We start from the raw sequence: 70,884 nt of genomic DNA, 5'->3' as shown, positions 1-70,884 counted from the left end.
CAAAATATTTTGGGCGTAGCCCGACGGGCGTCGGGCTACGCCCAAAATGTTGGGCGGACGCCCAACTTTTGTTGGGCGTACGCCAAACTTCTGTTGGGCGCACGCCCAACTAACGTTGGGCACGCGCCCAACAGATGTTGGGCGCTCGCCCAACGTCGTTGGGCGTTTGCCCAACGGACGTTGGGCGCTCGCCCCACCTACGTTGGGCGCTCGCCCCACCTACGTTGGGAGCTCGTCCAACTGTCGTTGGGCGCGCGCCGACTGCCGCTAGGCGCTGGCACCACGTCGCTGAGCACTCGCGAGCCGTCCACTCGACGATCGCAACTCCTACTGACCTCTCATTTTTTTTATTATATTTTTTTGCTTTAAAACTCCCGGAACCAACCGCTTCAACCGTCTTGTTACAGGTTTTCGTCACAGGTCCTCCGACTCGGTGTCTACAGCTGTATATCCGAGGAAGAAGGCGATCACTGTAAAAAAGAAATTCACCAGGGCGTCTGTAGCTCACATCAGGGCGCCAGAACGATTGCGAAGAAGGCCCGGCTCCAGAGGCTCTATTGGCAGACTATGGATTCCGATGCAACACGACTAGTTCGCAGTTGTCAGGCATGTCAGCTACACGCCAACAGTCATCACGCCCCGGTGGCTCCATTCAAGGGCATCATCACACCTTGGCCATTCGCGGTGTGGGGCATTGACCTGCTCGGCCCTTTCCCGATGGCCCTAGCTCAAAAGTGCTTCGTTGTAGTGGCGGTCGATCATTTTACCAAATGGATCGAGGCTGAAGCAATTGCCAAGATAACATCAGAAAACGTGATCGATTTTCTCAAACGAGCAATCATATACCGATTCAGGGTCCCTCACTCATTCATCACGGATAATGGGAGACAGTTCGACTGCGGTCAGTTCCGCGATTTCTGCGCGGAATGGGGTATCAGAGGACGATACACCTCGGTCGCGCACCCTCAGAGCAACGGCCTCACTGAAGTAAGCAACCGGACGCTCCTGCGAGGAATCAAAACGCGCCTCTCCGACCAAGGCAGGGCGTGGCCCGACCATATTGCGGCAATATTATGGTCATACCGCACTACTCCTCACTCAGGAACAGGACACACTCCTTTTTTCCTCGCCTACGGAGCAGAAGCAATGGCACCGTCTGAAATCATCCTTCGCTCCCCCTGATAGACCAGTTTCGAAGAGATTGACAATAACGCGGAGCTTGCGGAAGCTAGCGACCGACTAGAGGAAGAGCGCCTCAATGCTTTGTTGCACATCACAGCCCATAAACAAAACATAGCCGGTTATCACGATAGGAGAGTTCGCCCTCGCACTTTTCAAGTCGGGGACCTTGTGCTCAGAGACGCCATAGCTGCACAATCCCCATTGGCTCAGGGCAAGCTCGGCCAATCATGGGAAGGACCATACAAGATCGACACCGTTCTCCATAATGGAGCTTACAAGATCGCCTCTTTAGACGGTTTGGTCTATGACAATAGCTGGAATATCCAGACATTGAAGAAGTATTATCAATAGCTTGTAAGATTATCAATAAAAGTTTCTCGTTCTTTTCTTTGTGTTTTGTTAAGAAACCTCACCCTGACAGGAATAGAAGGTGAACTCCCTGTTTTCGGCCCTCGCACCGCAAAATCATCCCGGTCGCCTACATGATCGACCAACAATCCCATATTGTTATCGATTGCTATAAAACGGACACAACAACGCGTTTTCCGCTGAAAGAGCATCTACATGCTATCCAAAGGGCTTACCGAGCATCTCGGTCACCTACGTAATCGACCAACAATCCCATATTGTTGTCAATTGCTACAAAGCGGACACAACAACGCGTTTTCCGCTGAAAGAGCATCTACATGCTATCCAAAGGGCTTACCGAGCCTCTCGGTCGCTTACGTAATCGACCAACAATCCCATATTGTTGTCAATTGCTATAAAGCGGACACAACAACGCGTTTTCCGCTGAAAGAGCATCTACGTGCTATCCAAAGGGCTTACCGAGCATCTCGGTCACCTACGTAATCGACCAACAATCCCATATTGTTGTCAATTGCTACAAAGCGAACACAACAACGCGTTTTCCGCTGAAAGAGCATCTACATGCTATCTAAAGGGCTTACCGAGCATCTCGGTCGCCCACGAAATCGACCAACAATCCCATATTGTTATCGATTGCTAAAAAGCGGACACAATGACGCGCTTTCCGCTGCAAAAGCATCACAATGCTACCCCATAGGCATGTCACGCACCTCTGACGGTTGCCTGACCGCAAAAACAATCTCATTTTTATAACTACATTATCCTGCCCCGTTAACCACGCACTAAACAAATATGTTAAGCGCTTAATAAAGAAGAAAATTTCAGGGTATACACGAAGAAGCAAAATCACATAGACTTATATTTCATACCCAGCCAAACATTACACAAGTCCATAACAGAAGAAAGGCCTCAACAACGGCCAAAACACGGAACACTTCAGATCAAACACATCGCCATCACTCGAGGTTAGCACTGATACCGTCAGGATTCGGGATGGCATCCGCATCCATAAGAGCTTGATGCATGGCTCGCCAATCAATGCATTCATCGGTGTTATGCCCGTTCTGCCTATAGTACAAGCATGCTTTCCCCACATGAGTCACTCGGTGTGCTGGATCGGCCGGTATAGGCCCCAGGAATCCCTGTCTCGAGAATTCAAGAAAAACTACGCTACGAGGTTTCACCGGATCGACGAACGTCGCCCCATGGGGACGGCTCGACGAAGCATGACGCCCTAGACGATGGTTTTCAAGCACAAGAGGGAGGTTCATCACCCGGTCTAGTTCATCGGCCAGCAGCTGCCTAACCTAGGCAGGATGAGGGTTTGTCACGGGCACCACCGACTCATCAGGGTTCAGAAACCCGATCCCATCTTGTGACCATACTTTCTTCTCAATAGAAGAAAAGGCGCTGATAACAACTTCGCATGAATCAGTCGCGGATCTAGTATAGGGTGCGGAACTCTCACTCTCCCCGTTTTGACTTTTCCGCGAAATACTCTGATTCATCCAGACAGGAGAAGCATATCACACCTTCTTGTCCAGCTCGTGATCATCCCCAGGGGGACAATACACGTAGGGATGAGGCATTGCCGATATAGCCTTCTGAACTTCAAGCACCTTAGCAGAATTTACGACATCCTGGAGTGACATAATAACGAAGCTAGAAGTAAAAAATAGGAGCAAGTAGATATTTGAAGTGCTTAAAATAGCAGCACCAGATGAACGAATATCGCAAGCAAAAATCGACTCCTATTTATAGCAAAGAAAGACAAGACTTGAAAAACACATCATGCAAGCTCAGATCAAATCAAAATGCAAAGTGATGATCACATTACTGCCACAAGATCCACAAAGATACCAACCGTACAGGAATCATTACACCTTTGAAAAACAAAAACAATAGGTAACAGTCTAAAATCACTTCTTCTTGAAACGAGCACAGAACTCTACGGCCTTCGCCTGGGCCGCCTTATCGTACACATTTGGAGAAAATACGACCTCCGAAGGGACGTCATACCCGACGGAGTGAGCAGCCGCGATCAGCATCATCCTATCCATTTTGATCAGCTTTTCCTCGCGCTGACCTGCAAGAGCGCGCAGCTCGCTGGCTTCCTTTCGAGCAGCCTCAAGCTCTCGCCTCAGTTTTTCATTCTCCTCGAACAGTGCGTCGGCTCGCCTGGCTCTCTCGTAGATTTTCTCCTTCATTCGACGAGTCCACAGGGTGGCAAACTTGAGCATCACTCTATAAGAGCAAATTTTCTCGGCATCAAGTTTGGATTTTTTCTCCAGCTTTACCCTGCCCCTTGTCTCCACCTTTAGCTTCTCGGCCAGCACAGCAATCTCGCCCTCTCGGTGCTCCAACAGTTCCCAGGCGGCGGCAACTTTCCCATTTGCAGTTTCCAGCTCTTTCACCGCATTCCGCAGGCCTTGCTCCATATCCCGGAACAGGTTCTCATCGTTAACGCATATATCAAAGATAGTGTCCGCGTTTTGAATGGCCTGCGTCAGAAAAGCACAACTCAGTGCACGATGGTTGGAAACAAATTTAGGTGAACAAATAAAGAGAGCTTACCACACCAAGCGCCGATAGGGTCTCCACGCCAAGGTTCATCTTGGACACGTCGTCCATTCGGACGACTTCCCCGGGCACCTTAGCTACGCGAGCCATCGCACGAGTTAGTTCCGATGTCGCCATATTCGAATGAACCGACAAGCCCATAACATACTCACGGAACTTGGCAATCTTCACGTCCATTCTCTTCATCATTTTCGGATGATCACCTACGCGATCCATCATCCCTGCTCCGAGGTCGGAACCACCCTCGGTGCACGCTCGCTTCGAGCTATCATCTTCTCCACCAACATCATCTCCAGCATGAACTTGGTCGCTCTCCATTCCAGCAACGGCCTTACCCTTGTCTTTCTTACGTTTTCGGGTAAGGGGCCTTTGAAGTTGTTTCTCAGTCTGCTCCTCTTCCACAGCCATCATCCCGGCAGTTTGCTCGGCCTCCTGATCCTCCACGGGCATCCCTTGCGGAATGTCCCCAGCAACCTCGAGGTCCTCATGCACCGAGAGCACGCCTCCCATGCTCTGAACCACCTGGTTCGCATCTTCGAGTGAAGAAAATGACGCCAGGGATCCAGAAGCAACAACAAAAGCTTCCTCCGCAGTATCAAAGACAACACCAAATTCGTTTGGATCAAAGTCTATGCTGACGCGGGGATCTCCGGGACCTGCACGACAAGAAAGAACAGAAGGTTTTAGACGACATAAATCACATGGTAACAACACATTGAAAGAAATGAACAAAACACACAACCCCGACCCCTCACCTACAACAGCGACGTTCACAGAAATCGCTTCTAGTTCCGCTAACTCTCCGGCTTTGACATTGTACCCACGTTTCCACTTCTCAAAATCCGCTGCTGTCCATCCGGATATCTGAGCCATTCGCCATTGGTTCCAAATATAGTACCCGACAGCTAGAAAATGACGCACAAGCTCATCGACGTCCTGCTTACGATCTTTATCTGTCGGGAGCCCTTTCAAGTATGACACTAGTCGCTCCTCGAAAGGCAACTTTTCTCGGGTCTTTAGCCAACAGCTGGGATCCATGGGCTCCTCGTTCCACACTACTCGGAAAGGGAAGTCGTCATCCAGCTTTCGCACCAAAAAGTAACGGTGCCTATACTCATGAACTTTATCCTTCAACCCGCCAATCACCTTGAACTTTTGGTGCGAGAAGGTAACGTGTTGAGATCTGGGACCCTTATTCGGCCGAAAAAACTCGCGGAATACCAGTCCAGTTGCCTGATATCCAGCCGACCGACATAAGGAGTAGAAGGCCACCATCATCCTCCACCCGTTCGGATGAATCTGACCAGGGCACAAGTCATATTCCTTCAGAACCTCCACAAAAAAGGGAAGTAGGGGCAAGCGCATTCCCGATTCAAGCTGCTCCTCGTAAATGATAAGCTCGTTCGCGCCACCCGCATGATGAGCACGGATATCTTCCCCAAGCGCGACCAACTCGTAAGGCTTCCCCAATCGATACACCGCAGCAATAGCGGCCAAATCTCCGGCCACAATAATACTATGCGCATCCTCGACCGACAAAGATTCCGGCCTTTTTGGCCGCTCCACTCCTTCAAATCGCCGACCATCAATATTAGTGACCCCCGCGGCACGAGTCCATACCCTCTGGCGCATCTCCTCGTAAATCGAAGCCAAGGGACGCTGCTCGGTAATCAAGCCCTCTGGTACTACCACCACTACCTCAAGAACTCCGGCAGCAACTCCCCCTAGCGGCCGTTCGACACTAGGCGGAGCACGCTCTAGGATTTTCTTCCTCTTTATCGCTACAGAAGCACTCTCCTCTCCCGCGTTCGCTCGCCTTTTCCATTTTACGACCCGAGTTCGTGAAGCGTCACGCAACGTAAAATCACCCGGTGTGACTGGCGGCAATCTTCTTAGGGCTCCCCGTGAAGAACCCTCTGACATACTCCCCCTCCCCAGAATAAAACAACTAAAGAAAAAGAGCGAAAGAAAGGAGAAATTAGAGGCATGGCTGACCTCACAAGCGGTTACGACTAGTATCGTAAGGAAGGTTCTGCAAAACTCCGTCAAACTAATATGTTCGCTACCCAGCAAGCGCGACTGGAACGGCGGCTCCGAGGAAGCGATCGGCAGAAAACAGCGGCTTCGAAAGTAACACGGGACGGAACAAAGATAAAAGAGGGAAAATATTCTGGCAAAGTAAACCGAAAAAGAGGGTTTACCCCTGCAATTTATAGCCAGCCAAAAGCGACGGCGCCGGCAGAGCACGGTGTCCAAGGTGTCTTTTACGGCGCATGCAGGGGCATTTAATGAAGGGGCAATTAATGATGCACTGATATCCACAACGCATGCAAAGTTTCTGAACGGTCTCTAGCGGGGAAATCGGGCACCTTTCCGCCCAGCTGTCCACCACTTGTTAAAAGAGGACAGAAAACCCCTTCAAGATAATGTCTCCTCGCATGAAATACTCAGTTAATCTACCCGGGGGGACTACTTGATTCGGATTGTCACCTCAAGGCCCAAGAGGCCCACCAAGGTCCGAGAAGCAGAAGGCCCCCCAGGCCCAAGTCTGTCCAGTATAAATAGGCCATTAAAGGAAGAAGCACTGGTCGGGTAACTCATAACCTCTCTACTATATTCACATTAGATTGAAAAGCTCTCTAAGAATAACTAACTGTCTTAATCTTCAGAGTATCCGCAGGGACCGATCCCCGCGCAGGGCCGATCCACGAGAAGGCAAGACCTCCCCGACGGAGCCCCGGATCACTATTCCGCATTCCCAGATTATATGATATTTGAAGTTTTATTGTGGATTAATTGGTGATGAAATTGACTAGGTTTAAGTTTAGAGTTACTAAAGTTATATTTAAATGATTGTTACAAAGATGTCGATATTGATAAATGATGGAGTTAATGGAAAGAAACATTAGAATTTGTGGTCTTATGATGATTATGAGGAATCTTGATAATTTGAAATAAATTCGTAATCTTGAAAATGGTTTCGGAAGGAAATTAAGATAGATTAGAAAATATGAATTTCGTGGATGAAATTTCTTAAGGTGGGGAGAATTGTCACGTCTGTGTCTAAATTTTTAGAATTTATACCTTGATAGTAATATATATTATAATTATTAGGTGTGCGATTTTTATTTGGTATTAAAGGAATAGTTTGGAGTTAATTTGATGGTTTTATATGTAAATTAAAAGTTTAGGATAATTTTTAAAAGATTATATAAAGATTGAGCATCAAACCGGATATTCGCCAGATTTGGATATATCTTTCTCAACCTGCGAAGAGGTAGAGATTATCATCTTCTATTTTTTTTCCTTTTCTTTTCTTTTTCTATTCCTTTTAAATTTATCAGTTTTCTCTGAACCGTTTCTCCACCGTTTCTTTGATTTATGAAGATTCAACCGTTCGAATCACTCGAAATTGAAAACATAGCATCCTTATGCATATATCTAAGTCCTAACCGAATAGTTTTTGAGTTTCAGAAGTGTTTGGAGGAGAAACGTCTTAGACGGAATTTAGAGGAGAATTGAACAGGTGTGACATCCAACTTCATTGATTTTACTTGGGATGAAATGTCGTGGAATTGAGTCAAATATCCCCACAAAGGTTCAGTCGATTGCTACTTTACATTATTTAAGTCTGAACTTATTTTTTTCTTTTAATTCCCCAACAAAACGGGCGTTAGATTGGTATTTCACTAGGTCGAAAGAATCCACAAATTCGGGCTCAAAGCCCATATATGATTCTTAAGATATGCCTACAAGGTTCGCGGGAAACACCTTCTACATGACATGATCTTCCTTTAAGTAGTGGTTGATCATACTCATGAAGGGGACACAATGCTCATTTGGATCTTCGATCCTGGTGTAGGTTGGTAGTTGCTAGGTCTTACAGTTTTTAGGAAATATAGCCTCGATAATGCGTAGGACTAACAGAGTCTTGCTAGAAGTGACTTTTCTACCAATAGCACTGCTTAGGGCTTTTATGTGGAGGAATCTCTGGAATTTGGCTTTTGATCATTTTGGACCACAATTTGGAGGCTCATGCTATCAAAGTGAATTTGTGTCTTCCTTTGGATTGTGGGTCACCAACATTTAATATGTAACCCCTATCTTATGTAGCGACTTCTTCGATTTGACAGGGCTTTTCTTGATTGTGGGTTGAAAAAAAGCAGACTTGTATGCACTTCGAGATTGCGCCACTAAAACTGAGGTTTGGAATGAATTAGTTCCCTAAATCCCCTTTTTCAATTGCAACAGACATACTTTCTTAGAGAATAACTTGTTTACTAAGCAAATGTAAATGGAATTGGTACGTCAGTTTCATCATAGTTTATGGTGGATTTGGAAGTGGCAAAATGATAATTTTTAGGAGAAGGTTTTTGGTAGAGATAAAGTTTGTTTTATTTTAGAGTTTGTAGGGGCTTATGATGAAGATAACCTTCTACTTGTTTGAATCAGGAAATAGTTTGGATGAAATGGAACCTGATATCCATGGGATGAGTCAAGCTTAATATAGACAGTGTTTGCAAGGGGAATCCAAGCTTTGCTTCGATTGGGGTTTAATTCAGAATGAATGGTACTTAAAAGACGATTTTATGGTTACTATTGGTATCTGCACAGTCGCATTGGCTAAACTTTGGGGGTTTTTCTTAGAGCTTTCTCTTATATGGGTTAAAGGTTATAAGCACATAGTTGTGGAGTTGAACTCCTTGAAGTTCTTGGATTTCATGAACGGATATATTGCGTCTTATCATCATTGGGTTTGACTGATTGATAATTGTTGTAGATTATGTTTGTAGATGAGATATTTGTTTTACTCATATTTAATGGAAAGAAAATTGTGTTGCTGAATGGCTGGTAAATTTCACAGGGAGCTTTTCTCTAGATGGCGAAACCAGAAACCTTTACTTGGGGGGGGGGTAATATCAACAATGCAATTGAGGTAAAAAATTATAACATCTGAAAATTTTCTAGTTATAATTTTTTGTATAATTTTTATAAATTAAAATTTAATTTAAAAATTAAGTTATTTGATTCTCAAAAGTAAGAAAAAATGATTTTTATTGGAAAAAACATTTCGTAAAAATGAATTCAAAAGTTGTATAAAGATAAAGAGTACATTTAAAATAATTAAAAATAGTAATTACATAATGTTTTGGAAAAAAATGTTCAAATAAATAAAAGCTTTATAAAATAAAATGAGTTTTGAACACATGAACTCTTATATTAAAGGATGCATCTTAAATCAATACAACTATTTTGAAATAGAAAGAACACGACAAAGTGTAAATATAAATCAATATTAGGAGGGTTACCTGAGGTGGAGCCGGTGGTCGAGAGATTTAGGCCCTTTGGGCTGGATACGCCCCTAGTCATAAGTGTGATATGACACTATCCACCTTTAAAGTATTATTTTTGAAGACTATTCGAGAACTGTTTCAAACCAGTTTGTGCGATTTTATTTTATTTTCTGTTTGTTGGGGTTGTTAGCCGTATTCCATTTCAAGAATAAAAAAATTAATTTACTTTTTTAAGTTACTAATTTTAGTGTTATATATTTGAAATATAGGATGAAAAAAAGAAGAAAAAAAAAAGCAGGTTAAACGAGGAATTGATAGCAAATTACAATTATACTATTTGAATTTTATCATCTTTTAAACTTTCCTATTTAGATTTTATTACAACGGAATAATATATATCTATTAACATGTACAATCGGTTAACCATTAAAAATATAGATAAATTATAAATATAGTATTTGAAGTTTAAAATTTTTCACACTTTAGTACCTAAACTTTATTTATATAGAAGAAACATAGTTTGACAAGCCTTCGAGTTAAATATGAGGTTCACTTAAGTTGTAACGAGAATTTAGCTTTTCATTTGCATCTCCAATCTTTTCCTTCTCTATAAACCAAATTCTTATAACAAATCAATATGTAATGTATTGTTAACTGGTTGCAGCAAGTTACAGTCAATTTAAGTTTATGTATTCTTTTTATACAAATATAAAGTTTAAATATCAAAGTGTAAAAGAAGAAGAGTTTATGTACTATGGTTGTGATTTAGTTGAGGAGATCAAGGAGGGAAAGCAAAAAAAGGCGGTCCCACGAATAAACCAATCAATCAATCAATGAAGAAGAAGAGCATTTATTTTTGTCAATCAAACAATTTTATGTTTTGGTTGCATTGCATTATTCTACGATCATTGCACCCCATATTTCAAAACAAATTTTAAGTGGCTTCAAAATAATTAAAATTACCGGGAATGGTATTACATGTCGGTGCCGACGCTTTGTCCACCGACAGAGACACCGGATGTAACAAGTGACAATCCAACAATTACCGGTTAAGGAAGGTTAATAAATTTAAGAAAAATGGAGGAGTTGAGTTTTATGTCACAAATTATTACTAAAGCGTATATTATTGACTCTCGTGATTTTCATTCCTCTAACGGTTTCCCTTATCCTTCGGGATTTCCACCCTTCACATTTATTCTAACTTTAAATGTGAAAATATGTTTAATATTTTTAAAAGTTTAATATATATTTACATTTTTAAAATTAGTTCGTTTTGCCAATTGATACCTTAAACTTTTAAAATAACGTATCACGTATTTATAGTTGTTTATCATATATCTATAATTGGCTCATTCAGATATTTTGCACATAAAATCGTCGACCTATCTTCTACCGAAATGAAAACTCAGCTTCGAATCAATTCTTAATCTAAACTTAATCGCTACTGTGTTTGTAATAATCTAAGAACAATTTGTGTACATCAAGATTGCTTTTACAAAACTGAAATCTAACTCTGAATCGTTTCTGACTCAGAATTTCTACATAAATTCCGTTCTCTAATCTTAATTAATCTAACTCTCTTCAACTCCGAAATCAACTCTTTATTTATAGATGTTGAAGAGTCGCGTTTGAAGGGTCGTGTCCGCTGCGAATGGTCGTTTCTATCCACCCGAACAGACGTGCTTCTTGGAATTAAAACATGTGGATTTGGTGCTGAAAAAGCTGCTGGTCCTACCGAGATTTCAGAATCCATGTCGTGACGTGGGGAGCAATTTTCATCTTCCGGAACGAATCGATGAAGTGCCTGAAAAAGGCGTGTCGCGACCGAGATTTGGGAATCTCGGTCGCGATACGGGATTCTCCTCCCGGTGTTGACTTCGTTCCCGTCTCCTCGTATCGGTGCGCTGAATTTCTCATCCTTTTGGCTCCTAACTTAGGGGTTTTCCTTTATTTTTGATCCGTTTTCGTTCCTATTTGGATTTTACCAAATATTTAGATACCTTGCATCAAAGAAACATATTCAGACGTAAAAGTACTTTAAATAGATATAAATAGCACGATCTTATGACAAAACTGACGTGAATATTAATAATATTTTAGGTATATTTTAGGCTTAACACAAATCTTTCTTCTTATTCCGATAGTGCTCCATTAATTGTCTCATTAGATGAATGACCTCCATAGTTGATCTTCCTAACATAACGCCAAAATGGTTTTCGAGATCTTCACACTTCTCCTTAGCCTTTGTTCAATTACTCGCTCCTAAAGTTTCATAGTGTGACTCATTAGTTTGATTCCTCGACAGCTGGCACAATTTTGGACATCACCTTTGTTCGTATACAAAGGGATTAGGATAGGGTATTTTTCCTCAATTCTGATGGCATCTTATTGTTTCTTCAGATCTTATTGAAGAAAGTCGGCAACCATTCGATTCCTCTATCTTCCAAACATCTCCAAATCTCAATAGGGTTGCCATCAGGTCTTGATGCTTTCTTTAATCCCATCTTTTTTAATGCCCTTTTGATTTCACCTGTCACACCCGACCCTAAACGACATCGGATATGAACGGTAAAGAGGATAACGAACTTCTAAAAGTAATAGAATAAAAATTATTTGGACTACCCAAAGTTTATTTCATTATTTGTCCCCCTATTTTTCAATTAAAAAACAATTCATAAGAAATCATCAAATTCATTTTGTTCAATATGGATATATATTGAAACCAAAAACATATATGTATCAAAGAAACGGTGGAGAAATGGTTCAGAGAAGTTTTAAAGGAATAGGAAAAGAAAAGAAAAGAAATAAAAAGATGATGATGCCTCCGATATGTTCCAGAAACATTGAGATATATATCTCTAATTTGTGAAATATCCGTTTTGGTATAATCTTTTATAAATTACTCTACACTTTTAATTTACATATAAAACCATCAAATTAACTCCAAACTTTTTCTATAGCACCAAATAAAAATCACACACCTAATAATTATAATATATATTACTATCAAGGTATAAATTCTAATTGAAACTAAAAACATATATGTATATATGTAAATCAACCAAATTAAGCCTTAAATCAACATAATCAAGTAAAATCTGAAATTCACATAGAAGCATAATCAATAGCTTCATTTGAACCGTAATTTCACAATAAAAAGCAAAATCATGAAAAACCCTAATTTTACAAAATTCCTGCATAACCCTAAAATATCAATTTCTAAATATTAATCGGTTTCCATCTTAATATCATATTATAAATAATATTTTTGGACACGGACGTGACATCACCTTTTGGAATTCTCTACATGCAGTTGCGATTTACATATCGTGAGGGATACTTATATCTCCAATATCTTGTCCGCGATCTCCATTAAATAAATTATCAAAATAGGACTTTCATCGTTCCTTGATATCATTATCTCTAACTAGGACTCTTTGGTCCACATCCTTTAACACATTTAACTTTCCTGAGATCTCACGTCTTCCTATCTCTCATACGGGCAATTCTATATATGTGAAAAATAAGCGAGGGTTGGTCGGAAATAATTTTGAAAGTAACACAGCTCTACAGTCTTTGACAAAAACATATTTGGTTTACAACTTTGAATTAATCAAAATTCTTAATGCTGAATCAAATTGTTGAATTGAGATGATTAATAAATAAAAAATGATGGATGAAGGGAATCAATAATGGGGAAAGATGAAGGTTTGGGATGTTTTGGTTTCAAGTCCAAAAGCTTGAAGGTAACAAAGAAGACGATAATGTCGGATTGCAGGGAATTTAGTTTCAAACGAATTGATGGTTTGAGTGATGCAATTGAAAGCTTGACAATGGAGATAAATTTCACCAAATCGGAATAAATTTCACAACTAGAAAATGTCAAAAAGGTGGAACATGGCACTCATGTGCAGCTGTCGGGCGCGACATGCCACACCATGGAGTCTGACATGTCTTGCCACGTACCGTGCGACACACCTGCCTACACACCCAAATCAATGCATGGCTGCACACACCGAGCGCGTGGGAGGCACGTGCAGCGTGTTGCTAGCGATCCACATATGTCGTTGTAATCTAAATCCCATTTTGTAAATTTTTCTAATCTTTTGGTTGTTGTTTATTTGATTTTTGGGTAAACAAAATATTTAATTTTTGCAATGTTCTTAAATTATTTTAAATTAAAGAAAATGTTTTCAATTACTCACAAAACACATTTTTTTTTATTAAAATGCAAGAAAAACAGAATCAATTTTGAGAGATTTTTGAATTGGTCTACTTTGGTTAATTATTATTGGTGGTATATGTATAATTAACCTTTTTTGTATTTGTGACTGTTATATGCATGATTAGAACTCCCATAATTGCTTGTTTACTCTATCAGTTGGTTAAGTTACATAACTTAAGAGGAAAATTACGAATTACAAAATGAACATGAGAGTTAGATGAGGTAATGCGGAGGCAATCATGCTTCACATAGTAAAACTACAGAAGTACATGCAAGAATGCTTTTAAACTGATGGTTTAACATGTGGGTATGTTTACATTCTTATCTTCAAGAAGTTGAGGAAGTCCGTCATTCCTAATGGTGAGGTATATGTTGACTGTATGTTGGATTGAAAGTGACAACGACTATAGAAAGGCAATGAGGTTTTCATGGAACGCTTGAGCGAGTTATGTTCTCGTTGCCTATTCTAATATAAGGTTTAAATCCAAGAAATATCTCAGTGCATCGTGTGGTATGTAAGAGAATCTAATGATTCCAACGAGGTTGTAAGACCCGACCCGGCCGGTTGGATCAATCTGATTGAACTAGACCCGATACGTAAACTAGTCTGGAAGTATCCAAAAAATAACATCGTTGAAATTCGCTTAAAACCTGTTGAACTGGTCGGTTGAATAATTAAATCAGAAAACTAATCATAGGTTAGCAGGTTTCACATGTCAAAATTCTAATCTTATTTTTTTTTAAGGAAATCTAAAACCGAGTTTAATTTATACTATTATTTGTCAATAATTCATTATTGAATTAATTACTAGACACATTTTTATGAGAATTTGAGAATTTATGCACCGCAACGAGTCAACAAAATTATTATTTGTTGTTTCTAGTTTCTTCGACCTTGATACAGAAATATCTCAACTCTTTTACTTTGTAATTTCTAATTTTATACATATAATTTAGTTTTTACTTTCTATCTTGTATATAAGATTTGCAATTACCAAAGCATATTTTGAGGTTATTTTTAGTTTTTAATTTTAAGTTATTCACTTCATTTTGTGTGGCTTTTAAGTTACATCTCAAGTCTCACATAAACTATCCATCAATTAAGGATTTGAGAGGAATTTTTTTAATTTTCACGTATTAAAAAATATTATTATAACTATCGGTATATTTTTTTTATTAATATTATTAATATTTTGCTATGTTAATAGGTTAAATAAACTAAAAATATTAGTTTTTACCTAATCTTTTGAACCCCGATTAAATCTCGGTTCAACCTTAAACCCTTAACCTTTTATCCTTATCAGTTTTTTTAATTACTGATCCGATTTTGACAACCGTGGTTTCTGGATGAGGGGTATTATGAGGTTAATAGAATCCATTTCAGTCGGAGTTAAAAATAAATGATTGAAAGATAATTTATAAAATGATTTTTTTATATAGTACTGTTGATACTTTTAAAATAGAATAATTATTAAGTTTTCAATTGTTAAAAAGTATCACTGTAACAAAATTATTATAGGATTTACAAGTCATGTAATTTATTTCACAACTTCTCTTTTAACAATAGGTAAAGTGAAAATTACGTTGTTTAAAGGATTTGTGAGTCATTTTCTCGGTAAAAAATACTTATATGATGTAACCGTAAAGTATGACTTTGTAAAGAGGAAATTACATAGAAAAATAATTTTGGATTTTATTTTACACTTAACTAATTCATATATTTATATTTTATCATTTCATGGGTTTTCTTTATAAATATATCAAAATCTCATATGTTTATTTTCAGTTTTGTCAAATTCAGTTATTGATTTAAAAAAAAAAAACTAACTCTCACAGTTTTTTAAATTCTAACATAATTAGAATTTCTTTTTAAATATTAGAAATTTGTAAATATTTATTTTATTTATGATAATCATGTAACTAATCCTTTTTTAATTGCTCAAAATTGCTTGATTTTGCAGTAAATAGTCATGCAAACCATTTTTAATGGAATGTGTGTCAGAATTTCTTTTTAAATATTAGAAACTTGTAAATATTTAATTTATTTATGACAATCATGTAACTAATCCCTTTTTTTTTTTGAAACTGTAACTAATCCCTTTTTAATTGCTCAAAATTGCTTGATTTTGCAGTAAATAGTCATGCAAACCATTTTTGACGGAATATGAATTTACAAACTGCACAAACCAAAGACACGTTTACCAGTTTTTATATCACGGAACTGCATTTATAAAAAAAGTACAACCACATTTTTTTATACTTTACTTTAACAATAATGTAACTACTTCGTTCTACAAATTATTCCAACTGTTTAATCCTAATCTTTATTTTATTTGATTCTCATTAATCTAGTAAAAAATTGATAAATTTTATATATTTTTTGTAAGAATTTTTTTTAATAACTTTTTGGATTTGAATTTGTAAAAAAAAGAGTAAGAAAGTTAGAACCTCTAAAATAGTGAGATCATCCTTGTCCAAATTCAATTACATTTGTTTTTATGTATTATTTGAATTAAGGGTTTGTTTGTTTAAGAAAAATCTCGGATTAAATGCTCGTCGTCATAGGACCCCTCGAATCATCAAAGTTAAATGGCAGTCTCCTCCGTCTGATTGGATTAAAGCGAACACTGATGCCTCCGTGATCTCGGATAGTGCTGGTTGCGGTGGTTTTTCGAAATAGTCTGGGGCGTCCTCTTGGGTCATTTGCCTTCCCCTTTGATTGTGCTTTGGTACACATGGCGGAATTGCAAGCTGCTATTTTTGCAGTTTCGATTGCGAAGTCATGTGGCTGGACTCGTCTCTGGATTGAAAGTGACTCGACTTACGTTATTCGAATTTTCCATACCCGTGTGCAGATCATTCCCTGGACAATGCGAGTGGATTGGTCAAATTGTTTGGATTCAATGATGCATATATAGGTGGTTGTCTCACATGTGTTCCGTGAAGGAAATCAGGTGGCAGCTGCTCTTGCTAATTACGGACGTCTGACCTCGGATTTGCAAATGTGGAATACCCTTCCAGACTTCTGCTCCCTTTTAGCTAGAGATAATGCCCTTGGTAGGGATATGTTTAGATTTTCTTAAAGATTCTTTGTACTGGATTCATATTTTTTTTCTTCTCTTCATTTATATATCTTGGATCTATGCCTTTTCGAGGGTGCCAACCTGGTTAGGATGTCCGTTGAGCTAGGTCCGTATTTCAATAAAAAAACTTTTCTTTTTCGTTATTTATCAAACTTTTAGAACTTGAAAGCAACAAGAAATAAGAAAAAAAAAAAAAGAGGAAAAACATGTCCAACATTAGAAATGAAGACAAAACTCGTATATATTATATACACGTCAAAACCAAACAATAGAAAGTATTTTGTTTCCCTTGGTGAAAGAGAAGAAGCCTAATTGAGCAGCAAACAAAAAAAGGGAAACATGAATATATAGTTGATAGTTGAACAGAATGATGAGATTTTAATTGATTCAATATAAATGATGATCAGCTTTTTTAAATAACACATCTTCTTCTTTTGCCCTATCCATATGCTTATACTCGAGTTGCTTTTGATGCATCCAAATAATTCAGTCTACATGTTCCAAGAAGAAATTCTGGCAACTCCTCCTCATTTTCACCCTACCAAAGTTATTATTTTTCATTAACTCAAACATTTGCCAAAAAATGTTGATCATTCCGATTTTCATGGATTGAACGGTTTCAAACCGTTAATAATGCTTTGTTAACTGAGTTTTATGTTCATAGTTGACTTTCTTCTATTAATTAATGTGACGAAAATCAGAATGATCAACAGCCCAGGATGCATTTTGCCTAAAGATTTTTATCAGCAACAAGAATTGATATTTATACCTGTATCAAGAATGCCATTTCTATGACCAAATTGTTCAAATATCCAAGAACAAGGTTAACCACCCCTCTTGCCACCGTGGACGATCCAATATCAATTCCGAGCTGAAAGTATTTAAACAATTAATAACGTGTTTTCTGAACGATAATGTAATCTACAGGTACTCTAATATATGTTTGAATTACAACATAAGGTCAAGAGGATCTGTTGTGTTAGTACACGCTTCAAGTCTAAGAGTCGTTTGTGTATGAGGGTATGTCAGATGATATATAAAAGTTAGGGGAAAGTTCAAATAAAACCCCTGTGGTTTCACTAATTTTCAGATAAAGGACTGTGGTTTACTTTTTGTCAAAACGAGGACTGAGGTTTCGCACTTTTAATAATGCTATTAAAACTATCTTTAACGACCTGAAAATGAAAATTTTCAAGAATTAAAGTTGTTCAATGTCATATTTTCTATGGAACTACATTTTCGATTTTAGAAAATCATCTTTTTTTGAAGTTTATCTCTCTAAACATTAACTTTCTCTCTCTTTACCAAACATCATCTAAATAATCTCGAAATAAAAAAGTTGAAGAATTAAAGTTGCTTAGAATATTAGTAGCTCTTAAAATATGTCATTTTTGAAGTTGTTAAGGGTGATTTTAATAGTATCAATCGAAAAAGTCATTATTTTGCTAAAGTTGAAAACCTCAGTCCTCGTTTTGACAAAAAGTAAACCACAGTCCTTTATCTGAAAATTAGTGAAACCACAGGGGTTTTATTTGAACTTTACCCTAAAAGTTATTCTTGAACCTTACTTCTTACCTCAAGATAGTTATTTCCGCGAAAATAGTTAACTTCGAGTGCTTTGCCAACTAAGCATGCTTTCTTTCCAACACTCTGCTTGACTATCCAAGATCCCTAAATGTTGGAAAAACATAAACAATTTATGTAACCATGTTTGCAGAAATTAAGATTTGTTTTGAAAGTTGATAATAGTACCTTGGATATGTAAGGTATGAGCTTAAATCTGGAATTCCTATAGGTGTTATCATTGTTAACAAAGTTATACAGCAATGGTGTTTCTTCTAGAGGACTTTTTAGCATGTAATACAATGCCAATGTATATGTGGTTGGACCAGGAACCTGATTATTCATCATCAAGTATTACATTTTTTATGATCATCATAATTAACAACTCACTTAAAAATTACAACTCACCTGCATGTTTACCACAAAGAAGAATTCTGATCCGCCTTGTGCAGCATGTTTCTGCACAATTTCATAACATTTTCGTTCCATTATGCATTCCTCTTACGTTCTACGGAAAAATGCATATTTGGGTCCCTCATCTTTATATTTTTATTTTGTTAAATAAGTTTCTGATATTTCATTTTAACATATTAAGTCATTCATCAATTATAATCACACACATTAAACCCCTCCTTGCAAGAAAAAAGTTAATTGTGAATAACAAAATTAGTAAAAGAGTGTTACTCTTTTTATCACCATCTTAAATTGTATTTTATATTTCCAAACAAGGTTTTTATAGGTTTTTTATAGGCACATAAAACATATAAAAAGCTGTTTTGGAACAATAATTTTTTTTGAGATACATTGGTAATATTCTTTTAACCGAGTTTTATATTCACAAGAAATTTTCATGAAAACCGAGGGGCTTAATGTGTAAAACTATAATTGATAGAGTTTAATCGGTCAGATAGAATGATCAGAGGCTTAATTAAGAAAACTCAAAAAGATCAGAACATAAAGATGCTTTTTACCTAATTAAATTCTATATACAGGTTATACTTGCTAATTGTCTTACAAGGAATCTCAATTAATATAATTAGGAAATAAAACCAACCTGGACAATGCTACCAGGACGACTGCCAAGATCATCTTCGCGTTGGTTAGATTTCAACCAATCTGCTCCTACCAGTTGCAACAATGTACTTTTTGCCTTTATCTGTAACAAAATTATCAACAACTTCAACAAAATAAATTGAATATAATATTTGGCTCCCTGTACATGCACTAGTTTTGACTTGAGCCTTTGAACTTCATTTTAATAATGTAAAGTTGAAGGATTTTTATGTCAAGAAATGAAGTTTAGTGGCCCTAAAGTTAGTAGTGTTGTAGATCAGAGGCCATAGATGTATTTTTCCCCATTTTTCAATATATATGGAATTAGATCAATACCTTTTCATTATCATTCAAATAATTTTGTCCGCGAATCAAAAAGGATGAAGGACCGGCAGAAGACCAAGTGCATGGTGAAGTGTGACTTGGATCTCTTTGAAGAGTAGCTCCATAAGACAATGCTATGTTATCTGACCCTTTACTCAACTCTTGAAACTCCACACCACTCCCCTTCTTATGAACTGCACACACAATTTTCAAATTATATCTTACATTTGTAACTTAACTAATGAATGATGAAATTCAATCCATAAATCAATCAATTATCTGTGGAGAAAAAATGTTATGAATTCAAAAATAGAACTAATTAACCTGCAAGGTCATGCAACTTCCGAACAAATCCTGCAGCAGATAACCTGGGCGGGACCATACTCTGCATGACTCAAGATTAAGAATGTAAGAAAACAACTAATTTTACTATCAACCAATCTAAATCTAATGATAGTTATCAACAAATTTGTGGCCGAAATCCTTAAAGAAAGTGCAAAATTGAGTTAAAGTTTCTATAATGGGATTAAAGTTGCACCCTTTTAAAAGATAGGGTAAAAAATGACTTTATGATTATTGGATGAGATTAGATATGACCCTCATATGAAAAACAATGCAATGTTAGACCCAATGCTCCACACATGGTACAATTTTGGATCTCATTAACGAAAAGGAAGAAACATCCCGTTAGTAAATCACTACCAGATCTTCTTTACTATTAGTTAGCCACAAACTTGCACTAATTGGGAAACATTAGCTGTCTAACATTGCATTGTTTTAGCGTTAGGGTCATATTTGATCTCCCTCAATAAACATATGAAATGATCTTTGACCTTATCCGATAAAAAAATCTCAGGGACAAAACTGGATCATATCCCATGTTTGAATGCAAAAGCGTGAAAGCAAGATTAGTTAATATGTATACCGGTGTGTAGGTTCCTGAGGTAACTTCAGGAGACCATTCAGTCTCCAAAGGATCAAAATCAATCATATCATTGGCGTTAGGGACATCAAAAAACTCTTCAGTAGCATTTGCCAAGCTAGTAAAACTTCTTTTGGGTTTTTCTGCCTCATCTTCCATTGAGCTAAAGCCGTCATTAATAGTTTTTGGGCCTTCACCTTCCATATTCCTATCTATATGTTGAATATTGGGCAACATGATATTATCTCGATGCTGTCCTGGATTGAAGTCAGAATAATTTGTTGCTTTGGCTTGGAACATTTCTCTAATTGCTGCAATTGTTAAATAACAAAATCAAGTGTGAATTTTATGAGGAACCTTGAAAGTATAGAGTTAGATTATCCGAAAATTAGAAGTATAGAAGCTAACTAAACCCAAAACAAAGTACATACATGGACTTATTAAAAAAAAATTAGACAAATATAAATGCAAAAATATGACTTGTGCCTGTAAATGTATAAATATCAAGCTTTTGCAACTCTTGATTAAAAAAAAGGGAAACCTGCAACTCTTTCAAGCATGGAAATGGTTATGGATCTCTGGCTTGATGGGCTCATCTGCAATTTGCAGGACTTCCAATCAATAGCAATCATGTGCTTTACACATGACTTTTCTTGGTTCATTGGAGAAATCACAAACCCTCCACCTGCAAATATTTTGTACTTCATGTTAATGGAAACTCATAAGGCACAGATTTGTCTCTCTACCTAAAATTCTAGCTAACTTTACTATTTTCCAAGTAGATTCCGGCGAAAATTACCAACCAATCAAAATCGATTGGTAACAAGTGAAATTTTTTTTGTTGATAAAATCCCTAGGAAAAGGGCAACATTCAGTTTCAATTTCAAGTTTTTACCATAGAAAAACATTATTCTGTTCTGTTTTAGGGAAACAATTGGCTCTTATCCCTTAATAGAAGGTAACATGTCTATGAAAAATGTTTAACGTGCATGACAAGAATTAAACCTTGGAAAATAACTGTGTATATATATAATTGAATTTGCAGATGCAAAGCATACATTACTTTTAAGGCAGGCTCGAACATAGCCTTTCTGTGACGGACACTTCTTGTGAATCACTGAATGGAATAGGATTACTGAGAAACAATAAGATCACAAATATTAATGAATTAAAGGGAGTGTGCAAATTGATTTTAAAGTATAAATTTCGAACAATAGTAAATATATACCATAAGTGCCATCATCCTCTCTTCTCCAATACCGGCGCAGCAACAAATCTCTGGGTCTCATCCACCTGCAAATGATTATGAATTGTTGACAACATCATTTAATTAATTAATGTAGTAGAAATGAATGTTTTGATTTGTTATGAAATATTAGACTGGCCTGGGAAACCAATTGCTGTACAACTGCAAGTGAATTATATCTGTATGACCATCAAGATGCTCAACCAAGCTACCCTTGTGAAAACAGAAGTCCCATCTGCAATTGATATCACTCCAAATTAAATTTATCAGGACCTAATGTTACTAACATAGAGCCAATTAAACGTTTGGTCAACCAATTAAGCCGTTGATGAAAGGCTTAATCTGTCTTGATTATTTGTAATTTTTGTACCCTTAAAAAAAAAAAAGGGCGGCCCGGTACACTACGCATCCCCGCTGAGCGAGGGTCCGGGGAGGGGTCCCACCACAAGGGTGTACCGGGGGCAAGCCTTCCCCTACCAATTTATTTGGCAAGAGGCCGCTCCTAAGACTCGAACCCGTGACCTCTTGGTCACACGACAACAACGTTTACCGTTGCGCCAAGGCTCGCCCTTAAAAGGGGCGGCCCGGTCGCACTACGCGTCCCCGCTGAGTGAGGGTCCGGGGAGGGGTCCCACCACAAGGGTGTACTGGGGGCAAGCCTTCCCCTGCCAATTTATTTGGCAAGAGGCCGCTCCTAAGACTCGAACCTGTGACCTCTTGGTCACACGACAATAACGTTTACCGTAGAGAGAAATTATACTATAGGCCCAGTGCACGTCAGACCAATAATTTGATGCCACATCATATATACAGTGTTAATATTTCATTGGTTGAGATATAACGTGCAACTACATGGCATCAAATTATTGGTACATGATCGATAAAATTACTCTTCTATACCAACATGTGGCACATTTTTCACCTTTATTCCCATTGGGAATTGAAAATAAATTTAAAAACCATTTCATAAAAGTGAGGGTTTGACTTCTTCTTTTTCTTTGCTTGCAGTGTTTAAAATCTATATAACTTGTTTCATGATAATAATTGAAGTTCCAATATAAATACATGAAAGAAAAGATGGATATTCTAGGAATCTTACTCTGATCTTAATGGACCTAGGGACATGATAACTTTAAAAATGGTTTCTGGAGTCCCATCAACAACACCAACTGCCATTATTGCAGGATGATTATCCCAATGCTGAAAAAATAACACAAAATTTCAAATAACGAAAATCATTATTAGCTTCAACAATGAAAAGGGAAATGTAACTAACCTCTCCATGAGAATCCCAATCTTTTGCCTCTTTAAAAAGACGTAGCCCTGTAATTAAGATATTATATATAGTTTCAATAAAGCGTTATGCTTTTAATTAACAATCAAAGAATTAAAAGATAAGATAAACAAGTCAGAATATCCCATACCATTTTGACAACCAAAAATTTTCCATGAAGAGGGTGCAATTACATCAGATGTCATAGCCTCACTGTGTAAGGTTGAGTAGTAATCTACTGGTTTTTTACACCCCACTGTCTTTGAACCACTTAATCGGCTGAAACAATATCACATAAGATTAAGGTTTGCAAAACTGTAGCTAATTCTAAACAAATATAGTTGACATTGACAAGAAAGAGTCATAAAATGAATGTCAAGCATACGAACAAAATATTGACTCATCATCATGAGTTCACAATTATAGTCAGATTTTCTAATAATTTTATCATGCTCGTAGTATTAAAAGTTCAAGCTAATGGGTAAAATCCAGGAACAATATTTGTTATCTCTAACAGAGTACAAATTAAAACATGATTTTACGTATATAATTAAATGCCATACCTTAAAGGTGGTCCATTTCTTTTAGAAATAGTCACGAAGTCATGAGATGGATTTGTACGCTCCTAGAAACATTAAAGAATAAATTATGACAGGAAAAAATCACTATGCTTGAAGTGTAAAGTGACATGAATATATTAACCTAGTGCACTCGATGTACTCTAAAAAATTCCATAGTTAGATACCTTTAGTGCAGCGTTCTGCAAAGAATCAATCCAACTTGCAGCATCTTCTGAACTCCGGGCGCCTAACTATATATAAAATCATAATTTCAACCTTATCTATCAACAAATTTAATCACATTTAATAAAATGAAATATATAGGTTATCAAAATTAATGTACCATACCTTAAGTTGATCATTGTGATTCAATGTATTGTAAAGTGTAAAAACGTAGAAAACCTGCAAGTAATTTCAAACAATTGAATGCAAAAGGAAATATCCCATCTTCTTAACTCAGGACTAGCAAAGTTCATCCATCTTTTGATATAGAGAAAGAAAACATGAAAACTCAGAAAACATACTTTCCTATTGATGCTTGTTCTTCCATTATCCGTAATACGAATTCCATGGTCTATTGCTACACATTTATCTGGCTCCTGAAAAAATGAATATGCAGTCACCTCTTTTGGTCAAATATCATGAATTAAGTCTTCACTTTTCTGTAAATGACTAAAATATCAATATCTTCATTCAGGTTGAAGTTAATGAAAATAGAAATCACATTTTAGCTTTAAGAATCATAAAATCAACAAGATATGGAAACATGCATGAAATGAAAATTTCGCCATTAATTTGATACATTCTTTAATAGCCTATATATAAACATGCACGAAATCAAATTTCCCCAATTGAAACATTCATCGGGTTCGAACAAGCACGCATAACGGCAGAATAGCAGTACTAATTAGGATAAAACCTGAAATTCCATGGCATTATTGTTATAACAAGAGATCAAGGCACTCCAAGAGACCAAATCCCTCTTATCTCCCATACCTTGCAATTTCACCACATTTTGAGTAGATGATAATAATTAGAGTTGAGAAGGACAGATTCGAGCTTGATTCCAGACTGATTGAAGTAACCATGGACGAGCTTGACCAACTGGAAGTTAATTGAGCGGATGCAGGACTTGAGGAGAAAGGAGTAGGTGATGAGGTCTGGATGAGTTCCATTTTGGGACATTAGATCAAGGATTGCGATTTCTTTTAGTCGCCTTGTTTTCAATTAATAAGATTGGGTATCTTGTTAAAAAAAAAAAAATTGAAGTATTTGTAATGAATTTAGCCCATCCCGAATCATTTTGGGACTAAAGTTTTGTTGTTATCGTTGTATTTGTAATCGATTTACCCTTATCTAGATTTTTTTTGGTCTGACATAGCTCTAGAGCTCGTACTAATCTAGATTCGAGTCGGATAGGTGTTTTTTGAGCGATAAAACCCTTCATTAAATATTTTAGTCACAAATTTTCAACATTCAATCTCTCATGGGATGGTTCAACTGATATAGTACTTTAACCATATGAACCACTTACTTAGTAGTCTCATCTAAAAAATAATATAATAGATCTAATACTCATTTAATCATTCAAAATCCAATTAATCATTTCAAGCATAATTAATTAAAAATAACTTATCATTAAAATTTTGTAACATGGAAAATAAAAATAAATATATTATATATATATAGTGGCACTCTCGGGCTTTTGGTTTTGGCTTAGCCACTAATTTTATCCCTGTTTACTTCTTCATTTTCATCTAAGAGATATTGATTATACTCTCAACAAATAAACGAGGTGTGTTTTTTTTTTCACATTACATACCAAAACGGCATGGTTACAATGATCAGTGGCAAAGGAAATTTGAATTTGGCTTGGTTAATATTTACACTCTAAAGAATTACAAATTGACTTTTATCATTGTCTAGATCCAAAATTAATCTGATAAAATTTTATCATTTATTCTATTAAATGTATTATTTACGTATCTTCAAAATATTAAGAAAATTTTTGTATCTTATCCCAATTTTTTTATTGGCATCAACCGCAACTTTCATACCATGATGAAACTACTGAGACAGTGAGAGCCAGAACCACCCACCCATGGCAGTGGCGGTTCTAGGGAACAAGAGGGCCTGGTCCCCAAGCTCCTTCATCTCTGCCTCTGATTAGGTACATATCTCCATATTGTATGTATGTTTTTCTTTAAACAAAATTCAATAAAAATAGGAAAAAATTGTAAAGAAAAAATGCAAGAAAAAGGAGAAAAAAATACCTTTCCAGAAATGGGTGTGGTTTTGTAGAATTTGAGGTAATTTTCTTCAAGAATAAAGTACCTCTTCCATGAAAATTGTAAACCCAATCTGTTATTCCTAATAGCATACAACCATCCTTCCATTTTTCCAGTATCTTCAATCTCACCCATTCACCAATTCACCTATACTTAGCAAATTTTAATTCATCATTTCTATCTCTCAATAGAATAATTTTAACGTGTCTGTATATATTAATTATACAATAATTAATTTAAGATGATACCAACTCTGATTCCCTTGCAGGGGAATCAGAGACAATTAAGTTGACAAAAACTTAATTTCTAAATTTTTGTTCTTGTATCCCTTTGTGTTTTCTCTTCCTCAACCTCTTCTTATTATCACTACTTTTTTTTTCAGAAAATTTTGGGGTTTCTGTTTTGTGTTCCTACAATTTTGGGTGGCAAATAAAAAAAATTACATTGTTGACTTTTATTTTATTTTATTAATCTCTCCGGTTATTTCTCTGAACATAATGTTTATAGCGCTTTCTCTCTCTCTAATTTATCAAATTGTTTATTTTTGGAGTCTAACTATATAAAATATGTTCTTTTTGGACATTGTTCATTGTTACTTGTGTGAAAAACTAATAATTTTTAGTATCAAAATCATTAGGATATATGTGGTAATACTATCGTGACAAGAAAAGTATGAACTAGAAATTGGATTTAGGGACTAAACCATAACTAGTCACCAATATTAGTCCCTGTCAATGCATCAGTAGCAAAAGCTAGGTGCAAAATTTGATGCTCGGGTTATTTATCACCTTATGGTCTAAAAATGTCTATAATCATATATATTTTACGAGAGTAAATTATATCATTGCTATTGAACTTTACCTTTTTTTTTTAAAAAAATTTCGCACAATGCGCTTACATTAAAGAAGAAAGAAAAATCTCCACCAGATCCGGATGTGGTTCGAACCCATGACCTCCCTAGTCATAAGTAAGTTATCGACCACTAAATTTCAAAACCCAATATAAAAATCACTCAACTTTACACTTGGTAATATATAATTTGATAACAGACCTTTTAACATACCAAACACGTGAACCAATAGATTAGCACTCGAGGAAGTGGGAACCATTTTGCTATATGGACCAATGAAAGAAGCACACCAGCTCATAAGGTTGTAGTCACTGTAACACACGACTAGCGGTTAGAAATAACCAAATCTTGGTGGGCTTGCTACAAGATACATTCATCCTTACGCCTCAAATTATAGATGTAGTGCAAAATAAAAAAAAATTACAAAAAAATGAATAACATAGATACATTATTTCAACTGATTTTTCTTACTAATTTTGAGCTCAAAGTGCTTAATTAGGTTTGGAGAATTTTGTTTCCTACATTTCTTTGATGACTCGAACTGTGCATGAATTTTGTTGAATCAGTTGCTCATTAATTTTATTCTTAATCTATTTGATCAATTTTGAGTTAGCAATAGACACAAACTCAATATATTGAGAAAAGATTATAAGATACATTAAACATTCAAATAAATTATTAATCTTTCTCTCTATATATATAATTTATATAGAGAAGTAGCTAGTTTTGTGATAGTATTGTAGAGAATATAATGGCTTTCTCTGATTTGTCTCAAATCAAATCAAATCAAGAAAATAACTTTTTACAACCAGATATATTTATTAGAGAAAAAATAAAGAAATCTTTATCTTCTTCAACTTGCAACAATGCAGATGAGGACATTCTCAAATTTCTGATTTTTTTACCTAGTTTTCTAAATATTAACGGATCTCAGTATGGACAAGTGTCTCCATTGCTCCGACTATAGATATGTTCTTGCACGTATCCCTAACACCAACTAGGGCATATAAATTAAGGGTAGTCCGTAAACTACTCATATATATCTTATAAATAGAATCATATGACTACACAGAGAAGGTACACCATTATTGAATTCTAAATTTCACTCTTAATCATATGACTACACAGAGAAGGTACACCGTTATTGAATTCTAAATTTCACTCTTCTTCTAAATTTCATTCTTCTTCTTCTTCTTCTTCTTCTTCTTCTTCTCACTAGTGCAAAACTGGTCTTTGACATCGATTTTTTTTACTATTTACATTGGTCCTTGAACTGACACCAAAGCTTGGTGTTAGTCTTTGAACTGACGCTAATGGTATGGTCGTTGGGGTCGGTCCTTAATAAATGGCCGATCCCAAAATACCATTTTAAAATTGAATATAAGAGGAAAAACTGGTCTTTGGCGTTAGTCTTTTGCAAAGGACTAACCTCGTCGGTCTTTTACTAAGGAATGAACCCAATTCATGGTCTTTGAGGTCGATCCTTTTAAATGACCTACCTCAAAAATCGATTTAAAATTGAACTTTAAATGCAAAACTAGTTTTTATAGTCAATCTTTTACAAAGGATCGATCCCAATGTTTTCTTTAGGACGATCTTCTATTAAGAACTGAACATGATAATCTCTTTGGGGCCAGTCTTTTATAAGTGATAGACCCAAAAGATCATTTTAAAATTGGAAAAATTGATCTTTGGGGTCGTTTTTTTTTATTAAGAACCAATTCCAATGTTATTTTTTTTTTAATTTCATTTTGTATTATTTTGCTCAAAATAATGGTAAAAAAATTATGATATAATGATACCTTTGATTGCAAAATAATAACATTGAATTGTACTGAAAATTCACCTGATTTTCAGCAATAAATATATTAAAAGAGTAAATGTACATAATATCACAAGAAATGGACATTAAAACACTAACAATATCCCAACATATCATAATATCACAAATACAAAGCACACTAATTTTCAAGTACTGAATATTATAAATGCTGAAAGTGTTAAATTATCAAACTAGTTGGTTTATTTTGAAAATTAAGTGCTAAATATCAGCAATTTGTTTAATAACTATAACACGAGAAAATATAAAACAATAAATTGGATAATTTTATCCTTATATACATACATATATATATATATATATATATATATATTATAAAGTTTTATTCTTCGATATTATTCAATTATTCTAAAGAAAAAAAATATAATAAACCTTTCGTTCATTTTCTAATTTCAATCCTATTTCATTGATTGGTGAAAATGCATAATATTTTTTTATAAACAGAAACTTGTTTTAAAAAGCAAACGAGACAATGTTATTCTGAATATAAGAAGAAACACGAGATGAGAAATCTTCAATAAGGATTTCCATATGAGAGTACTAGCTCAAGCAGCTAAATTATGTGCGATAGAATTCGTTTGGCGTCTCTCGAGTACGAACTCAATTGAAACAAAGGCACGTGCCAACTCGAAAATATCTCCAATAATAACACCCAACCAGTTTGACAGTTCTTATTCATTTTTAAGAAATTAGATTGCCGAAATAGAATGAGATACAACCAAAGTCACTTAATATCCACAGTCCACACTTAGTGAATCTCTAATTCTACATGTAATACCGATAATGTATTACCAATTAGACTCCCACCAGACATAGAAACTAAACTGTTTTAGGCGGATTGCCCGAGACTCAAGGACAGTCCATCGAGCGAAATGTCGAGCCTTCCTAGCGGACTTCCTTATGGCTAATGTGCAGCCCATCAAGCGAACATATAGGCAATGTTGGGGCCCTTTTAGGAGAAATGGGCCGAGTCTATTTTCTCGAACATGGGTAAATGGGCAGGGTCGTTACTACATACACAAAATTTGAAATCCAAGCCCTGATACACGTGTCGAGCATAATATATTAAAATTCCTAATGGTTAGGATTTTGAGTTACATTCGTTAATTAGATTAACGAATATTTGAAACTGGTAATTGACCTTTTGTTTTTCAAATGTTTTAAAATGTTGTAAATGTTTTTCAAGGAAATTGAACTAGGAACGATCTTAAGGCATAAGAAATTCTAGTGACACATTTTGATTATCTCACTGGATAACAGATCAATAGTTGATCTGTTAGAAATAGAAAATTTAAAGTGCAATTTCAAACCTTAATTGGCCATGATTTATTTTTAATTGGTAAAACTGCACGTTTTTTAAGTTATATAATTGATGTGTGTTTTAGCTTATAATTCCATGATAATGTTGGGCTTTTTGTATCTAATTTTGCATTGGGCTGTAAAGTTTATAAATACGACATACGCATCGTTTTGTATTTTTGTACTTTATCTTTTAAAGATTAGTTTTCTATTGTAATTCAAGAAGATGAGGTAACACTTTTCAACGGCCCAAGCCTATTCAGAGATCAAAGATTGGATATGAAAACTATATGCATAAAGTTTTTCCTTTTGTAAAAGTTTATAATTTTTACAATAGGTTGTACTAGGAAAACCCAACATCGTATTATTTATTATTCTATATTATATGCATCCATTGTTTCATCTATTGTACGCTTAATCCATGGGCCATATAAGTTGCTTAATCAAGCAAATTAAAAGTAATCCCAAAATAGTAAGTTCCTAAATGATTTCCATAAACGAATCTTGTCAAGGCATCGATCATCTGAACAAGGGCCACGCCAAAGCTGGGTACATTCGGGTTATCTTAGTGAGGCTAGGGTTAAGAGTATTGGATGCGAGAACATCGATTTAGTGGTTTGACTTAACATGCACCCCAAACAAAGAGCACATGTGAACCTTATTGACAAAGAGCACTTTCAACAAAGAGCACTTTCAACAAATCAGTTGAAAGAATAAATGAGTTATTGATGTTAATACACATAGATGTATGTGACTCGTTGAGTATTCCATCCAGAGGTGGTTATAGCCATTTTCTCAACTTCACGGATGATTTTAGCAGATATGGCTATGTCTATCTGATGAAACGCAAATTCGAAACTTTTGAGAAATTCTCAAGAAATTCAAAAGCAATGTGGAAAAACAACTTAGAAAAAGTATAAAAGTTATCCGATCAGATCAGGGAGGCGAATATTTGAGCCAGGAGTTTGACTCGTATCTTAGAGAGGGTGGGATAATCTCACAACTCACCCCACTGGGGACACACCAATAGAATGATGTGTCTAGGAGGAGGAACCAGACCCTATTGGATATGGTTCAGTCCATGATAAGTCAAGCTCAACTTTCGACTTCCTTCTGAAGCTATGCCTTAGAAACAGATACTTTTGACATTTCAGCTCATGATCTCGTCAGACTCGATATTGGAATCTGTACTCAAGCCTACAAAGAACAGTATGACTTTTCTTACTTATTATTTGAAGCATACATCTTTGGGATCATTTGGGTGTTTAAAAAGTTTTTCTATCTTGTTTTCCAATCTATAAAACCCAACACCAATGACCCTGAAGGATATGGCTGCTTACTGGTACAAACAACTTCCATCTTAAGGTTCAATCAAATGGAAAATGAGTTCGATATCACTTCATCACCTCTATCTCAGAGAGAAAAATGATTCAATAACTCAACTACTTGGTCTAGGAGCCTAATGAAAGCCTTCGAGAATGGGTCAAAAGATTCTAGAAAGCTACAGTCATCCAACATCTCAATATTGATACGGTAGTGTATGTTATGACATCGAACTATCGAAGCAAAGATATATCCAATGAGCTAACCACCAAATGGACCAAAACTTTTCTAGATCTTATGTGCTGAGTCAAGGACTTTGTCAAGTGCCATAGACACTGGTTTAACCCACTATGAATGATAAGTAGGGCCTGAACAAGCACTAAAAGCAACAACTTCACGGGGATAGAGATAGGAGTTGTAAAAGACCACAAGAGCGATTGGAGTGCGACTTTGCATCACTCAATGCTCCTAAAAGGAGGCCATATACTAGGTCGAGAAAAATAACCAACACATTTCGTACCCTCTGAAGCTCAAACGTTTGGATCGTGGAAACAATTGAACATATTGCGAGTTCCACAAAAGTAAGGGCCATGGTATAGATGACTATAAGCAGCTAGCAATTAAACTGGACGATATGAAGGAAAGAGGCATGCTCGACCGTTTCTTGAAGAAGTCACTAAAAACATCGACCTCAGAGCAAAAGACCTCGCAGGCTTCGGGTCATGCTCCTCAAGAGGTGATCAACGTGATTGTCGGAGGGCCTCAAAGGATTGATTAGTGAAAAGGAAAAGAGAATATGGAGATATGAAGAGACTTTAAGAATTCAATTCAGAGTTTTTATGTAGAAGCTTGTAGAATACTCTGAAGCAGGCGCATGAACACTTTGCCCATTGAGGTCTTGATAGAAAAGTTCATTGTTCGGCGTGTATTCATAAACACTAAAAATTATGTCAATATCATAACTAGAAAGACATACGAGGCACTCCAAATTGAGCCGGAAAGGCTAGTCTCCACTGCAGCACCATTCGTGGGAATTAGTGGTCACACAATCCCTCTCTTTGGCAATATTAGACTGGAGATTGAAGTTGTAGATATCCGTGTGAAGTGGCTGACCAACACTGAATTCTTAGTAGTAGACATAGTACTACCATACTGTTTGAATCTGTAGGTGCCCTATTTATATATCACTTGGCATGGTAAATCCTCACAAAGAAGGACACAGCGGTCATGAAGGGGATCAAGGATGGCAAAAGAGATCTACATGATCTCGCTTCCTATGAAATCCATAGAACCTAAAAAATATTAGAAAAATTGTAATAATTCACGATTTGTAGCGTTATGGGCTTATATTTGTGGTCACATACTTTTTAGATGATTATACCCTTCATCACGTCATCAAAACATATGAAGTGAAGCCAAATTCTTCGATTTTCTATCGGTGCAGAAACGCATTTCTCATTTTGCAACGAAAAAATCTATAAAAGTTCTTTATATCACACAAACCATATATTGTTTTATAATTAATCCTATAAATTATTTACCCAATACTTAAATGATGAGTACTTTGTACTAAACAATCCCAACAAGAGAATTTTTGATAATATGTGTTTCAAGTATAAGGAGACAAGTATAATAAAACCGTTTAAGATGGCTCACGTTAGCAGAAGTCGTTGGTATCTTTCATCTTCTTCTTTTCTTTCCGTTTCCGTTCCCTTTTCCTCCGTATGAAAAAGAACCATTTTCTTTTTTGGCCTTGTTCTTTTCATTTTCTAAACTCGGACATCTTCCCGATCAAATATTGGTATTCACCTACTGCTTGCCTTTGATCTTCCTACAGACTTGCTTCACTTTACTCTTCCTGCTGTAAACATATGTAAATCCATATTACTTTATTATTTTCTTCACACTTCACATGAAACTGTAAATTTTAGCCTGAAATGTCGAAATTTCAAGGGAGTTTCAATCAGAAGATCGACTACGTCTTCAAAGTCGTACTCATCGGTGACTCCGCGGTGGGGAAATCTCAGCTATTGGCTCGATTCTCAAGAAATGAATTCAATATAGATTCTAAAGCTACGATCGGTGTCGAGTTCCAGACTAAAAGTCTTATTATTGATCAAAAAACAGTTAAGGCTCAGATTTGGGACACTGCCGGTCAAGAACGGTACTCTTCCTCTCTTTTAGAGTTCCTGCCAATAATTTGATTAATTCAAGGCAAAAGTTAACTTGTTTTATTCATTGGATATTAAGTTTTCATAAGTTTATTTGCTTTTGATTAAGGTAAAATTGGAATTGAATTTTGATCTGGTTATTGAGATCCGAAATTGTCTATGTTGGGGTATCGGTTTAATATCCTAAATCGTTTAGCAAAAATTGCAGCTCATATTATTGATAATCTCGGTCGAGTTCTAACTCAAATTCAGGGTATTTACATTGTTCTTATTTCCAACATAATTAAGCTAGTAATTGATGGCCTCTTTTGGCACCCACAGTTGTAATCTGAAGCCTTCTCATAAGTTTTCCATGATGATTGGAAGAAAGCATCCACGGGCATATACTTTTATTTATTTTGTTTCGCGCTTGGTTGCCAATGCAAGAATTCTTATGTGCATAATACAACTCTTTATCTGCATTGCAGTATAAACTCTTGTTATGCCATGGATCATATACGTAATCTGTCCCTTAGTGTTTGTATTTGTGAAACATCCATGCAAGACTTCCTCTTCATAAACACAACCATATACACATGAACATGCACCCCTGAATGTTTAGATGGTGGATATCTCACCTGGCTTAAGAACTTTTTGTTTTCTCTCCAGGCAGGTAAATTAGATAATATACAATGTGAAGCATGACAGAAGAATTTTATTGATTTGGTTGGTGGCTTAAACACCAAAACTGCATTGCCATCCAGTATGTGCTTCAACTGTTCTCTTGAAACATGCCTCTTCTTTAATGAGAATTGATCAGATTTAATGCTACGAGGAAATTGACAATGGGAAAGGATTGTCAGTATATGATTTGTTTATAGAGAAGTGTTTGGTTCCTTTTTTTTGTTGAATTGATTATATTACAATGTTTATTAGTATCTTAAAACTCATGTTCTTGATATCACTAATCCAGATGTTATGATGAAATTACCAAGTGAATCTATGGTGGCTTATGAGTTGTGTGGTTCACCAGAATATTGTGGTGTAGGGTAGTGATGATTGAAGTGAAGACAAGAAAAAGTATTTATGTTTATTCAGCTTGTTTGTATTATATTTTCTGGTTTATTGGTGATGCAACCATTACAGTTCCAAGCCAAATGTTGGGATAGGAAGAGACATTCTCATGGAAATATATTATGTAAGCTATTTATGCTGAATGGGTGGGAATAACAGTTGAGTTTCTACTAACAACAACATAGAAGAACCTGAAAATGTTAAAAAAAAAATCGTAAATTCATTCTCAAATTATGCTAATTCAAGTGGCGATATGTGTTACTATATAGAACTATGAAGAGTCCTTTGACTTGTGAACTAGCACGACCTCAAGATTGAAGATGTTAAATGAAAGTGAAATGGACAACAGGGTTTTGTACATATTTGGCATGGAAGAAAATAGTGATGTTTTGATTAGTTGCAAATGATTTTTGATCAGGTTGAATTATGTCAGAAATTTCTGTTGCTTCATACATACATTGGATAGGCATGGATGGTAGACAAGAAAATATTACCTTATGACTTTTATATGATTGAAATCTCCATGATTTGTTAATCTGTCACATATCTATACTTGTATCCCTGAATTTATCTTATAAGCTTTGAATATGCTATTTAGATGGCAGTTGATCTGTTCCTATAATTAAGTCCTGATATAAGATTGATTGTTATGCATGGTGGCTATATCAGGTATCGTGCAGTAACAAGTGCATACTACCGAGGTGCAGTAGGGGCCATGCTGGTCTATGATATATCCAAGTGCCAATCATTTGATCATATAACCAAGTGGTTAGAGGAACTGCGAGACCATGCTGATAATAACATTGTCGTCATGCTTATAGGCAACAAGTCTGACTTGGGGACCCTTCGAGCTGTGCCTGTGGAGGATGCTAAAGAATTTGCCCAAAAGGAAAATCTCTTTTTTATGGAGACATCAGCCCTTGAGTCTACTAATGTTGAATCAGCTTTCATTTCTATCCTGACGGAGGTTTATCGAATTGTTAGCAAGAAGAGCCTTATTCCAAATGAAGAACATGATGGAGGGAATGCTGCCCTTCTAAAGGGAACAGTGATTGTTGTCCCTGGAGAAGAGCCAGAATCAAGAGGAAGAAGTTCCTGGTGTTGCAGTAGATCATAGGAGTAATCATCCTTTGGTGCTGTTTCTTATGGCTATTTGTGGCTTATAGTTACAGGTAACGTGCTGCATTGTTGATTCAAGAATATTGTTTTCTTCATTTAGAAGCACAAATTATTTAGCATGACTAGGAGTGCTCTAAGTCACGCAATTTCATACTTACTGAAAGAGTTAGGGATAATGCTTATGGGGCTTAAACTTTAAATGTTGCCGTATACACAAAATTAAATGGCTATACACCAAAGTTGGCTCATTTTGTCCTTATTAATATTTAGGTATGGCTGAAACAGAATTGGTTCACTTAATTATAATCAAAATAAGAAATGTCAATTACAAAATCCAGCGCATTCAGTAATCTTCAGGCAACCATGTAATAAATGGTGTAAGTTGTCTATCTGATAATTTGGAATAGAATGTATTTTTTTTTTTCTCTCCTATCAATGTGTTTCTTTGGTCGATTTGTATTTTTGTGGGTTAATCATGCTTGTCTAACTAGGCTAGCCGACTTTGATTTCAAAAATTCTCTGATATGCTCTGCAACTGTAAGATTCCTTGTTTATGCTCTTCAACTCTAAGATCCTTTTTTTTAATGTATGGCATTTCAATGTATTAATACGTTAAGAGTTTTGCAGGTGTATTACACATTCAACCCAATCTTCACGCTAGCAGAGCCATTGATGTTGGTATCTACATTTTTCTTCTTTTTCATAGCTTGTGTAGCTTATCTACATATTGACCTTTCCTTACACAAGTGAGAAGCTCCTCAATCTTGGGCAAACGTATAATGATTTTGCGACATATTAGCTAGCAATGGGATTGTTTTTACAAGTTGTCTGCACTCACTGATGTGCTCTTAGTTTCTGCTTTCTTGGAGCTTGAAATGGTTTCTTCTGTTTAACTTTATGAGCAACAGATAGAGAGAGAGACATCTTTCTAGTGAGGATCATTTTTCTAGTATAAAATTTTGGAGACCAAAATGTGTAGTTATGAAGAGTTTGCAGTTGGAAATTTTGTTTATCTATTAGCAAGAAAGATTATGTCATTGCAATTTTCATGTTTCGTTTCCATTTTCTAAATATAACAGAACCTCGTGTATCAGTTGAGCAATTTTCATATAAGTTTCACAAAATTCCACATTGATCTCACAATTTGGTATTAAGTGGGCTGATAGAGTGAGTGTACATTCTTTTTGTTATGAAATGCCTTGATATCACAGATGATATTTCTATATTCAGTGCAGATTATTGATGGACAAAATTGTCTTTTATGCTGAATGTCGACGATGTCAAACTCAGTAGATTTAATTCGTAATCAAGAAAAACAACAGTGACGATATATAACTAAATTGGAAAAAGAAAGGTGTTCGTTCTTCTATCCAGTGGCAATAATTTAAATTTGCATATGAAGAGAAAATGAGGTATATATAACATAGTACAAGTAAAAAGGAGAGAATGAGTAAGATGAAATACCAATTAATCAAAGTAATGGATGAACTGAAAATGCATGAAAACTGGAATTTAAAAGGATTAAATGGAATTGATATGATGAGGATGGAGACGGATGGGAAGTCCGTTGGCCGGAATGGGGAGGGGATCAACTATGATGTTCTCTTGAGGAAGCAGTTTCTCCCATTTGAACTTCTTCACCAAGTTATGCATGAATACCAGAATCTCCAGCCTTGCATATTCTTTCCCAGGGCACATCCTTGGCCCTCCTCCGAACGGAAGGAATGTGTAAGGTGCAGGTCCACTTCCTTCGAATCTCGACGGATCAAATTTCTCTGGCTCTTTAAAACATTCCGGATTTCTATGGGTGGAATGTGTACTCCAGTACAGCTTCCATCCCTTAGGAATGGTGAAACCACCATACTCGAAGTCAGTCATGGCTTCTCGAAAGGCACCTTGTAGGGGAGGAGCAAGCCTCATCACTTCACATGCTACATTCCATGAATATTTCATCTTTCTTATGTCTTCCCAATTCAGTAGCTCTCCCTCTGCTTTCGCTTCTGTTATCTCCATTTGTTCAGCAAACACCTTGTCGTACACTTGAGGCAGCTCCGCAAGATACTTCACCACAAAAGTTACAGCAGCACTGGCTGTGTCATGGCCTCCAATCAACAACCCGAAAATCTTATCAGCTATATCGAGTTCATTCATGTACTCTCCAGCCTCATCTGCTGTTGTTAACATATGAGATAGTATATCTTGTGTTGCTGATGCTTTATTCTCTGCAAGATCAATCTTCCTTTGTTTGATAATCTTAATCAGCACCTTTCTCACCATATTTGCTGCTTTGATCCCACGGTGAAGAGGCGTTCCTGGAAGATCAATAGGTATTGATATAATCCCTGCAGCCAAAGCATCGAAAGGCTTCGCGAACTCTTGGACTTGTTGGCTGTCTTCCATGCTTAGAAACAGCCGACAAGCCAACGAAAATGTATACATTTTCGCCAGAGGGAAAACAATGACATCCTGTTTGTTGTCCCAGTCCAATGCAAAATGAGTCTTGGCAATAGAATCCATGATATGAATGTACCTTTGAAGTGCTTCTGGTTTCAGAAACCGCGGTAGAAGGTTTCGCATTCGTATGGATTCCTCCTGGGAGGAAGTTTGTGTAGAAGAAGGGAAGATTTTGTCGACAGAGCTTGGCCACCAAGCAGTGACTAACTTATTTTCGTTGGAGAACAAGAACTTATTCCCAGCAGCCCCACAGAAGACTGCTGCTGGCTCCAAAAATAACGAGGTCTTAAAAACTTTACTGGAGAACATTTTCATTCTATCGAATATGAACTTCTCCGGTTCACCCTTTCGTCCGGTGCTTAAGAACTCTATACTTTCGCCGATTAGTGGCCAACCGGTGTTGCCAGGTGGCAGATTAGTTGTTCCTCGGGCATTGAGTTTGTGTTTGTAAATGAGGTATGAGATGGAAAGAGTGATGATGAGGACACCAATGTGAAGAATTAAGTCCATCTTAGATCTGTTAATGAATTTTGTTAGTATGGTTTATATAGTGTTTCATGAATATAAAAGTGAGAAAGGAGTGTCGTATAATCCAATAAATAAATATTAATGCAATCTTGCTAATATTATCTAATAGTAATATATTGTTGAATTTGCGGAGCTCCTCTTTTAATGTTAATTTCGTACTCTTCCTGTTCTTCAGTGCGTCCAAAATTGAAATGCTTAGGTGGAAGTATAGATGAATGTGATAGGCTAATAGATGTTAGTTGTAACATGTAAAACGCATTGAGTTTGTGTTCTTGAACTAACAGAATTCTTATCCTCCTTCTCCTGTGTTCTTGAGCACTATATTCAACTGGTTTATATGGTGCAGGAATCTATTGACAACCATTGGAAACATGCAGATAGTCCTGCAAGAAGTTCTTAGGATTATGAAGAAAATTTAGACCTGTTTACAGGCACAGTTACCCATCCGGCCTGTCTAACGTCGCATCCTATGAGTCGAGCTAGAACAAGGAAATTGATATTAGGTTCGGTCTGGCTAAGGTTCGTTAAAGTCCACCTATTTCTTGAGCGGGTTTGAAATTTATAAACATAGTACGGGCTTGAGTGGTCCAATAGGCCCTATTAATGTTAATTATTTAATTTATATGTTAACTCCGCCTGTGAGGGTCACTTGGTGGCCTTTACAGCCGGTCCCAAGCCCGGACAAAGGAGGAGGGTTGCGGTAGGTTTGTGGCGGCCAGCGTAAAATTTAGCCACATCTTATGACATGAACCATAATATAAATATCGTTGGGGCGTTCCCTACTCAGCGACGTGCTGCACTTCCTAGACCCGGGTGTAGTGATAAATGTGCAAGGGTTGCTAGGTCGTCGCCCCGAACCGGCGCGCCACCCCAAGACCCGGGGGTGGTGTCAAATATGCAAGGGTTGCGGGTAAATAAGCTAGTCCACGGTAATGGTAGGGGTAGGGGTAAGGGTAGTAGGTTACGCTTTGGGACATGGAACATAGGTTCTTTGACAGGAAGATTAGCTGAAATTGTAGATGTTATGAAGAGGAGAATAAATATAATGTGTCTACAAGAAACCAAGTGGGTTGGAGCCAAGGCTAGAGAGATAGCTCCTTGGGGTTATAAGCTTTGTTACTCAGGAAAGGATAAGGGTAGAAATGGAGTAGGTATTCTTATTGATAGGGAGTATATTGATGATGTAGTAGCGGTGTCTAGGAAGAGCGATAGAATTATGAGTGTTAAGCTAGTGATAGGGGATGAGGTTGTGAATGTCATTAGTGCATATGCGCCACAAATAGGATTAGATGTCTCTATAAGACAAGCTTTTTGGGAGGACTTAGAGGAAGTGGTGCAACAGGTTCCTAGGGATGAAAAAATGGTACTGGGGGGTGATCTCAATGGACACGTGGGTTCTAGGCGAGATGGGTTTGAGAGTGTTCATGGAGGGTATGGTTTTGGAGATAAGAATGAAGCAGGAAATGATATTTTGGAATTCACATCAGCCTATGACTTTAGTATCATGAACACATGGTTTATGAAGAGAACATCCCACTTAGTGACTTATCAGAGTGGCGGTAATGCGAGCCAAATTGACTTCTTCTTAGTAAGGAGTGCTTGGAGAAAGAGTTATATTGATTGTAAGGTGATCCCTGGTGAGAGTACGACAACCCAACATAGAGTAGTGGTGCTTGATTTTCGAAGTAGGAAATGTATAAGAAAACAAACACCACAAGTAGAAACTAAGATTAAGTGGTGGAAATTGCAAAGGGAGAATCAACAAAAATTTGTAGATGAGATGACCAAAAAGGATATCTGGACTTGTAATATGGATTTAGATATAGATTCGATATGGACTAAGATGGAGCATAGTATAAGGGAAGTAGCGAAGGAAGTTCTAGGGGAATCTAAAGGTAGCATGCCATCGGGTAAGGACACATCTTGGTGGACAGAAGAAGTACGACAAGCAGTAAAGAGTAAGCGAGAATCCTATAAAATATTAGGGAAATGTAAGAGTGACGAGAATTTTGAAAAATACAAAGAGGCTAAAAGGGAAGTAAAGAAGGTCATACGAGATGCTAGAGCAAAGGTGAATCGGGATCTGTATACAAGATTGGATACGAAAGAAGGGGAAAGAGACATATATAGGATTGCTCGGATGAGAGATAAGAAGACGCGAGATCTCGGAAAAGTTAAATGTGTGAAGGATGTAGACCAGAAAGTCCTAGTTGGAGATAAGGATATCAAGGAACGATGGAGGTCCTATTTTGATGACTTATTTAATGGAGATCATAGACAATATGTTGGAGATATAAGTATCCCTCATGATATGATAAATCATGAATGCCTGCAGAGAATTTAAAAGAGTGAAGTCAAAATGACATTAAATAAGATGAGATTGAAGAAAGCAGTAGGACCCGATGGCATCCCTATTGAAATTTGGAGATGTTTGGGAGAGAGAGGAATCGAATGGTTGACGACGTTCTTCAACAAAATTTGGAGAAACAATAAGATGCCATCAGAATGGAGGGAAAGTATCTTAATCCCTTTGTATAAGAACAAAGGCGATGTCCAAGATTGTGCAAACTATCGAGGAATCAAATTAATGAGTCACATTATGAAACTTTGGGAGCGAGTGATCGAACAAAGGCTAAGGAGGACGGTGAAGATCTCGGAAAACCAGTTTGGCTTTATGCCGGGAAGATCAACTATGGAAGCCATCCATCTAATGAGACAATTAATGGAGTACTATCAAAATAAGAAGAAAGACTTGCATATGGTTTTCATTGACTTGGAGAAAGCATATGATAAGGTACCAAGGGAAGTACTTTGGTGGGATTTGATAAGGAAAGACATTTCGCGGAAATATATTGACATCATAAAGGACATGTATGAGGGAGCATGCACGAGTGTACGTACTAGTGTTGGGAAGACTGAAGAGTTCCCTATTACGATTGTAGTGCATCAAGGTTCCGCACTAAGCCCATTTCTTTTTGCCATTGTTATGGATGAACTAACAAGTTCACTTCAAGATGGTATACCATGGTGCATGTTGTTTGCAGATGATACTGTGTTGGTTGATGAGACGAAAGAAGGAGTGGAGAGGAAGTTGGAACTATGGAGACAAACTCTAGAATCTAGAGGCTTTAAGTTGAGCCGAAGTAAGACAGAATATCTTGAGTGTAAGTTTAGCGGCCATAGAAGTAGGGAGGTAGGGATAATCACCCTAGATGGGAGAGTTGTTCAGGCCTCGGATTGCTTTCGGTATTTAGGATCTATTATCCAAATGGATGGAGAAGTAGATGGAGATGTTGCTCATAGGATTAAAGCTGGTTGGTCGAAGTGGAAGAGTGCTACGGGTTTGATTTGTGACCCCGGCATGCCTAATAGATTGAAGGAAAAATTCTACCGCACGGAAATTAGACCAGCATTGTTATATGGTACGGAGTGTTGGGCAGTGAAACACTGTCACATCCATAAGATGTCGGTGGCGGAGATGCGTATGTTGAGATGGATGTGTGGTCATACGAGAAAGGATCGGGTGAGTAATGAAATAATTAGGACAAAAGTAGGGGTCATATCTATTGAGAATAAAATGAGAGAAAACCGACTAAGGTGGTTTGACCATGTGAGACGTAGAGCGCTTGATGCGCCGGTTAGGAGAACCGAAGAGTGGCAAAGGGATGTAGTGGTGAGAGGTAGGGGAAGACCTAAGCAAACTTGGAGGAGGGTGATCGAGAGTGATATGAGTTTACTGGGAATTGAGGAAAATATGGTAGTGGATAGGACGGAGTGGAGGGAGCGAATTTGTGTCGCTGACACGACTTGATTTCACGGTTTTATATGATGGTTCATGTTAGCCGACCCCGAATCATTTCGGGACTAAGACTTTGTTGTTGTTGTTGTTGTTGTATTTAATTTATATGTTAAATATTTATTTTTAAATATGATTTTTTTTATTATTATTAAAATTATATATATTTTTTTAGGTAGACTTATGGACTGTGATACGGGAGTCGTTCCCACCAAGATTACACTATACGTTTCTACCTAGATTAGGACTCTGTATAACTTCGGTCTCTTAGGTAGAGTTAGTTTAGGTTTGGTTTTTCATTTTAGGGGTTGGTTTAGGTTTCGTACTATCTGTCCTTACCAAAACCAAAACTCTGTTGTATTTATATTGGTGTGGTTCTATCGATTAATCACAAGTGAGATTTACAATAGAAATAGTGTCACCTTCAGTCATATGGTTAAACCTACTATATCCTTACATTGGTTGTCTCCTTTGAATGGAAAATCACTCGGCTAGACGTTTCAAATGCCTTTTTATACAATGATTTACAGGAGAAAGTTTATATGATACAACCACATGTCTGGAAGTTGCACAATTCTCTATATGGTCTCAAGAAGTCACCACACATGTGGCATGAAAAGTTAACATCTAAACTATTTCTATTTGGCTTTAAGACATGTAGTTCCTTGTATTATTTTCACCATGGTATTGTTCGACTATTTTGTTTGATCTATGTTGATGATTTACTAGTCACCGGGAATGATCCAAATATGATTGCCAAGCTCGTTCAGTTTTTGGAGTCATAATTTTCCATTATGAACTTGGGACGACTACATTATTTTTTAGGTGTGGAAGTTGACAGCTCCAATGGACTTTTTCTTCATCAAACCAATTGTAATCTTTGAGAAATCGAAGATGCAAAGTAGTAAACCTGTTTCGAGTCGGCAAATCCAACCGAGAAATTGAGCACCGAGAATGGAGTTTTGTTACCTGATCTAGGCATGTACAAAAATATAGTCGGCAGTCTTCAATATCTCATTTTCAGCTGTCAAATGCATCTTGCGTTATCTAAATGGGACTTGTTCGTTTGGGCTGACACTGCATCGAGGCGGTTGGCTTAGCCAATTATACTATTTTTCGGATGCTAATTGGGAAGGAAATCAAGACGATAAAAAATACACCAGTGGGTATGCCATTTTTCTAAGCAGATGCCTTCTATCTTGGTCATCATGTAAGCAACGTACAGTTTCACGTTCCTCCACCAAGGTAAAATATCATTCGACTGCATCTGCTACGTCATAGCTCAGCTAGACACAAATGTTACTCCGCGAAGTTGGTTTTCTTGTAGTTTCTCCTCCTATTTTATTGTGATCATTTGAGTGCAGTTTATTTAAGTGTGAATCTGGTGTTCCATAACGGCAACAAATATTGGAAAACTGATTTTCATCTTGTTCAAGTTAAAGTTAGCTTAAAATCTCTTGCAGTACAATACATCTCTACCGTTGATCAGAGATGTTTTTACCAAACCATTGCATTGCGGGAGGTTCCAATTGCTTTAGAATGCTAATGCTCTGGGACTATAATCATATATTTGTAGAGGAGATGTAGACTTAGAATGTTAATTAGTTTAAACCAATAATAACTTTTATTATTATACTTAACGCACGTCTGTATATGTGAATGCCTATGGACTTGAAGCGTGTAAAACACAAGTTCATTTTACCATGTGTTGAAATTTAATCAATAAATGTGGTTGTCAAGATTTGAACCATATCAATTGGTCTAAGTGGCTCTAATACCATATCAATTGAACCAAAAATTTAAATTGATAGTTAAGGTTTGTTTATTATCTTTAACAAGAATAAAATCCTTAAATATCCTAACTTATTTTGTATAAACTGAGGCAATACTCCAAAATTATGTGTGTCTCAATTGGCAGGCAAATTTTGATCATTATGTGAGTTTGATCTACATCTGATATCAGGTAATGATCATCATCTTTAAATTCTTATTTAATATGTATATAATTCTGTCTCACTTTTGTATTTCTACTATCAAGTGTTTAATAGAAAAACAATGTGAAATTAATATTTGTTCTTATTGTCCATTCACCTTTTATCCTTGTAAATGCTTGTCGAAATTGCCAAACAGGCTACTGGGGTGGAGAGCCATGGAAGCAGTAACGGAAGCAGAACAAAAAACTCCAAGGGTCGTTTAGTCAGAAAACTCGCCAGTACTGCCTAATTTGTCGCAAATTCTATAACGTAATTGGACGGAATTTTTGTTCAGGGACAGTGTTTTCTGTCGAAATCTAATTTTTCGCTATTTTCCTTCAAATCCGGGGGTTTGTCGGAGCCTCCGTTGTAGTTCTGCCCCAGCGTGGAAGTAATGGAAACAATATTCAATCTCCTTCGTTTGTTCTTACTCATGCTAATTTTAATATAGCTTCCTTCAATCTAAAAATTCATATAATAATAATATTAATAGTTCCAATAGTTAAAAGGCGGTAAATTACCAACGGAATTAGTACCTCATAGTCCGTTAAGGTAGCCTAGTTTTTACTAGAGTTTGAGACTTGAATTCAGCAGAATCCGGTTGTGAAACTCATTGGCTTTTCTTTGGGACCGAAATTCAATCTCAAACGTCTGCATATAAACAATGAAATTTGGTCGCTGATATTTAGCTAAGTGACTTAGCAACTGAATTATTTTGGTTGCTAAATATCAAATGGTCCAAGAAGAATAATAAAAAAAGAGAGAGAAAGAGTTTAAATAAATCAGAAAAAAAAAAGGAAAAAAGAGAAATTGAGTGTGGTTCATACCGGTTTAATTTGCCCTGATTGTGTATTTTTTAATTGTTTGTAAGTTATTACCTATAAAAAAGGTGATGAATGATCAAAGATAGTGAAGGAGAGGAAGAGGACGAAATTAAGAATAAAAGAGGAGCTGAACAAAGTGAAGAATCTAGTGATTATACATATATTTCATAAAATTAATAAGATTGAGTTAATATTTAATAGATTTTAAGATACTCCTTTCTGACTTTTCTGTTCAAAAAACACCATATAAACCATATTCCTTACTGCAGATTTGAAGCAAACAAAACCATAATTTGTTACAATTAATTGATAAACAGAAGAAGATGGACGTAATTCTTCACATTGGCGTCCTCATCATCACTCTTTGCATCTCATACCTCATCTACAGACACAAATTCAACGGCCGAGCTAGAAGTAATCTACCACCTGGCAACACCGGTTGGCCACTCATCGGCGAAAGCATAGAGTTCTTAAGCACCGGACGAAAGGGTGAACCAGAGAAGTTCATATTCGATAGAATGAAAATGTTCTCCAGTAAAGTTTTTAAGACCTCCATATTTTTGGAGCCATCCGCAGTCTTTTGTGGGGCTGCTGGGAACAAGTTCTTGTTCTCCAACGAAAATAAGTTAGTCACTGCTTGGTGGCCAAGCTCTGTCGACAAAATCTTCCCTTCTTCTACACAAACTTCCTCCCAGGAGGAATCCATACGAATGCGAAACCTTCTACCGCAGTTTATGAAACCAGAAGCACTTCAAAGGTACATTCATATCATGGATTCTATTGCCAAGACTCATTTTGCATTGGACTGGGACAACAAACAGGATGTCATTGTTTTCCCTCTTGCAAAAATGTATACGTTTTCGTTGGCTTGTCGCCTATTTCTGAGCATGGAAGATCGCCAACAAGTCCAAGAGTTCGCCAAGCCTTTCGATGCTTTGGCTGCAGGGATTATATCAATACCTATTGATCTTCCAGGAACACCTCTTCACCGTGGGATCAAAGCAGCAAATACAGTGAGAAAGGAGCTGATTAAGATTATCAAACAAAGGAAGATTGATCTTGCAGAGAATAAAGCATCAGCAACACAAGATATACTATCTCATATGCTAACAACAGCAGATGAGGCTGGAGAGTACATGAATGAACTCGATATAGCTGATAAGATTTTCGGGTTGTTGATTGGAGGCCATGACACAGCCAGTGCTGCTGTAACTTTTGTGGTGAAGTATCTTGCGGAGCTGCCTCAAGTGTACGACAAGGTGTTTGCAGAACAAATGGAGATAACAGAAGCAAAAGCAGAGGGAGAGCTACTGAATTGGGAAGACATAAGAAAGATGAAATATTCGTGGAACGTAGCATGTGAAGTGATGAGACTTGCTCCTCCCCTCCAAGGTGCCTTTCGAGAAGCCATGACCGACTTTGAGTATGGTGGTTTCACCATTCCTAAGGGATGGAAGTTGTACTGGAGTACCCATTCCACCCATAGAAATCCGGAATGTTTTAAAGAACCAGAGAAATTTGATCCGTCAAGATTCGAAGGAAGTGGACCTGCACCTTATACCTTCGTTCCGTTCGGAGGAGGGCCAAGGATGTGCCCTGGGAAAGAGTATGCAAGGTTGGAGATTCTGGTATTCATGCATAACTTGGTGAAGAAGTTCAAATGGGAGAAACTGCTTCCTCAAGAGAACATCATAGTTGATCCCCTCCCCATTCCGGCCAACGGACTTCCCATCCGTCTTCATCCTCATCATCTCACTTCCATTTAATCCTTCTATATTCCTTTCCATTTCAATTTTCATACATCTTCAGTTCATCTGTTTTGCCAATTTAGATGCTACTTTCTATTTTGTCATACAAATAGATTACTTTACTACATATATATAATCGTCCCTGTTTTGTTTTTCTTTATACTAATAAAATCTACTTTCACATAGTCGATTAATTTGTCTTTGCCCACACACATGCAACATAAAAGACAATTTTGTCCATCAATAATCTGCCACCCACTGAATACAGAAAACTCATCTGTAAATTCAATGCATTCCATAACCTTAAGAATATACTTTCTTGCTAATAGATAAACAAAATTTCCAACTGCAAAGTCTTCGTAACTACACATTTTGAACTCCAAAATTCTGAACTAGAAAAATATCCTGACTACATGTCTCTGTTGCATATAAAATTAAACAGAAGAAACCATTCCAAGCTCCGAGAAAGCAGAAATTAAGAGCATATCGGTGAGTGCAGACACCTTGTAAACCCAATCCAATTGATAGCTAATACATCCGCAATTTGCGAAAGGTTGAGGAGCTTATCACTTGTGTAAGGAAAGGTCAATATGTAAATAAGCTACACAAGCTATGAAAAAGAAGAAAAATACAGATACCAACATCAATGGCTCTGCTAGCATGAAGATTTTATTGAAACTGTAATACACCTGCAAAACTCATAACGTGTTAATACATTGAAATTAATGCCATAAAATAAAATAAAAAAATAAGAACAAGAAGAACAAGGATTGGTTGAAGATCATACATCCATCAGAACTGGAAAAAATGATAATCTAAAACTATTATATGATGACAGCAGGAAACATATGTACAGGGATTATAGAATACCTGGAACGGAGCATTGTGCTCAGGAACAACATTTTTCTTTTCAAGAACCAGCACAGTCCTCCCAACAACATCAAGATATGAATATTTGGTCTGCATGTGTCATAAATTTGAAGGACATCTCAGAACACAGGCATACAAAAGCAATAAAATCATAGATGAATACAATGTAGTTTCTGCTTTAACTGACATGCAACCTTGGAAAATACACTTTATACTCGTCGAAGTAAACTTTTTTTTTTTAAGTTCAAAATTCTCCAAACTATATTATTTATGTAAAAATGGACAATTTAAAACACACTTGTGTGCTCTTACAACTATTATATACACAAGCAACAAACAAGTTCATAGTTCAATGACTTAGCAAAATTGCTGTAGAATGGCTAATTACCTCCAAGTGTTGATCCACTGAAAAAGGAACCACAGCAGAAGGGTCTTTGGATCCCTCAGGCAATACAACCTGAAATGGGAAGTTCTATGTTAGGAACTTCATAATATGCAGCCTGGAGTTTAACAACAAACGAAAGAAATGCATAGCATGGATATAATAATTTTAGGCTGGAAATAAACTCACTTTTATTGTCAACTTGTCTACAACAGTCTCAGCAAGAGGACAGCCAAAGCTGAAGTTCAGATAACGCTTTCCATCAGGAGACTCAAAAAGGAAATCTTGCAATGGTAGTCCATAGCCAATGACGAAAGTAGCTTTCCAACCTCCAAATAAAGGATAACGTGGTTCTATTTCAAGTTCTGACTGTTCAGAAAAATGTGAGTCAAGTCAACACATTTGAAGATAAAATACTTATCCCATGAACTGTGAATATCAAGTCTTCCCCATTACCAGTAACTAATATTGCTCTCTAAAATGTGAAATAGAAACTATTTCTCAAGGTAGAAATGTACAAATTAGAAAATACAAGCAAAACTTTGTTCAAAACTTGCCCTGGTGGAAGCAAAGGGGCAGGAGAATCAAGGCAAACCAAGATTTCAAACATATAGGGAAAAGAGAAGGGAGAAAAAAAATAATACCTTCTGATAGTCTGTACGTAAATGAGATGATGAAATGTTCCCTATTCCATCTCGATAATAGACAGAATGCACCCTAGGTGGTAGTCTTGCTAGAAGGTGTTTGAATGAAGATGTACCACTAAAACCTGGCCTAGATTGATACTCAACCCTGCCAACATAAGTTCAGCATTAAAAGGCCAGATGAAGATGTATATAATACACACACACTTCTAGAAAAAGAAAATCACTCAGATTTTATTCTATGCATATATTACAACTTGGTACAAAATGTTGGTACGAACATTAACTACAATTGCAAAAGAAAACCTAAACATGCATGTGCAAAGAAAGAGATGCACATCTCATAAACTTTATCCTTCAAACTTCCTTAATGAATGATAGAATGACCTAAAACGCTATTAGTCCTTGTAAAATACCATGCAAATAGGAAGAGAAATACATGGGATCCCATGTAATCTAAGAGACTACATAATATGATTTACACAAGAGCAATACACATATATATAAGGTTTTCCCTAAATTACTCCTACAGTTAAGCAAACATAGAGACCCTACCAGCAGCCTTATAGCTGTTACAGTAACCTTAGCAGCCTAAGCATGTTGTACATTTATTACACTCCCCCTCAAGCTGGAGCATAGATATCTCCAACTTGTTACAGATATAGGTAACCCGACAAAGCTTTAGTAAAGACATAAACAACTAGCTTCTAAGTAAGATGAAACCAAATGAAGTAACTGGAGATTATCACTGGAAATACAGAGACAGAGACTAGAAGAAGTGACTGGAAGCTGAGACGTGTTGACAAAAACAGAACTCCACAATGGCTGCTCTCTAGGGCAGACCCAAAAGTGGCTGTTCTCCAGGGCAGATCCAAAAGAAATAATAGGAAAAGAAGCATATTCAATCTGAGAAACTCAATTCAGACAACCAAAACATGAACCAAAATCATAATCAGAATCTCAACTAGGCTTTGATACCATGTCAATAGGAAGAGAAATACATGGGATACCATGTAATCTAAGAGACTGCATAACACAATTTACTTAAGAGCAATACACATATTTATACAAAGTTTTCATTAAATTAGTCCTACAGTTAAGCAAACATAGAGACCATACCAGCAGTCCTATATCTGTCACAGCAGCCTAAGAATGCTCTAGTAGCAGCCAAGCATGCCATACATTTATTACAGTCCTTTATATTTAAAAGATCAATCATTTTGCTCATGTAATTCAACATAAAATGTACTGATCACTTCAAGACATGGCATAGCTCCATTGAAGGTTAATATTAAGAGTAATTGGACTTTAAAAAATGCAACAGTGAACTGATGCATAATCATGCTAAGAATTAATACTTGTATGAAAATGTATAGCAATATTCAACAGTCATATTTAGATAGGTAACACTACTGAATCAGGTACCAAGTACAAAGAAGATAAAAAGCAGATAAGTGACATGTGTGGAAATACAACAAACAGCTGCTATAACAGAAGTTTGGTCCTATGAAAAATGGATTAAGGAAACAGATTAGTTAGGTTGAGCCATATATATGTGAAGCTCTAATGTTTTCCATCTTGGATCCACCTTAAGAAACGTTTAACAAGGGAGGTAAAAGACAAATAAGTCCAGGAAAGAAAATAGAAATGCTTTGCTAAACTACAGAAGGGTATAAACAATATAATTATAATGAGAAAATAGGAAAATCCTACCTTGAGAATACGCCTTTGTGTCGAGCCCCAGCATGAACCAACTTGTAATGCTCGGTTATCTGAAGGTTGCCCCAGTGAGATATTTCAACTTCTCGTACAAGCTCCTCAACAACAGCAAATGGATTGTTATTCTCCAAATGAACAATTATAGGAGAAAAGGAATATGGAGAACGATCTTCATAGGGCCCGTATTTCAGTTCTAGACCTGCACGGTTCGTAGGTTCCACTCTTGTAAATGATTCCACTTTTTTGCTTGGTGTCTTGATAAATGTTGTCTGCTTCTTAATATGGTATGGTGACAATATCATTGCACTATCATGGTAATACACCAACTGTGGTTCTGATTGGCTTATCTCAGCAGGAAAAGGTTCCAAAGAATGTGTTAGTATATAGAGAACTTCTAAAGTAGCAGTTTCACCAGAATTTAATGGGCTGGGCAAAGATATAGAGAAGTATTTAGTTCCATTTGGTGCATCAGGTAGCTCCTTTGGCTTTACATCAAGATGGACATAAGTTCGCTGCTTCTTCTTCTTTCCTATAGCTGCTTGTGCTTTTACCGCAGCTAAATGATCAACTTGAGCAGGTGGGAACGCAAGAAGGATTTCAGAAGCTGTAGGTGTGCCAGTATTCTCGACCTGAGAGGTAATGATATTAGATAAAATGAAAACTAAAATGAAATAAAACTTTACAAGCACATCAATGTATTAAGACGAACTACCAAACGGACATGTGCTTTAGACCAATCGAAATAATTGAGAGTACAACTCTAATAATCTGAATTTGAGACATTAACTAAGAAATTAAATGTAAAAATTGCCAATGGCAGATATCAAATACCAAAGAACGCTCAAACTAAAATCTCTAACATACCTCACATGTAAAACTTGTAAGTGAGGAGCCTAAATTTATTTTGACATCTTTAACACACCTCATATGCAAAGTCCATGTGGCCAAAAGCCTAGACAAACATAAAACAACTTCAACAGAAGGATGCAAACTGTAGGCCTTTTGATTTAAGAAACTTCAACACTATGTGATGTTAAATTAAAGCATCCAAGTCAAAATAGGGTTTTTAGCATTTAAATTTTTCTTATTACAATCAGTTTCACTAGCTAGTTAGCTTTTAATTGCTCAGGAACATCTCAAGTTTGATTTCTAGTGTACGTGGAAAATCTTATGTCAGAACTAGGATTCTGACGAACTAGAATTTTAGAATAGGAAGAAAAAGAATGAGAACAGAGAGAGAAGAGATAAGAATTCAGAAGAAGGAAAGAAAGATTTCATTAATCAAAAGCTATGTTGCACGAAAACTCTTTTTCATTAACGTTTCCATGTTTCTTACGTTTCCTAGCTATATTTTTTAGAAATAACGTTTCCCGGTGTCTGTTTCCGTGCAACATAGATCAAAAGCATAACAACTGTGCAAGGAAAAGGACAAGGAATGGTTACACAGCTGTGCAAGGATAGCTGGCCTAACAACTTCATCACCCTAATAATTCTAATCTTCCTTAAATAAGACTTATCTAAATACGAAAACACAGCAAATAACTAAATAGGAAAAACAGCAGTAATTAACTAATGCAGAAATAACAGAATGACAGCTAAGGATGGTAAAGTGCTATTTTAATCCTTCTTCGTTCGCACATATGTGACATCTTAAATGGGAGAGGAGCCACCTAAAGGCTGTCTTATCAGCCTCGAAGTGATTAATCGGATAAATATACCAGAAAAAGATAATTATGAACAGTTTTCTGTTTAAATTAACTAGAATGGATAGGACAAAAATAGTTAGTTTATGTATTACATTATTTCTTGCTAGTCAGATTTAATCCTTCAGTTTCATTTAATAGTAACTAATTGTGATTTGGAAGTGCTTCTGAAGTTCCGATTATCTGTTGTCTAAGGAACTTCTATTTAAAAGGAAAGTTAATAAGCACGTGGGAAGAAGGAAGAGTTACTAAAAGGGACTCAAGGGAAGGCTAAGGAACATAAGCTATTGGAGAAGATAAATTTTCTATCAATTGTCAATTTCATAACTGTTTCAGGAGAAGACTGTCCTTGATGGGGAGCGCAGTGGTAGAGAATGGAATACTGGGAATATGAGAAAGGTATTTAACCAATTATATTATGGCCCAAAGGTAATGAATGTTGCACTAAGCTGGAGTTAGGAGACACATCAAGTCCAAAATTCTAATGGTGCGGAGAAAGGAAAAATTGGCTTGTCCACAAAGGAGGGTAATTTAGCTAAGTTTGAGGATCAGTTAGATCCAAATGTATATGATGAGAAAAACAGGAAACTGAAGCTCTAATTGAAGGTGAGTATTTGATGTTGTGAAAGGTGAGACAATTGAAACTCCTATAATTAAACATCCTCATCCATACAGAGTGGGTTAAGAGGAAGCATGAGATAACAAAAAACTTCACAATACTTGGTGAAATTCATCATGATATGCAACTTTGGAAGATGAAGCTTTATGTGGTATTATATAGATAGATGTTGGGCATATTCTTCTGGGAAGACCTGGGTTTTTTTACCATACTACTATGGATCATAAAATAAAGAACTCCTTCCTCAAAGAAGAGGCACATTTGTATCCATCTAAAGAAACAGCTAAGCAACTGACAATTAATTTGCTGGTAGAAGAAGAACAAAGATGATTTGTATTACTAGCAAAACAAATAGGTAACTGAGAGCTAAGCAAAAAGTAGAACTAGGACTTTTCCTTAGCCGCCCTTTAATTTTTCACGCAGAACTAGGACTTTTCCTTAACTTGTACGAATAGGAAAACAACAGTTAGTTTACATGCTTTATTCTGCTTTTTTAAATTAAAACATAAATTCTAAGGTTCTATTCAAAATCGTATCTTTCCATTTTTTCCAACTACAATCATTATAATACAGCCTAATCATTGAGAAGAACTAATTGCCAAAACCCCTCTGCTACATGAGTATGTTAAATACTGAAAGTTATAAGTGAATGTCTAACATCACAAACAAGAAACAGTTTTCTAGGCTAAATCCTAACAATCCAAACAAAAAAACACCATTTAACAGTAATAAACTTAGAAAAGAAAAATTCGTAAATTAGGCAATTAAAGTGATAGTAAGATCATGTATACACATACCTTAAGAGTCAAGAAGACCTTCACAATATGCGAAGTCAAGTCAATCTGCAACCATTATCAAAAACACATAAGGAATTGTTGGTTCATCTAACATCTAGGTCATATAATAAAAAAAGCATGTTGCATTGACAGAATAACTGTATAATTTATACAAAACCAATGCAAAAGGTAGTTTGCTTACAAACAAATGGATTTCTTTGATTCTCGTTATGAATTAAACTTCTAACACTAGCAACTTATGGAATCTGAACAGGCAATACGCTATGGTATTAAGCCTCAGAGTTGTTAAGTTGTAACATGTAAACAGATGAATAAATTCCACAACTGATAATGAATCCCAGATATAAGGAAATCAAATATGCATATAATCAGATATAGAATGGCAGAACCAAATGCTCATTTTAACACCAAAGAACATACTACATCCCTAATTTACAATTCAATAAATCTGGTGGCAAAATCAGAACTAGAAATGTCAAAGCCAAACTGGTTTCAAGCCCCAAATTGTACTTCTCGTTTTTTCTCCTCCATATTCGAGAATCAAAAGCTGAAGTGTAAACGCAGTACAGATGATAAAATATTTAAAACAAATCGTCGGATAAGGTGCCTAACAATGTGACATTTAAGCATCGGAATTCGATGAGGCAACTAAGAAGCATGTTGATCGAAGCAATTGAAATGATGTAGAGAGCTTACTCTACGCTCAGCGTTGAGGATCCGGATCTCTTGAGAATAGGATCCGGAAAGAAGTGATAGAAATGCGAAGCTGAAGAGAACTAGGGTTAGTCGAGGTCCAAGTAGAGCTGCCATGGCCGTCGTCTCTGCTGTTGACCCCCAAAAAGTTTGTTGAGAGACCGAAGTCGTCTGTTATAGTGAGTGACCGATGACTGGAGCGGGAGGGAGAGGGAGAGAGACACAGAATGACCATTCTAGCCTGATTAAAATGCTTGTTGGTCTATTTCCAACAACATTTGTTGCATTTACACCCACATTATTTATCTAATGTTTACTAATGGATACAATTTCAAGTTTCGTTATAAAGAAAATGAGGATAGTCGGAATATGAAATTGTACATAAAAAAAATCATTTTTCATTAACTAAACTTAAAAAATATACGTTTTATAATATTTTGTACATAAAAGTTAACTCTAATTTCCCTCAATCAATAACTATATAATTGTACTATTCCACGTTCAAATATATATAGATTCATCTAGTGATATCAGAGGGATTACACTCATTGCCACTGAATTTCATTTTCACGCTATAGAAACTAAATTCAAAACATAACATAAAAGTCACTTAATTTTATTTTATTTTTTGATATCAAGGAAGTTTTACAACAGTAAAGCATGAAAAGAACAGGAAAGAAAAAAAGACCTTAGGAAAACCCCAACGCCAGGTTGATGCTAGAATTTGAGATCCTTCGAAGTTGAACTAACCTCTAAAGTCTTTCTCAATTAGCTGACTTAGAAGCACAAGTGGTTCCAGCAGTGTGTGTTTTTCCCAAGGCGCCTTCAACGTTTCTCTCGCCAGCCAATCGGCACATCGGTTTTCCTCTCTATAAATGTGTTTGAATCTGATATTCAAAAACTTTTGGAAGCTTAGTATGTTACCCAGGACAACCATTAAAGGATGGACAACCAGTTAATATTTTTTATCATTGAGGAGAGTGATTAATTCTGAGCAGTCCAACTCAACGAGGAGGAGCTGGAGACCGAGCTCCACTGCCAGTTACAATCTCGTAAGTATCCCCCAACATTATGCAAGGAAGTTGTCCCCATTGCCTATGTTATGAATAAAACCATGAATCCACCTCCCATTGGTATCTCTTATTAACCCACATGTCCCTATGTTTTTTTGTACTCGAGCAGCATGAGCCATTTGTATTCAAGGTACACTAGGGGGATTGGGCTTCTTCCAACTAATCAGGATATTACCATCTTCGATAGCTTCGAGATCTTGAAGTTCTTTTTCATACTTAAAAGCTTGGGTTGAAGTTCTCAACAAATCTTGACAACAAATCAACACTGCAGCTAAATGGTTCTTAACGACCTCAAAATGAAAATATTCAAGAACTAAAGTTGTTAGAATGATATTTTCTATGAAACCACGTTTTTTATTTTCCAAAATCATTATTTTTGGAGCTTTTTCTCTATAAAAAATCTACTTTCTCTCTCCTCCAAACAACACTCAAATGACCTCAAAACGAAATTTTCAATAATTAAAATTGCTTAGGATATCATAACTCTTGGATTTTTTAGGCCATCAACAACCATTTTGAGGCGTTGATTGAAGTTTTGTGCGAGTTGTTGTGTTTGAAATGGGTCCGTTCAAGGCGTCGGGCCCTGACGGTTTTCAGGCCGAGTTCTATCCCCAAGTGAGTGCTGCTGTTCTTCAGGCTATTTGTTCAGGTGTGATACCTCTATATTGGAATGAACCTTCTTAACGGTAATTCCCAAAATTGTTAATCCATAATTGATTTCTCAGTTTAGGCCGATAAGTATTTGCAATGTCTTAATAAAGTTGTCACTAAATGTGTTATGAACATTATCACACCATTACTATGATTTGTTGTTGGACCCACCCAGAGTATTTTTATTGTTGGGTAGACAAATTGCAGATAACATAATTCTCTTGTAGGAACAATTCATTCGTTTAAGAAGAAAAAAGGTGAATGCGAGTTTATGGTCATGAAGCTTGATCTTAAAAAAACTTATGGTAGAATTTCCTAGGCATTTTTGCAGGGTACTCTTCAGCAGCTCGGGTTATAGGAGCACCTCATCAAGCTTATTATAACATGTGTCGCTGGGTCCGGTATGCAAGTGCTTTGGAATGGGGAGCCGGTGCGCCCCTTCTCCCCAACCAGAGGACTTCAATAATGGGATCTATTATGACCTTATTTATTTGTGCTTTGTTTGGAGAGGTTGGGTCATATGATCAACGATGTAGTTGGTATGGGCTCTTGGCACTTTGTTCAATTGTCTAGAAGGGGACCAACTCTCTCTCACATCTTTTTTGCTGATGATATTTACTGATGTCAGAGGCTTCGATTGATCAGACGTATTTGATCAGGTACATTCTTTGTGACTTCTCGAATTGCTTTGGGAAAAATGTGAGTCTTTCAAAATCAAGGGTTTTGTTTTCTGCTAATGTTACTAGTCAGGGTATTATGCAATTCTTGGAATTGCTAAGACACTTAATCTTGGCCAGTATCTCGGGATGCTTGTTATGCATACTAGGGCCACGAAGGATACATATGGGTATGTGGTTGATAGGGTGAATACTAAGCTTGTTGGATGGAAGGCTAAATATCTAAATCTTGTAGGTAGATTGGCACTTGTTAAATCTGTCATGTCTGTTGTTTCTAATTATGCGATGCAGATGACTCTTTTGCCTCACAGTCTATGTGATCGGCTGGACAGATATAATCAAGGATTCCTCTAGGGCTATTGTGGCTCTGCATGGAAAATACATCTAGTTAATTGGAATTCAGTTTATAAAAAAGGAGGGGGCCTTAGGATGCGATGTTTTAACCAAGCTATACTAGCTAGGATCAGCTGGTCTATGTTGACGGATGTTGACTCCCTTTGGGTGAAGGTTTTAAAAGCCAAATACAGGGGCAGTCAAATCAGCGTGGAGATCTTTAAAGCGCACTCATCTCAATCTAGCATTTGGCGGGGCATTTTGGCAGGGGGTGAAGTTTTGTCTAAAGGAGCTGCTAAGTTGATCTTTAATGGCTGAGGCATGAGGTTCTGGCTGGATCGGTGGTGTAGGGATGATCCATTATTGGTGGATGGAGGTTTTGACTATAGATGTTACTCCATAAGACGAACCCATCATTCAGTTCTGGGATGCAGTGTTAAATAATAGGAAGTGGGATCAGCTCTTGTCGCTTACTTATCCTACTTGCTTACAACAGCTTTTCTGCTCTCGCAGTCTAATCGTCATGCGAGGTAGAAGATCCATAGTATTGCTCAGCATCAACGTCAGTAAGGTATTCGATGGTAACTGGGTACGACCTATCGATGAAACATCAGTTGAGGACGACCGATCCAAACAGTTAGACTCGATTATGGAGGATTGAGGTTCCTAAAAAATAAACTACTTCATTTGGATTATACTGAATGAGGGATTGTTGTGTAATTCGAATCGGGCTCAACATCAACTAACGAAGGAGCTGAACTGTGGCTGCTGCGTGGAGGTGGAAACCGAATTGCACCTACTCAAAGATTGTCCCCTAGCTCAACTATTTTGGAACCAATTCCTCCCGTAGCAGTCTCAATTTGCCTTCTTCTCAATGAGCATGTCAAACTGGATATGGCTGAAGCTTGGTAATTTCACTCTACTTCAGGGATATCGGTGGTCGTCGTTGTTCTCTTTCAGAGTGTGGTGGATATGGAGGTGGAGGAATGCGCTGGTGTTTGAAGGGAAGGCTTGTTAGTCTAATCGGCCTGAGGTTGTTAAATGTCTCCGTGCAGAATTTCAACAAGCGCGGTTGCTAGGCTTAGTGTCTCCAGCTATGGATCATAAATGTATATGGATTAGATGGAAGCCCCCGGGAATGGATTGGGTCAAGGTCAATGCGAATGGGGCATGTAAAGGAAACACATTAGCTGCTTCTGCGAGAGGTTTAATCCGGGATATAATAAGGTCATGGCTAGGGGGTTTTGGAGTTAACATTAGGTTTTGTACTGTCACTCTAGCTGAAATATGAGGTTTCTATTATGGTCTTTGCCTAGCTTAGGGTAAGGGATTTCGGAAGGTGGTTGTGGAGCTTGATTCAAAGGTTGTATTGCAGCTTCTGACTTGTGTGATGGAGTTTCATCACCTCTATGAATGGTTGATTACCCGTTGCCAGGAGCTCCGAAAGAGAGATTGGACTACTATCTTTGTGCATGTTTATAGAGAAGGCAATCGTGCTGCTAACTGGTTGGGGAATTTCACAGGTTTTTATCCATTGGATCATCATGAGTTTGATGCGCCTCCTGCATACCTCCAGGAAATTCTCTCTGCTGATGCGAGAGAGTTAATGTTTAACAGATTTGTTTGAATATAATTTTTTTCCGTTTTTCTCTTTCTTCTTTCCCTATAAAAAAAAGGATAAATTTATATTTTTATTACCAACCTTAAAATTTTTTTCTTAGGTTATCCAAATTATTTATAATTAATTTTGCAGAAATAGAAAAATGTTTAAAACATGCAACAGGTAAATTATACTCATGGCCAATGAACTTTATTAATTTTCACGTTATGGCTACAGAACTTAGAAATGTAAACTTTACACTTTATTACATTTGTAACCATTAAGTTTTAATTATCTCCTTAAAATAGTTTTTAACGGCCTCAAAATGAAAATATTCAAGAGTTAAAGTTTTTTTCAGAACGATGAAATATTTTTTATTTTTAAAAATCACTATTTTTTAAGTTTTTTTTTCTCGAATGCAATAAAGTATAAAATTCAATGATTTTTATGCTATATTTTGAAGTTCAGTTATCGTATCATAAAAATGGGTAAAGTACAATGGCCATGTGTATAATTTACCCATGAAACCACTAATGTAAATTCCATTAGTCATAGATAGAAGTGAACAGCTAAACAGAAACGTTATAAAAACAGATAATAAATAAAAGATTATGGAAACAAACAAACAATGCCTTTTGCTGCGTAACAGTAACAGCTGGGACCCATTCTTTTACTGGATTTTCCCTCCTTCAGAATCGGATGGAACTTTTCTCATCAATCTCTTTTTTTTCTCTTGCGTTTTGTTTCGTTGCTACCTAAAGCCTGCACTTTTTGCACCCAAACCACACCAAAATAGAGCCTGAGGTTTAAGCAAAATCATGGCTTCCATGAAGCTTGGATCAAAGTCCGAACTCTTTTGCCTTGATGCCAATTCCTGGTTTGGTTTCTTCTCCTCAATTCATGTTCTGATACTGATTTTTTAGTTGGAAATTGCATTATCGCTTCGTTTTCTTATTTCCCCTATTCAGATTGGAATTCACACTTTACGACTTTTATACGCTGAAATGACTACTTACTTACTGCTGATATGATATTCATGTTTTTAATCGTTTCTTGACTCTTTTTGGCCTAATGTATGCTTAACAATTGTTTGTGTGTTCAGTAAAATGGACTAAGATCACATGTTTTTACTCATTTTACCCTTTTCTGTCTTTGTTTTTGGAAATTTCACATTAGGAATTGAGTTCATATGTTGTTTTTGGCTGGGGCTCTGAGATATTATCATTGCTAACAAAAAATTGTGGGTTTTTTTTTTTTTTTTGTTACTGCCTTGTTGATTAAGCAGCCAGACTATTTTTCTCTGCTTTAATTTCCACATTTAATTTAACAACTGCATTGAGGTTTGCACTGCAGTTCTTAACTCTATGCATCTTAGAATGGTGCAATGAAATTCACATTGCAATTCTCTAATCAATATTTGCTGCTAAGCTGATTTTTATCCTGGTAGCTAGCACAATGAACATAGACCTAGGAGATTTTGCAGACATAAGTTAAAGACAGCTACTAGAGATGAATTTAAACAAGCATATGAGAAATGAGTATGAGATAGTATTGGTCACAGCGACCAAAACTGCGGGGAGTGGAGGACAAATTACGGTTCCAACTCATTTCTTAGATGGATTTGGGGGAATTCCAAAGGAAACTTCGAGGTCCTAGGGACCTAGCTTCATATTCTAACACCTCCCACCCCCATGTTCATAGTAATAATAAAGAAAAACCCTCATTTTGTATCATCATGGATTGAAGTCTAACATTAATAATCAAACAAATAACTATAGTTAATGAGAAAAGATTGATATTGGTATAACTTTACATGTTCTCTTATGTCTATGAGGTTTTCCTATTCTACGTGATGTGATGAATCTGGTCTCAGTATTCGTTCCAATCAAGAGCCATTTTCCTTCATATTCATAACATTTATACTCTTGGCATCATTTCAGTTTGAGCTTATATAAAGTTCTGTTTTAAAATAAATATGAGTTGATCCGGATCCATTTTAAATGAAGACACAACATGCTTTATTTTTTAGGTTTTGCACAACTGGGCTTCCAAGTGATGTCGTCATTGAAATTGGAGAGATGTCCTTCCATCTCCACAAGGTGCGTATTATATTAGCCAAAACATCACTTCATCCTTTACTTAACTATAGAAAATTGTAGTGCATTATGTGGAGACTATATTTGAAAGGCTTTTTGAGGCTTGTATCATCTATCACTCTGAGGTAAGGTTTGAGAAATGCACCTTAAGCACAATTCTTTGCCATACAAATACGGGTTCAATTCCCTGAGAGGTTCCGCCATACATGAATTTAGCTCATAGATATTAACCAAATCAGGTTGCTCTTATCATGAAACTAATATTTGTTTGTTCTACAACCAATTAGAAAGAAAATATGAAGTGTAATAAATAACAGCCCTACAGGCTACAACTTATGATATGATCCCAAAATGTCCATGTAAAGTTTGGAGCAACGAATTCGGAGATGAACTATCTGCAAAAGTTGCTCGTATTTACTTATTCAACCATTTCAAGTAGTATTGATGGATCACAAACATTCCCCTCCCTTTTCTGATGTACATTGATGTGCTCTAACCTTGATAGCTTTTGCTGTTCTTGTTGGATTAGCTCTCTTATGTTTGCTTTAAACGTATAGTGTATTATGAAATAGAGGTTAACTGTGAGAAGTCTTGCCATCTCTTTTATTCTTCTTGCATCTCCAGTTTCCGTTGCTTTCAAGAAGTAGAGTTCTTGAAGATCTTATTGGAGAACATTGCAACAATGACGCGAAAAAATGTGTTCTACAACTTGATGATATACCTGGTGGAGCTAAGACTTTCTTATATGTAGCCAAATTCTGTTATGGAGTAAAAATAGAACTCTCTGCACTAAATGTTGTAAGTCTTAGATGTGCTGCTGAGTATCTTGGGATGAAAGAAGATTATGGAGAGGGAAATCTCATCACACAAACAGAAAATTTCCTCGACGAAATCTTTACCAGCTGGAGAGACTCCCTTAAAGCTCTTGAGACCTGCGAAGAAGTTTTACCATATGCAGAAGAGCTTCATATTGTTTCAAGATGCATAAATTCCCTCGCAATGAAAGCTTGTGCAGATCCAAGTTTATTCAGTTGGCCTACGCAAACCTCTAAAGGTACAGCTTTCTGGAACGGGATAAACGCATCGGCCAAGCCACAGCCTGTGGGTAAGGATTGGTGGTATGATGATGCTTCATTCCTTAGACTACCTATGTATAAAAGGCTAATCATGGCAGTTCATTCGAATGGAATGAAGCCAGAGAAGCTTGCTGGAGCATTAATGTATTATGCAGGCAGACATCTTCCTTTGTTGGGTAGACAATCAAGTCTTGAGAATGGGAAACATTGCGAACCAGGACCGAGTATTTCTAATCCAGTTGATGTGTATCAAAGGAATCTCCTGGAAGAAGTGGTGGAACTGTTACCGGACCAAAAGGGTGTCATACCGAGCAATTTTTTGCTTAGGCTACTGCGTACAGCAATGATAATGGAAGTTAGTCCATCGTGTCGAGAGAGTTTAGAGAAACAGATCGGTGCTCAGTTGGATCAATCAGCTCTTGAAGATATTCTGATTCCTAACATAGGGTACACTGTGGAGAACCTATATGATATTGATTGTGTTCAGCGGATTCTTGATTATTTCTTTCTACAATATCATGATAATCCCGCATCAAATCAGATTGTAAATGAAGGGCAAATCACTGAAAGTTCCAATTCACTAACCCCAACGACAATGGTAGCGAATCTTATCGATAATTACTTGGCAGAGGTAGCACCTGATGTTAACTTGAAAATGACAAAATTTCAGTCACTTGCTGGTGCTGTCCCTGATTATGCCAGGGCATTAGATGATGGAATTTATCGTGCAATTGATATATACCTCAAGGTAAGAAAACATGTTTGCATATTCATCATTCATGTTAATTATCGAGTATTCTCGGATAAACATTGATGGATATATTCTTTTCAGGCTCATCCATGGCTAACAGATTCAGAAAGGGAACAACTTTGCAGGCTTATGAATTGCCAGAAGTTGTCATTGGAAGCAAGCACACACGCAGCACAGAACGAAAGGCTACCACTTAGAGTGATTGTTCAAGTATTGTTCTTCGAACAACTGAGACTCCGAACTTCAATTGCCGGTTGGTTCTTTGTTTCGGACAACCTCGAGAATTCACGAGATCTTAGCGGTAACCTTGCACTTACTAGAAATGAGGTGCAAACAGAAGGTAGAGGCACAGAAGATGAGAATATTATACAAGTAGATGAAATGAAAGACAGAGTTAGTGAGCTGGAAAAGGAGTGCTTGAGCATGAAAGAAGAAATTGACAAGCTTGTGAAGACAAAAGGTAGTACTTGGAATGTTTTATTCAGAAGGTTTAGGTTTAATAAAGCATCAAAACCCAGTATTCCCATATCCAAGGAATCACCAACATCCTCTACACCACTCATCAATAGAAAAGAAAAATATAGTGATGAAATTGGATGCTAAACTACTCCTTTTTCAATACTTTATTTCATCTTTAACGTGTGTGTGTGGAAGCTAACTAGTTGTTTTCGTTGCTGGTTTTATGCATGCTTTGGCTAATTCTGTAATTATATTAGTCTTTAGATTTTAGGACTTCAATGTTTACTTTGATCAATATTGTTATGTTCCTCCTCATAATCTGTTTTCTATCTATAGTTTTTTTAAATAACAAACCATTATATAAAGAATATTTCATAATATTTTAGCATATTGTTGCTATTATGTCAAATATTATAAATATTACCATTTTCTGTTGAGTTTTTCAAGGAAAAAAAAGTTAAGCAAAATGTGGAGAAGAAATTTCTCATTGACTTTTCATTATGTGTAAATTGTTGATAGAGAATCAGCTACTAATGGGCATGTGTTAGATATCAATAGTGGACCTAAGACATTACAGGTCTATGTGAGGAAGAAATATAAAGGAACAGGGGCAAATCAGTAATTGGGGAAGTTAGTTATGCACAGGGGTATTTTTGAGAAGAGTTAGTTATGAGCTGGCAAATTTGTAAAGGGAATACGGTTATATACATGGGTAGAGGAAAGTAGGAGGCAGGCTGTTTTTGTGTTTCTCTTTCTGCATTTGCAGGGCTCTGCTTTTGGGTAGAGAGGGAAGAATGTTCTTCCTATGGGGATTAGCTTAATTCCTTGTATCTTTCCTTTATCTGTCATTTTGGGATAATAATACACAGCTCATTTCCTATCTATTTTGCATATTTCTATTATTTGGCGCCGTCTGTGGGAAATTTTCAGATTGCGATGGTTACCAACGAAGCTCCTCCTCAAACTCGCCTCCAAACCATGCTCGATCTGCAGACTAAGCTGGAAAGTCATGAAGAGAGGTTTGTAGAGTTTTATGATTCTCTTACGGGTATGCGAAATACCATGGATAGTCTGGGCAAGTGGATGCAGGCGATGGATGCAAAAATGGCAGATCTCACCATACAAAACCAGACGAAGGAAGGGAAACTCAATACAGAAGGTACTACTTCTTCCCCTGAATTTTCTCAGTCTAATGAGGAGAGTCCTGAGATGAATACCCACCATAAACTTATCGATTCGAACATCAAAGGGGGAGGAGATAATATGGGTCTGGATTCTCATATCCGCCCCAACCATTTTGCTGGGTCTGTTATGGCGATGCCAAAGGTGAAAATCCCAGTTTTCAATGGCGTAGAGGATCCTCGTTCATGGTTAACCCAAGCTGAATTATATTTCCGGGTCCATAAAACTCAGCCGACCATGAAGTTAACCTTGGCCCAGATGTGTATGACTGGAATCGCTCTTACCTGGTTTTCCCGACTGATGCGAGATGATCCCTTGCTTTCTTGGGAAACACTCACGGCTAAGATGCAACAGAGGTTCAGTGAACGGCGGGTGCAAAACGCCTATGAGGAGCTTTCTACTCTACATCAAGTGGGTACGGTAAGTGAGTATATTGAAGCCTTTGAGATGGTCACTGCCTTCATCCCTAAGACTACTGAAGATCAGTTTCTGGGCTTCTTCATTGGTGGGTTAAAGGAGCCAATTCGCCCATGGGTCAGAACCTTGAAACCTCAGACTTGCGATGATGCCATGGAATTTGCTAGAGATATTAAGCTTTCATGTGGCCTCTAGGGGAACCGATCGTATAGTAAGGAAAGAGGAGGGACTAGTGGTGGAGCCCTTAAAGAGTCTCACGTGACTTCACATGTGTGGCGCCCTCAACAAACAAAAGATACGGGCCAGCCTGCCCGATCCGACCACGACCCGAAATCTGGTTATATCAAATATCACGATAACCATCGCAATACTAACACCAACCAGTTTCCTTCTCCACATCGCAATAGAGGATCCAACCATCTATCCATCTCGGAACTAAATGAGCGCCGCAAAAAGGGCTTGTGCTTCAAGTGCGCACAACCCTATAGCCCACAACACAAGTGTCGTGTAGGAGAACTGAGGATTATTTTGACTAGTCCCTTGGCAGACGACGAGGTCTCCGGTCAAGAGGGTGTTCAAATTGATGGGGAGTGTTCTGTGTTAGAACTGTTGGTCCCTTGTAAGGTTGCAAGTATAGTTCCAGGGGGGGTTAGGAACTATTTAAACTTTTTCGCAATTAGGGCAGACTTCTTTTTCTAAGGAAAAATGTTTTAACAGCGGTGCGGAGTAAACAGCAAGATACTGGCTTAGTCAACTGGTGACTAGGTCAGTTTCTTAGCTTGAGTCAGGAGATAGCACTTAGAGTCTATTCCTGAGCTCAGATGTTTAACGCGCACAACTCAACTTGACCTTCTTTACTTGGTCAGTTTTTGGTTGTTTGAAGCAAGCAATATATATAAGGAGTTAAGGGTAAGTAATACGTTACTCAGCAGATTTATCCAGGTTCGGCTTCTTCTAAGCCTACGTCCTGTCCCCGGAACACGTTCCGAGATTTCGAATCCTCTACTGAGCTCTTTAAAGGTAGAGCCTCAAACCCTTTACAATATCAGCAACTGAGTATGACAAGAGTACCTTCCTCTATACCTCTACTCAATCCTAATCTCTCGCTGAGTACTAAAACCGAGTACTCAGCCTCTCCTTTCTATCTCTAGAAATGATAAGTGTTTTGTCCTATACAAAGATTTGCTAAGACACTTTAGACGATTGAAACAATCACTCTAGACTTTTACACAGATATAAGAATTGTAGTGTAAGATTTTGCTTTACTTCTTTGCTTGCAGAACTTGTAGAAATTTGGTCAGCGTAATGGCTTGATCAAGTTCTGTGTTCAGTGAAGCTTCTAATGGCACTATTTATAGAGACGTCTGGGCATCGGTCATTTCGAATTTCGAAATAACCGTTAGAGGGAAACGGCTACATGTCGTTGTCATCCTGACTTGCTCAGAGCTCTCGGCCAATCAGAATTGTGTATCTTCTGTCCTCGATCAGCTCAGCAGACTGTCTCTCCTTTTATGGTAAAGTCAACTGGACAGCATACTGTGTCGTCTGAACTTTGCCCAAAGGGGAAATACTTTGTCTGGAAGTTTTGCTTTGCCAGCTGCTGTCTTGTACGCTTTGTCGAGACTACTCGGCAGCTTCATCTTGAAGTTGTTCCTGAAGGTCTTCTAGATCCTTCCTTTTGCTGAGTTGCGTTTTGTTCAAAACGGCAACGTCTTGACATACGCGGGCCGAGTTGTACTGAGTTGTTTGACTTGGGCCTTGACTTCCGTATTGGGCTTGGGCCTTTTGATTCTTATGTCTTATAACAGTTTTAACTCAACATTGAACAAACACATTAGTAGAATAAATCAAAGCATTTAAACTTAGTATGTTTAGAATATGTATTTTAAATTATACTTAAACAATTTTGTCAAATCAAAATTATGTGGAAAGGTGTTTCAACAAACTCCCCCATTTTGATGTTGGCAAAACTATTCAGCGAGGAACTCAGTATGAGCTCCCCCATAATAGTTGACCTAGTATAATTGAGCAAACTCCCCCGTAAGGGTTGAGCTACTGACTTAGTTTTACTCAGAACATTTAAAGGTTTAAATGAGTAAGTCTAAGGTCAGTTTTCAGATATAGGTCAGCTATATCAACATATTCTATTTACTCAGTATTAAGCGGAAGTTTTAGTCATATAGAGCGCGTTGAGTAATTTGTTGTTCAATGAGTTCTTATCAGAATGTTTTATAAACACATAGGTCAATGTCAAACATGTTATCAGCATATCATTTAGTCAATAAATGTTACAAGTATTAAACATAGCTGATTTAATTGAAGATACATAATGACTCAGTACTTAATAACATATATCATAACTCAGGATTTGAATAAGAGATGCAAATATGATATATAGATAGAAGTCAGTAATTACACAGCAAAAAATTTTATAGATAAGGCAAATAGAATTTCTACAAGTGACTCAGTCTAAAACTGGGCTAGCCTATCTATTTCTTTTTCTTGTGATGCGATGACTGACTTCGCTCATGCTGAGCTCTTGCTGCATGTTCTTTCTCCCCCGTTTTGTCAACTTCAGGGAGTCTGAAAGCATCTGTTAATACAGCTCGAGTCAGTTCTTGGGATAGCTCCTTAAGCTTCTCAGCGCTTTCATTTACGCCATCAAAGATGGCAACTCCATCAGCTGAGACCTTTTCGGGTACTTTGAGATCAGCAGCACTGAGCATATTTACACTGAATGTTTGAGCTTTGCCTTGCCAGATAAGAGCTTCAGTAAGGCCAGCAAAGATTTGGTGGAAGGTTTTTAAGAGAGCTGTGTCGTAATACTGACGTTGAATGTTGTTATGACGAATGTGATTGAAAGTTTGTTGTGCAAGAGTCATCATCTCGTTCTGCTTCATTGCGTCAGTATCCATCTCTTGCTTATTCAAATTAAGCAACCTTATAGCCTCACTAATTTGCTCTACTGAGCACTGACTGTACGACACCATTTGCTCGTTGGTCTTAAGTTGCTCAGTATGAAGCTGAGCAAAGAGCATTTTGATTTCTGATGAAGAGGCATAGTCAGTGTTCACAGCTGACAATTTCTAGACTTGTTGATGGAGAGAGTTCAGGTGTTGCACGGTTGTCAGCTGGATCTCAGCCAACTTGGCAATTGAATCCTGCTTAGCTTGCTGTGCTTGGAAGGATAAGACGACGTTCAGAAGATCCTTTAGTCCCTTAACTTCGTTGAGAAGCTGAGTGACCTGGGAGAGCTGGGTGGTCTCAAGAATTGAAGATCCAGCAGCAGGAGAAGTGGAATGTTGAAGGTCTCTGATTAATGCTTGCACTGAGTCAATGATCTTTTTGCCGGACTCAGTGGTATTCAGATGGCTTTGTGAACCTTCAGGGACATCAGTATGACCGGAAGGAAGTGGAGTGAAAGGGGTAACCTGGTCAGTGACTGGAATAGTATGCTCAATCTGCACTTGAGTTTTAGGGATAGTTGATTGATCGGCAGAGAGTTGAGTTGCGGAAGGTGTAATGAGAATACTGTCTGTGTTGACGGCAGAAGTGTGTGGAGTCAGCACCATGCTTGAGGAAATAGCATGAACAGTAGAAGCATTGGGGTCGGCATGTTCCTGTTGAGAAGAAACAGAGGCTTGTTTTTCTAAAGCCGCCGATGTAGTGGAATCGGATTGGCGTTTGAAAAACTTGAGTTTGACGGCAGAAGGGTCCTTAGTTGTCTTTGAGACGACAAAGTCAGGAAGAGTTGGTAGTTGCACAGGAGGTTCACTGACTAGCTTCTCACTGGCCTTGACCAACTTTCGCCTTCTACGATGTGGAGTGTCAGTATGATCAGGTTCTCCTGGGTGAGAAGGGGAAGATTCTTGTTGCTCAGTATGAGGCTGGTCAGCTTGCTCTTCAGCTGGATCAACAGTGTGTTGGTCGAGTACTTGCTCAACTCCAGCAGCCAACTCAGTATCGGCATGCTCAACCTCAATCTCACTGGCTGTTTCCTCAGAGTCCTCAGCGTCATCCTGACCGCTGGCTTCTTCTTCTTCTTCTTCAGTACTGTCACCATCAAGTTCTTCCTCAACTTGAGAGATGAAGTGATCATCTAGTTGAACCTCATGTTCATCATGCTCAGCTTCTGTACCTTGACACTGGGTGAAGTGAGAGTCACTCGGTACAACGAAGTCCGTAGGTATGGCGTTCAGTGGAGTCAGTGTTGAAGACTTCTGCTTCTTCTGAGGTTGCTCCATAGCTTCCTCAGTTCCAGGCTCACCTTGCCTGCTTCTTTTCTCAGCTGACTTACCAGCTGACTTCTGCCTCTTTGCTGGAGACTCAACGTTTTGGGTAGGAGTCTCAGCAATTTTCCTCTTGCGGGAAGCTGGGGCCTTAGTCCTTCGCCCTTTCTTAGACTCAGCAGTTCCCTCAGCTTGGCCAGCAGCAGCAGCAGCTTTACCTTTCTTCAAAGGCTGTCCAAACTTCAAGGCTCTTAGCGAGGCTGCTGTGATCTCAGATCCTCGATTTTTCTCCTCACCTTCAAGATCAACCTTATGGTCAATGAGGATTCTGGTGATGAGTGATCCAAGCCGCATCGTGCCAGTGCTTCGAAGGAAACCAGCAACGAGGAAGACCGGCATGTTGATGGGAGTGTACGTCAGCATGTGCCATATAAAGCACTGCTCGAAATTTGTTGCTGATGTAGTGCAGTTGATATTCGGGTAGATGAAGTAGGTCAGCAAGTAGTGAGCCATCTTCTGGTGCTGACCCATTGATGAAGCTGACACTTCTCCTGAGTGACCCTCAGGTTTGCAAAAGTTGTGTGCATAGTTAGTTTTGTCCTAATCTCCCGATCTTCTCAGCCTTGCTCCCTCAGTTTTTAGCTTGAGAAGATTTCCTATGTAGAGAGGGTTGATGAAGATGGTTTTGCCTTTCACCTCAGTGCACAGGTAGTCAGTGTTGTCATTGGCAACTTTGAGGTTGTGGTAAAACTCCCTCACTAGGTCAGGATAGGTTTCATCCCTAACCGAAAACAGCTCAGTCCAGCCGTTTTGTGAAATCCATTCGCAGAAAGGTTGTTCGTTCTGTACGAAGTGTTCTGAGACCCATCTGGAGGGCTCAACTTTCCATTCTCGTACGTTCTCAAAAACTTTGGAGTAGGTGCGAACTTTCACAGTCTTTCCTTGACCAGAGGTTTGGCCAGTTTTTCCCTTGCTCGGCGTAGGAGGATTTCCAGTAGGTTCATCGGAGTTGGACTTTTGGTGGCCGGCACCGGAGATATTGTAAGAAACCTTAGTCATTTTCGAGGATGGGGAAGGTTTAGAAGGATCTTGAGAGAGAAAGTTTCTTTGCCTTAGGATTTGATTAAGCGTAAAGAATAAAAGATGAGAAATTACCCATTATTTATAGATGGAATGAGCGGTGTGGATTTAATCAAATCCATGTGTCAGCTTTGCCTTGGGATTGTGTACCGACAAAGATCCTGGCATTTATGACACATACGGCGAATACGTCATCCTAGGGCTATACGCGTGCTATTGCATTTATGCTAACGGATCTAACACTCAGCGTTTAGAATGTCAAGCGTTTGATATTCTGAGTGGTCAGTATTGCATTTACGGATGATTTTAAAGTTTAAGTTTAAACTAATTTACTCAGTGTGCAAGTTTACTCAGTATTTGATGTTCAGTCAGTTTCGATGAGTTACTCAGCAAACAATCAATCATTCAGCATAGTAATTCACTCAGCATTCAAATTCATTTAGCACAGGAATTTACTGAAGAGGATTAAACATACCAATTGCTTCTTTCAGTATGCTGAACTGCTCACGGGCCAGTGGCTTTGTGAAGATATCCGCAAGCTGTTCGTCCGTTGGGACAAAGGTCAGCTTGATCTCACCCTTGAGTACATGGTCTCTAATGAAGTGATGTCTGATGCTGACATGCTTCATTCTGCTGTGCTGAATTGGGTTCTTTGAAAGATCAATTGCACTCTTGTTGTCACATTTGACTTCAATTGTCTTCGTTTGAACACCATAGTCTTCAAGCTGTTGCTTAATCCATAGGACTTGAGCAACACAATGACCAGCAGCAATGTACTCAGCTTCAGTGGTGGACAAGGCTACTGACGCCTGCTTTTTGTTGAACCAGGATACAAGACAGCTTCCTAAGAAGTGACATCCTCCAGAGGTGCTTTTTCGTTCTAGCTTATCCCG

At 37.4% G+C, this 70,884-nt stretch overlaps 7 protein-coding genes across 10 annotated transcripts; 4 read left to right on the top strand and 3 right to left on the bottom strand.

Annotated features, from left to right (window-relative positions):
- Positions 1-16,956: 16,956 nt before the first annotated feature.
- On the bottom strand, positions 16,957-24,875 carry LOC136225882 (protein ENHANCED DISEASE RESISTANCE 2-like). Of its 3 annotated transcripts, none has more exons than XM_066014023.1 (21): positions 24,594-24,875; positions 24,199-24,273; positions 24,023-24,076; positions 23,860-23,925; positions 23,678-23,739; positions 23,266-23,393; positions 23,118-23,164; positions 22,941-23,041; positions 21,981-22,076; positions 21,824-21,888; positions 21,659-21,730; positions 21,137-21,280; positions 20,599-20,906; positions 19,998-20,058; positions 19,686-19,867; positions 19,351-19,452; positions 18,705-18,755; positions 18,486-18,629; positions 18,309-18,404; positions 17,503-17,604; positions 16,957-17,271 (listed from the first exon to the last, which is right to left on the bottom strand). In XM_066014023.1, the coding sequence occupies exons 1-21, from the start codon at positions 24,666-24,668 to the stop codon at positions 17,185-17,187; spliced, it is 2,118 nt and encodes a 705-aa protein (XP_065870095.1). In that variant the 5' UTR covers positions 24,669-24,875; the 3' UTR covers positions 16,957-17,184. The 3 variants fall into 3 exon arrangements, with proteins under 3 accessions (XP_065870095.1, XP_065870097.1, XP_065870096.1); XM_066014025.1 differs by having other exon boundaries at positions 23,860-23,921; positions 24,671-24,875; XM_066014024.1 differs by lacking the exon at positions 18,486-18,629.
- Positions 24,876-32,935: 8,060 nt separating this feature from the next.
- Positions 32,936-36,832, top strand: LOC136225881 (ras-related protein RABA4c). Of its 2 annotated transcripts, none has more exons than XM_066014022.1 (3): positions 32,936-33,438; positions 35,168-35,670; positions 35,888-36,228. In XM_066014022.1, the coding sequence occupies exons 1-2, from the start codon at positions 33,212-33,214 to the stop codon at positions 35,613-35,615; spliced, it is 675 nt and encodes a 224-aa protein (XP_065870094.1). In that variant the 5' UTR covers positions 32,936-33,211; the 3' UTR covers positions 35,616-35,670; positions 35,888-36,228. The 2 variants fall into 2 exon arrangements, with proteins under 2 accessions (XP_065870094.1, XP_065870093.1); XM_066014021.1 differs by lacking the exon at positions 35,888-36,228 and adding an exon at positions 36,245-36,832 and having other exon boundaries at positions 32,938-33,438.
- Positions 36,833-36,991: 159 nt separating this feature from the next.
- Positions 36,992-38,676, bottom strand: LOC136225878 (beta-amyrin 28-monooxygenase-like). Its single transcript, XM_066014017.1, has one exon. It carries the CDS (start codon positions 38,579-38,581, stop codon positions 37,139-37,141), a length of 1,443 nt encoding a protein of 480 aa, XP_065870089.1. The 5' UTR covers positions 38,582-38,676; the 3' UTR covers positions 36,992-37,138.
- Positions 38,677-45,515: 6,839 nt separating this feature from the next.
- Positions 45,516-46,958, top strand: LOC136225879 (beta-amyrin 28-monooxygenase-like). Its single transcript, XM_066014018.1, has one exon. It carries the CDS (start codon positions 45,516-45,518, stop codon positions 46,956-46,958), a length of 1,443 nt encoding a protein of 480 aa, XP_065870090.1.
- Positions 46,959-47,213: 255 nt separating this feature from the next.
- LOC136225880 (dolichyl-diphosphooligosaccharide--protein glycosyltransferase subunit 1B) lies at positions 47,214-54,579 on the bottom strand. Its single transcript, XM_066014019.1, has 8 exons — positions 54,371-54,579; positions 53,675-53,719; positions 50,550-51,184; positions 48,837-48,984; positions 48,382-48,561; positions 48,199-48,267; positions 47,811-47,900; positions 47,214-47,629 (listed from the first exon to the last, which is right to left on the bottom strand). The coding sequence occupies exons 1-8, from the start codon at positions 54,482-54,484 to the stop codon at positions 47,507-47,509; spliced, it is 1,404 nt and encodes a 467-aa protein (XP_065870091.1). The 5' UTR covers positions 54,485-54,579; the 3' UTR covers positions 47,214-47,506.
- Positions 54,580-59,352: 4,773 nt separating this feature from the next.
- Positions 59,353-63,429, top strand: LOC136226927 (BTB/POZ domain-containing protein At5g03250-like). Its single transcript, XM_066015615.1, has 4 exons — positions 59,353-59,578; positions 60,731-60,800; positions 61,422-62,621; positions 62,706-63,429. Exons 1-4 carry the CDS (start codon positions 59,520-59,522, stop codon positions 63,225-63,227), a joined length of 1,851 nt encoding a protein of 616 aa, XP_065871687.1. The 5' UTR covers positions 59,353-59,519; the 3' UTR covers positions 63,228-63,429.
- A 432-nt stretch (positions 63,430-63,861) lies between these two features.
- LOC136227676 (uncharacterized) lies at positions 63,862-65,274 on the top strand. Its single transcript, XM_066016403.1, has one exon. The coding sequence runs from the start codon at positions 64,020-64,022 to the stop codon at positions 64,875-64,877; it is 858 nt and encodes a 285-aa protein (XP_065872475.1). The 5' UTR covers positions 63,862-64,019; the 3' UTR covers positions 64,878-65,274.
- Positions 65,275-70,884: the final 5,610 nt, after the last annotated feature.

Source organism: Euphorbia lathyris, chromosome 4, assembly GCF_963576675.1.
Source record: "Euphorbia lathyris chromosome 4, ddEupLath1.1, whole genome shotgun sequence".
Lineage (NCBI taxonomy): Eukaryota > Viridiplantae > Streptophyta > Magnoliopsida > Malpighiales > Euphorbiaceae > Euphorbia > Euphorbia lathyris.
The sequence above is the reverse complement of the archived record's forward strand: the minus strand, read 5'-3'. Positions and strand labels throughout refer to the sequence as shown.

Bases quoted from the DNA above. Each gene is read 5' to 3' on its own strand.
- LOC136225882 (XM_066014023.1), bottom strand. From the start codon at position 24,668: ATGGGAGATAAGAGGGATTTGGTCTCTTGGAGTGCCTTGATCTCTTGT. The intron at 23,042-23,117 runs GTTAGTTACATT...TTATTTTTTCAG, and splicing joins ATTGGGATTCTCATGGAGAG to CATTGGGATAATCATCCTGC. The intron at 17,272-17,502 runs GTATAAATATCA...TAACTTTGGTAG, and splicing joins AAATGGCATTCTTGATACAG to GGTGAAAATGAGGAGGAGTT.
- LOC136225880 (XM_066014019.1), bottom strand. From the start codon at position 54,484: ATGGCAGCTCTACTTGGACCTCGACTAACCCTAGTTCTCTTCAGCTTC. The intron at 48,985-50,549 runs GTAGGATTTTCC...TTATGTTGGCAG, and splicing joins CACAAAGGCGTATTCTCAAG to GGTTGAGTATCAATCTAGGC. The intron at 48,268-48,381 runs GTGAGTTTATTT...TTCCCATTTCAG, and splicing joins TAGACAAGTTGACAATAAAA to GTTGTATTGCCTGAGGGATC.
- LOC136225881 (XM_066014021.1), top strand. From the start codon at position 33,212: ATGTCGAAATTTCAAGGGAGTTTCAATCAGAAGATCGACTACGTCTTC. The intron at 33,439-35,167 runs GTACTCTTCCTC...TGGCTATATCAG, and splicing joins GACACTGCCGGTCAAGAACG to GTATCGTGCAGTAACAAGTG.
- LOC136225878 (XM_066014017.1), bottom strand. From the start codon at position 38,581: ATGGACTTAATTCTTCACATTGGTGTCCTCATCATCACTCTTTCCATC.
- LOC136226927 (XM_066015615.1), top strand. From the start codon at position 59,520: ATGGCTTCCATGAAGCTTGGATCAAAGTCCGAACTCTTTTGCCTTGAT. The intron at 59,579-60,730 runs GTTTGGTTTCTT...TTTATTTTTTAG, and splicing joins TGCCTTGATGCCAATTCCTG to GTTTTGCACAACTGGGCTTC. The intron at 60,801-61,421 runs GTGCGTATTATA...TTGCATCTCCAG, and splicing joins TGTCCTTCCATCTCCACAAG to TTTCCGTTGCTTTCAAGAAG.
- LOC136225879 (XM_066014018.1), top strand. From the start codon at position 45,516: ATGGACGTAATTCTTCACATTGGCGTCCTCATCATCACTCTTTGCATC.
- LOC136227676 (XM_066016403.1), top strand. From the start codon at position 64,020: ATGGTTACCAACGAAGCTCCTCCTCAAACTCGCCTCCAAACCATGCTC.